This window comes from Pongo abelii, chromosome 1, assembly GCF_028885655.2.
Source record: "Pongo abelii isolate AG06213 chromosome 1, NHGRI_mPonAbe1-v2.0_pri, whole genome shotgun sequence".
Taxonomy (NCBI): domain Eukaryota; kingdom Metazoa; phylum Chordata; class Mammalia; order Primates; family Hominidae; genus Pongo; species Pongo abelii.
The window spans coordinates 190,541,340-190,594,120 of NC_071985.2; the positions used below are offsets into that span (position 1 = coordinate 190,541,340).

Consider the following 52,781-nt stretch of genomic DNA (forward strand, 5'->3'; position numbering starts at 1 on the left):
CCTCTCAGGAAGATAAGTTTTTGAAAAGAGTACATGTAGAAAGTAAAGATCGGGATTTGGACATCGATTCCCTTAAAGCTAAATATGTTCACATATTCCTTGGAAATTTTTTTGGACATCCACAGGTATGAATACCCAGTTTGAAGATAACCTTTTTGGAGGATTCAAATTAGTATTCTTCTGGCTGCCTTTGGGATTTTGTTTCCTAAGTCTGCCTTGAATGTGCTCTCAGAATACTTACTTCCTATACTGGGTCTTTTCCACCCCCAAGCTGGGCACCTGGGTCAGAGGATGTGTCTGGCAGGCTTTGAATGATATAATGGTTAATTTTATGTGTCAACTTGACTGGGTTAAGGAAGACCCAGATAGCTAGTAAAACATTATTTCTGGGTATGTGTTTAGAGTATTCCCAGAGATTAGAATTTGGGTCAGCATACTGAGTAAAAATGATTCACCCACCCCAGTGTTACCAGGTATTATCCAACTCATTGAGGGCCCATCTGAATGGAATAAAAAGGTAGAGGAAGGGAGAATTCTCTCTCTCTCTCTTGAGCTGGGACATCCATTTCCTTCCTTTGGACAGTGGAGCTCCTGATTCTTAGGCCTTCAGACTTCAGGAGTCAGAGCAGCAGCCACCTGGGTCTCAGGCCCCCAGCCTTGGACTGGGGGTTATATCATTGGCTCCCCTGGTTCTCAGGCTTTCAAACTCACACTGAATTTCACTACCATATTTCTTGTTTCTACAGTGTGCAGGCAGTATATCATGGGACTTCTTGGCCTCTACAATGACTTGAACCAATTCTTATAATATATCTGTCCTTAATATCTATGTAAATATCCTATTGGTTCTGGTTTTTTCGAGAACCCTGACTAATGCAGATTTTGATACTGAGAGTCGTTCTAGAGGGACAGAATTTTGAGGATGAGTTTGCTGAGTTGGTTTTGGGGCTTATGGAATTGGCTCTTCAATCTCCTTAGATTTCAGGATGCTAATGACTCTATATCTAGTAGTCTATTGCATGAGCTATTTATAAAGATATGCATTAGATGCTCCTAGTTTACCAAATATAAGAAGTAAAAACCTAAGTAACTCTGTATATGATACTTTCAAACATTTTTGGAAAACCAGGGAATATAATGCCATTGGTTGGTTGCTCCTAATGTCACTGAACAAAATGATGAAAGAGGAGGATGAGCTCAGAGATTCAAATTACCAGCTTGAGCTTCACATAAATGATCTAAGAGCTTCTACATGTGCCCTGAGGGAGAGCCTTATCTCCTATAACCTCAGGACTGAAATTGCTGCAAATGAACCAGAAGATTTCATCTTGTAATTGGCGGAATTACAATGCAAATTGAACACCCAGCCTTACTACAGGGTGCAAGTAGGCAGCCTTACACCCTGCCTACTGTTGAAGTGAGGGTATTCACTGGGAAATAATGTCCCATCCAATATGTTAGGATGGGGACTTAGGGGAAGACCCTAATGAAGCTGAAGACATTGAGTCCTAAATCCTGATCAGTCTCCTTTGCCAGTGGAAGAGTTCTTTCCACCCCCAGAAATAGTTGCCTTCCTACTCTCAGCAGAAGTGGCTTCCCCAACCCCAGCAAAAGTGGCCTCCTCACTCCCAACAAAAATGACCTCCCCCATTGCAGTGGTACTGGCTTTTCTACCTCTGCCCAATGGGATTAATCGTAAATTGCCTGAGGGATGGTAGTGGCCTCCACTAAAGCAGTTGCTAAGCAAGATAATTCTTCTGATAATTCTTCTGATTCTTCTCAGGACTCATCCCCACCACTCCTCTTTCTTCTATACCCCTAACTAGACTCAAGTCCCAGGAGGCCCCTAAAGTGATTTATGGCTCATGAGAAGGTATGTTATATTCCAAAAGAATTAGTTGAGTTTTCTTCTTATATAAGTATAAATTTAGGGAACATGTGGGAATGGATATTAAAAGTATATAATAATGGCAGAAGGAACATAAAGTTGGATGGCCTAATTATTATTTTTCAATCCTGCTCCTTCTTTACAGGCCTAGTTTATTGATATGGGCCCACTAAGCAGAGATTCTGCGTTTAATGTTGCCGCTTGGGGAAGTTAGAAAGTGCTTTAATCATTTGGTTTTTGGCTGAAACATGGATCAAAAGATGGCCCATGATGAGCAAGTTGGAAATGCCCGATCTCTCTGGTTTAATGTAGAGGAAGGGATTCAAAGCCTTGGGGAAATTTGAATGTTACAATGGATTTGTCACTTAAGACCTACTAACCCATACAAAGAGAGTCCAGAAGACATATCTTGCACAATACTTTTAAAAATAAATTTATGAGGGTGTAATCCCAGCACTTGGGGAGACCAAGGCAGGCAAATCAGTTGAGGTCAGGAGTTTGAGATCAGCCTGGCCAACATGGTGAAATCCCGTCTCTACTAAAAGTACATACACAAAAAATTAGCTGGGTGTGGTGGTGGATGCCTGTAATCCCAGCTACTCAGGAGGCTGAGGCAGGAGAATCACTTGAACCCAGGAGGCAGAGGTTGCAGTGAGCCTAGATCACACCACTGCACTCCAGCTTGGGCAACAGAGCAAGACTCCATCTCTAAATAAATAAATAAATAAATGAAATTTATGAAGGGATCTCCAACACCCTTGATCACTGTCCTCTGTAGGCCAGATTTTACAGTGGGAATCACAGCCACTGAACTGGAAAACAAAGGTAGTCAGAGTAATTAGATTATGTGGTGGCAGGGGCCAAGTAGCAGCACTAAACTACCAAAGGTATGTGGGCATAGTTACTATAATGGACAGCAGAGTCAAAGCAGCAATAGGAATAGCCTGACTCCTGCAGACTTATGGCATTGACTAGTTAATCATGGTGTTCCTAGAAGTGATCTGTATAAGCAGAAAGGTTCCAGGTCAGGTGAGCAATAAGTCTAACTCAAATCATTTTAAAAAAGAGTCACAATCCCTAAAGGAATTCCCAAAGTTGAGCCAGTTTACAGATCCAGAACCCCTTGAATTAAGGGAAATCCAGGTCCCCTGGAGGAAGGATCTTGGTGCACTACCAAAAATTTATGCTGTTCATCTTTCCCTCAACCTTCCTCTAAGGGACCTATAGTCTTTCATCACAGTAACTGCGCACTGGGGAAAATAAAATCATCAGATCTTTCAGAGACTACTGGACACTGGCTCTGAACTGACCTTGATTCCAGGAGACTCAAAATGTCACTGTGGCACTCCAATCAGAGTAGGGGATTATGGGGGCCAGGTGATTAATGGAATTTCAGTTCACGTCCATCTGTCAGTGGGCCCAGTGGGTCCCCAAACCCATCCTGTAGTTATTTCCCCAGTTTCAGGATGCATAAGGAACAGATATACTTAGCAGTTAGTAGAAGCTCCACATTGGTTCCCTGACAATGAAATGAGGGATATTATCATGGAAAAGGCCACTAGAAGCCACTAGAACTGCCTCCACCTAGGAAAACAATAAAACAGAAGCAATACTGCGTTCCTTTCATTGCAGAGATTAGTGACACCAGATGCAGGGGTGGTGATTCTCACTACATCTCATTCAACTCTCCTAATTGGCCTGTGCAGAAGACAAATGATCTTACAGAATTAGAGTGGATTATCATAAGCTTAACCAACTGATGACTCCAACTGCACCTGCTATACTAGATGTGGTTTCATTGCTTGAACAAATGAACACTTCCTCTGGTACCTGGTATGCATCTATTGATCTGGGAAACGCCTTTTGCCAGCCCTGTCTATAAAGCCTACCAGAAACTATTTTCTTCTGGCTGGAAGATCAGAAATATACCTTCACCATCCTACCTCAGGGGTACATCAACTTGCAGTCCTGCCATAATTTAGTTTTCAGGGATCTTGATCATTTTTTTCATTCTACAAGATATCGCACTCTTCCATTACATAGATGACATTATGCTAATTGGACCTAGTGAACAAGAAGTATACTTGAGACTTAGTGGTAAGACATTTGCATGTCAGAGGGTGGGAAATAAATGCCACTAATATTCAGGAGCCTTCTATGCAGTGGAATTTCTAGAAGGCTAATGGTGTGGGACATATCCCTTCTAAGGTAAAAAATAAGTTGTAGCATTTGGTCCCTCCTACAACCAAGAAAGAGGCACAATACCTGGTGGGCCTCTTTGGATTTTGGATTTTGCCTCCAAAATGGTCCATTTACAAAGCAACCCAAAAAGTTGCTAGTTTTAAATGAGGCCCAGAACAAAAGAAGACTCTATAATAGGTTCAGCCTGCTGTGCAAACTGCTCTGCCACTTGGCCCATATGATCCAGCAGATCCTATGGTGCTTGGTGAGTCTATGGCAGATAGGGATGCTGTTGGGAGCCTATTTAGCAGGCATGCATAGATGAATCACAGTGCAGGCCTTTAGGATTTGGAGCAAGGCCGTCCATTATTGGCAGATAACTACAGTCATGAGTCACTTAATGACAAGGATATGTTCTGAGAAATGTGTTGTTAGGCGATTTTGCCATTGTGCAAATATCATAGAGTTTACTTACACAAACCTAGATATTATAGCCTACTCTACTAGACTATTGCACCTAGACTATAAACCTGTACAGCATGTTACTGTACTAAATACTGTAGGCAACTGCAATACAATGGTAAGTATTCATGCATCTAAACATAGAAAAATACAGTACAAAATACAGTATTATGATTTTATGGAACCACAGCAGTATATGTGGTCCATCATTGACTGAAACATTACACAGTGCACGACTGTACTATTCTTTTGAGAGACAGCTCTTAGCCTGTTACTGTGCCTTAGTAGAAACTAAACACCTGGAATAGGAACAGCTCCGGTCTACAGCTCCCAGCGTGAGCGACGCAGAAGACGGGTGATTTCTGCATTTCCATCTGAGGTACCGTGTTCATCTCACTAGGGAGTGCCAGACAGTGGGCGCAGGTCAGTGGGTGAGTGCACCGTTCACCAGCCGAAGCAGGGGTGAGGCATTGCCCCACTCGGGAAGCGCAAGGGGTCAGGGAGTTCCCTTTCCAGGGGTGACAGACGGCACCTGGAAAATCGGGCCACTCCCACTCAAATACTGTGCTTTTCCAACAGGCTTAGGAAATGGTGCACCAGGAGATTATAGCCCGCACCTGGCTCAGAGGGTCCTACGCCCACGGAGTCTCGCTGATTGCTAGCACAGCAGTCTGAGATCAAACAGCAAAGCGGCAGCGAGGCTGGGGGAGGGGCGCCCGCCATTGCCCAGGCTCGCTTAGGTAAACAAAGCAGCCGGGAAGCTTGAACTGGGTGGAGCCCACCACAGCTCAAGGAGGCCTGCCTGCTTCTGTAGGCTCCACCTCTGGGGGCAGGGCACAGACAAACAAAAAGACAGCAGTAACCTCTGCAGACTTAAATGTCCCTGTCTGACAGCTTTGAGGAGAGCAGTGGTTCTCCCAGCACGCAGCTGGAGATCTGAGAACAGGCAGACTGCCTCCTCAAGTCTCCTGACCCCCGAGCAGCCTAACTGGGAGGCACCCCCCAGCAGGGGCAGACTGACACCTCACACAGCCGGCAGGGTACTCCAACAGACCTGCAGCTGAGAGTCCTGTCTGTTAGAAGGAAAACTAACAGAAAGGACATCCACACCAAAAGCCCATCTGTACATCACCATCATCAAAGACCAAAAGTAGATAAAACCACAAAGATGGGGAAAAAAACAGAGCAGAAAAACTGGAAACTCTAAAAAGCAGAGTGCCTCTCCTCCTCCAAAGGAACGCAGTTCCTCACCAGCAACGGAACAAAGCTGGAGGGAGAATGACTTTGACGAGCTGAGAGAAGAAGGGTTCAGACGATCAAATTACTCCGAGCTACGGGAGGATATTCAAACCAAAGGCAAAGAAGTTGAAAACTTTGAAAAAAATTTAGAGGAATATATAACTAGAATAACCAATACAGAGAAGTGCTTAAAGGAGCTGATGGAACTGAAAACCAAGGCTCGAGAAGTACGTGAAGAATGCAGAAGCCTCAGGAGCCGATGCGATCAAATGGAAGAAAGGGTATCAGCCCTGGAAGATGAAATGAATGAAATGAAGCGAGAAGGGAAGTTTAGAGAGAAAAGAATAAAAAGAAATGAGCAAAGCCTCCAAGAAATGTGGGACTATGTGAAAAGACCAAATCTACATTTGATTGGTGTACCTGAAAGTGACGGGGAGAATGGAACCAAGTTGGAAAACACTCTGCAGGATATTATCCAGGAGAACTTCCCCAATCTAGCAAGGCAGGCCAACATTCAAATTCAGGAAATACAGAGAACGCCACAAAGATACTCCTTGAGAAGAGCAACTCCGAGACACATAATTGTCAGATTCACCAAAGTTGAAATGAAGGAAAAAATGTTAAGGGCAGCCAGAGAGAAAGGTCGGGTTACCCTCAAAGGGAAGCCCATCAGACTAACAGTGGGTCTCTCGGCAGAAACCCTACAAGCCAGAAGAGAGTGGGGGCCAATATTCAACATTCTTAAAGAAAAGAATTTTCAACCCAGAATTTCATATCCAGCCAAACTAAGCTTCATAAGTGAAGGAGAAATAAAATACTTTACAGACAAGCAAATGCTGAGAGATTTTGTCACCACCAGGCCTGCCCTAAAAGAGCTCCTGAAGGAAGCGCTAAACATGGAAAGCCACAACCGGTACCAGCCACTGCAAAATCATGCCAAAATGTAAAGACCATCGAGACTAGGAAGAGACTGCATCAACTAATGAGCAAAATAACCAGCTAACATCATAAGACAGGATCAAATTCACACATAACAATATTAACTTTAAATGTAAATGGACTAAATGCTCCAATTAAAAGACACAGACTGGCAAATTGGATAAAGACTCAAGACCCATCAGTGTGCTGTATTCAGGAAACCCATCTCACATGCAGAGACACACATAGGCTCAAAATAAAAGGATGGAGGAAGATCTACCAAGCAAATGGAAAACAAAAAAAGGCAGGGGTTGCAATCCTAGTCTCTGATAAAACAGACTTTAAACCAACAAAGATCAAAAGAGACAAAGAGGCCATTACATAATGGTAAAGGGATTAATTCAACAAGAAGAGCTAACTATCCTAAATATATATGCCCCCAATACAGGAGCACCCAGATTCATAAAGCAAGTCCTGAGTGACCTACAAAGAGACTTAGACTCCCACACATTAATAATGGGAGACTTTAACACCCCACTGTCAACATTAGACAGATCAACCAGACAGAAAGTCAACAAGGATACCCAGGAATTGAACTCAGCTCTGCACCAAGCGGACCTAATAGACATCTACAGAACTCTCCACCCCAAATCAACAGAATATACATTTTTTTCAGCACCACACCACACCTATTCCAAAATTGACCACATACTTGGAAGTAAAGCTCTCCTCAGTAAATGTAAAAGAACAGAAATTATAACAAACTATCTCTCAGATCACAGTGCAATCAAGCTAGAACTCAGGATTAAGAATGTCACTCAAAACCGCTCAACTACATGGAAACTGAACAAACCTGCTCCTGAATGACTACTGGGTACATAACGAAATGAAGGCAGAAATAAAGATGTTCTTTGAAACCAACGAGAACCAAGACACAACATACCAGAATCTCTGGGACACATTCAAAGCAGTGTGTAGAGGGAAATTTATAGCACTAAATGCCCATAAGAGAAAGCAGGAAAGATCCAAAATTGACACCCTAACATCACAATTAAAAGAACTAGAAAAGCAAGAGCAAACACATTCAAAAGCTAGCAGAAGGCAAGAAATAACTAAAATCAGAGCAGAACTGAAGAAAATAGAGACACAAAAAACCCTTCAAAAAATTAATGAATCCAGGAGCTGGTTTTTTGAAAGGATCAACAAAATTGATAGACTGCTTGCAAGATTAATAAAGAAAAAAAGAGAGAAGAATCAAATAGATGTAATAAAAAATGATAAAGGGGATATCACCACTGATCCCACAGAAATACAAACTACCATCAGAGAATACTACAAACACCTCTACGCAAATAAACTAGAAAATGTAGAAGAAATGGATAAATTCCTCAACACATACACCCTCCCAAGACTAAACCAGGAAGAAGTTGAATCTCTGAATAGACCAATAACAGGAGCTGAAATTGTGGCAATAATCAATAGCTTACCAACCAAAAAAAGTCCAGGACCAGATGGATTCACAGCCGAATTCTACCAGAGGTACAAGGAGGAACTCGTACCATTCCTTCTGAAACTATTCCAATCAATAGAAAAAGAAGGAATCCTCCCTAACTCATTTTATGAGGCCAGCATCATCCTGATACCAAAGCCGGGCAGAGACACAACCAAAAAAGAGAATTTTAGACCAATATCCTTGATGAACATTGATGCAAAAATCCTCAATAAAATACTGGCAAACCGAATCCAGCAGCACATCAAAAAGCTTATCCACTACGATCAAGTCAGCTTCATCCCTGGGATGAAAGGCTGGTTCAATATACGCAAATCAATAAATGTAATCCAGCATATAAACAGAACCAAAGACAAAAATCACATGATTATCTCAATAGATGCAGAAAAGGCCTTTGACAAAATTCAACAACCCTTCATGCTAAAAACTCTCAATAAATTAGGTATTGATGGGACATATCTCAAAATAATAAGAGCTATCTATGACAAACCCACAGCCAATATCATACTGAATGGGCAAAAACTGGAAGCATTCCCTTTGAAAACTGGCACAAGACAGGGATGCCCTCTCTCACCACTTCTATTCAACATAGTGTTGGAAGTTCTGGCCAGGGCAATTAGGCAGGAGAAGGAAATAAAGGGTATTCAATTAGGAAAAGAGGAAGTCAAATTGTCCCTGTTTGCAGATGACATGATTGTATATCTAGAAAACCCCATTGTCTCAGCCCAAAATCTCCTTAAGCTGATAAGCAACTTCAGCAAAGTCTCAGGATACAAAATCAATGTACAAAAATCACAAGCATTCTTATACACCAATAACAGACAAACAGAGAGCCAAATCATGAGTGAACTCCCATTCACAATTGCTTCAAAGAGAATAAAATACCTAGGAATCCAAATTACAAGGGACGTGAAGGACCTCTTCAAGGAGAACTACAAACCACTGCTCCAGGAAATAAAAGAGGATACAAACAAATGGAAGAACATTCCATGCTCATGGGTAGAAAGAATCAATATCGTGAAAATGGCCATACTGCCCAAGGTAATTTATAGATTCAATGCCATCCCCATCAAGCTGCCAATGACTTTCTTCACAGAATTGGAAAAAACTACTTTAAAGTTCATATGGAACCAAAAAAGAGCCCGCATCGCCAAGTCAATCCTAAGCCAAAAGAACAAAGCTGGAGGCATCACGCTACCTGACTTCAAACTATACTACAAGGCTACAGTAACCAAAACAGCATGGTACTGGTACCAAAACAGAGATATAGATCAATGGAACAGAACAGAGCCCTCACAAATAACGCCACATATCTACAACTATCTGATCTTTGACAAACCTGAGAAAAACAAGAAATGGGGAAAGGATTCCCTATTTAATAAATGGTGCTGGGAAAACTGGCTAGCCATATGGAGAAAGCTGAAACTGGATCCCTTCCTTACACCTTATACAAAAATCAATTCAAGATGGATTAAAGACTTAAACGTTAGACCTAAAACCATAAAAACCCTAGAAGAAAACCTAGGCATTACCATTCAGGACATAGGCATGGGCAAGGACTTCATGTCTAAAACACCAAAAGCAATGGCAACAAAAGCCAAAATTGACAAATGGGATCTAATTAAACTAAAGAGCTTCTGCACAGCAAAAGAAACTACCATCAGAGTGAAGAGGCAACCTACAAAATGGGAGAAAATTTTTGCAACCTACTCATCTGACAAAGGGCTAATATCCAGAATCTACAATAAACTCCAACAAATTTACAAGAAAAAAACAAACAACCCCATCAAAAAGTGGGCAAAGGACATGAACAGACACTTCTCAAAAGAAGACATTTATGCAGCCAAAAAACATGAAAAAATGCTCACCATCACTGGCCATCAGAGAAATGCAAATCAAAACCACAATAAGATACCATCTCACACCAGTTAGAATGGCAATCATTAAAAAGTCAGGAAACAACAGGTGCTGGAGAGGATGTGGAGAAACAGGAACACTTTTACACTGTTGGTGGGACTGTAAACTAGTTCAACCATTGTGGAAGTCAGTGTGGCGATTCCTCAGGAATCTAGAACTAGAAATTCCATTTGACCCAGCCATCCCATTACTGGGTATATACCCAAAGGACTATAAATCATGCTGCTATAAAGACACATGCACACGTATGTTGATTGTGGCATTATTCACAATAGCAAAGACTTGGAACCAACCCAAATGTCCAACAATGATAGACTGGATTAAGAAAATGTGGCACATATACACCATGGAATACTATGCAGCCATAAAAAATGATGAGTTCATGTCCTTTGTAGGGACATGGATGAAATTGGAAATCATCATTCTCAGTAAACTATCGCAAGAACAAAAAACCAAACACCGCATATTCTCACTCACAGGTGGGAATTGAACAATGAGAACACATGGACACAGGAAGGGGAACATCACACTTCGGGGACTGTTGTGGGGTGGGGGGAGGGGGGAGGGATAGCATTGGGAGATATACCTAATGCTAGATGACGAGTTAGTGGGTGCAGCGCACCAGCATGGCACATGTATACATATGTAACTAACCTGCACATTGCACACATGTACCATAAAACCTAAAGTATAATAATAATAAAAAAAAAGAACTTGGTAAACAAAATGTCAATATTTACAAATGTGCTATTTATGTTAAGATCTTATAGGTGTGAAAATTGCTAATAAAAATTATGACTTACTGGAGTTTAAAAAAAAAAAAAAAAGAAACTAAACACCTGACCATAGGCCACCAAGTTACCATGTATGTTACCTGGGCTGCCCATCATGGATGAGGTGTTATCCGACTCACCAAGCCATAAAGTTGGGTGTGCATAGCAGCTCCCCATCATCATATAGAAGTGTTATATACGCAGTAAGTCCAGAGCAATCCCTAAAGGCACTAGTAAGTTACATGAATAAGTGGCCCAAATGCCCATGGTCACTCTTACTACACTGCTTTCTTTCTCTCTCTCAGCCTATACCTATGGGCTCATGGGGAGTTCCCTATGATCAGCTGACAGAGAAAGAGAAGGTTTGGGCCTGGTTTAAAGATGGTTCTGTACAATATGCAGGCACCACTTGAAAGTGGACAGGTACAGCACTACAGCCCCTCTCTGGGACATCCTTGAAGGACAGTGCTGAAAGGGAATCTTCCCAGTGTTAGAACGACAGGCAGTGTACTTGGTTCTACACTTTGCTTGGAAGAAGAAATGGCCAGATGTGCGATAATATACTGATTCATGGGCTATAGCCAATGGTTTGGCTGGATGGCCAGGGACTGGGAAGGAACATGGTTGGAATATTGGTGACAAAGAAATTTGGGGAAGGAGTATATGGAAAGACTGCTCTGAATGGGCAAAAGATATGAAGATATTTGTGTTCCATATGAATGATCACCAAAGGATGACCTCAGCAGAGAAGGATTTTAATAACTGAGTGAAGAAGGTGATCCATTTTGTGGATATCAGGCAGCCTCTTTCCCCAGCCACCCATGTCAACACCCAATGGGCTCATGAACAAAGTGGCTATAGTGACAGGGAGAGAGGTTATGTGTAGGCTTAGCAGCATGGACCTCCACTCACCAAGGTCAACCTGGCTATAGACACTTCTGAGTGCTCAATCTGTCAAGAGCAAAGACCAACACTGAGCTCCTGATATAGGACCATTCCCCAGGATGATCAGCCAGCTACCTGGTGGCAGGTTGATTATAATGGACCATTTCCATTATGAAAGCAGGAACATTTTGTCCTTACTGGAATAGACATTTACTCTGGATACATATTTGCCTTCCCTGCATGCAATGCTTCTGTCAGCTACCATTCAGGGACTTACACCTTGCCTTATCCACCATTGTGGCATTCTATGCAGCATTGTTTCTGTCCAGGAAACTCACCTCACAGCCAAAGAAGTGCAACAGTGGGCCCATGTTCATGGAATTCATCGGTCTTGTCGTGTTCCCTACAACCTGAAGCAGCTGGCTTGATGGAATAGTGGAATGGCCTTTTGAAGACTCACTTACAGAGCCAGCTAAGTGACAATACTTTGCAAGGAAGAAGCAAGGTTCTCCAGAAGGCTGTATGTGTTCTGAATCAATGTCCAACATACAGTACTCTTACTCTCATAGTCAGGATTTATAAGTCCAGGAAACAAGGGGTAGAAATGGGAAGGGCACCACACACTAATTCCCTAGTGACCCACTAACAAAAATTTTGCTTCCTGTTTCTACAAAGGTATGCTCTGCTGGATCCAGAGGGAGGACTGCTTCTACCAGGAGACACAATTGAACTAAATTCCATTGAACTAGAAGTTAAGACTGCCATCCAACCACTTTGGGCTCCTCATGCCTCTGAGTCAACAGGCCAATAAGGCCTCACGGTGTTGGCTGGGGTAATTGATCCAGACTACCATGGGGAAATCTGACATAAAAGAGGTAAAAAAGAATATGTCTGGAACACAGGAGATCTCTTAGGGTGTCTCAGTATTACCATGTCCTGTGGTTAAAGTCAATGGAAAACTACAACAACCCAAACCAGGCAAGACTATGAATGGCCCAGACCTTTAGGAATGAAGGTTTGGTTTACCTCCCCTCCACCCCCATAACAGCCTTGGTCTCCTAGGTTAAGAAGCATGACCAGCTGACGTTCTTGCTGAAGGCAAAGGGAATACAGTATGGGTAGTTGAAGATGGTAGTTGTAAGTATGAGCTACAGCCATGTCATCAGTTACAGAAAAGACTGTAATTGTCATGAGTATTTCATCGCTTTTTTTTTAAAGAATGTGTGTATGTACACATATATTAAACAAATATCTTTGTTTTCTTTCCTTTCTTATCCCTTATCATGTAACATAAGATGTATTGACTTTATACTAGTATTCTATGTACTAGTATTGTTAATACTTAAAATACATCTTAGTATTTTAAGTATGGGATATCAGAAGACTACACATCACTCACAGACTTTACCTCCTCTTCTGGAAAAGGGATTACTGCATTTTTTGTTGTATGCAGGATAGTTGTATCAATGTTAAGTGGAATTATGACCTTGTTATGGTCATTATTTGGAGAATAGCTATGGTTTAAGGAGATACATAAGGATGCCAAGTTCACAAGGGGCAGGCTTGTGATGGTTAATTTTATATGTCAACTTGACTGTGTTAAGGGATGCCCAGATAGCTAGTCAAACATTATTTCTGGGTGAGTCTATGCTGGTGTTCCCAGAGGAGATTAGCATTTGAATCAGCAGACTGAGTAAAAAAGATCCACTGACACTAGTGTGAGCAGTTATTATGTAATCCATTAAGGGTCCACCTGAGTAAAACCAAAAGGCAGCCGGGTGCAGTGGCTCACGCCTGTAATCCTAGTGCTTCGGGAGGCCAAGGCGGGTAGATCACGAGGTCAGGAGTTCGAGATCAGCCTGGCCAACATGGTGAAACCTTGTCCCTACTGAAAATACAAAAAATTAGCTAGGCATGGTGGCAGGCGCCAGTAATCCCAGCTACTCAGGAGGCTGAGGCAGGAGAATCGCTTGAGCCTGGGAGGTGGAGCTTGCCGTGAGCCGAGATCGTGCCACTGCACTCCAGCCTGGGCAACCGAGCGAGACTCTGTCTCAAAAAAAAAAAAAGAGGAAGAAAGTTTTCTCTTTCCCTTCTTGAGCCATGACATCCATCTTCTTTTGCCCTTGAACATCAGAGTTCCTGATTCTCAGGCCTTCACACTCCAGGACTTACACCAGCAGTTCCCTGCACCACTCCCCACCCACTTCCAGTTCTCAGACCTTCAGCCTTGGACTGGTAGTAATACCATCAGCTACCCTCATTCTCAGGCCTTTGAATTTGGACTGAATTGCACCACTTGCTTTTCTAGTTCTTTAGCTTGCAGAGAGCATAATGTGGGACTTCTTGGCCTCTGCAATCATGTGAGCCAATTTCCATAATGAACCTCTATTAGGGTTTTCAAGAGAAACAGAACAAATATATAATCTATTTGTTCTGTTTCTCTTGAAAACCCTAATAGAGGTTCATTATGTTTCTCTTGAAAACCCTAATAGAAGTGGTGAGAAATGGACAGCTGTCATGAGCCCAGATATAATAGCATCAGGGTTTGTGTTTGGCCAGGAGGGTAGGCTATTCTCTCTTCACTCCCAGAAGTCCGCCTCCACCTTTATCTCAGACCCACATATGCTGAGAAAGGAGTGTCACAGTGGCTATCTTCCCTTGCTAGCTCCTCCCTCCAGGGAGGTAGGAGGGAAAGGCAACATGAGCTGTTCTTTCCTGGAGTCTGCATGGCTCCTCTTCCGGCTCTGCTCCTATTTTCCCATACTTTCATTTTTAAAAATTTTTTAAAATTCTACTTGTTTTCTTTTTTTAAAACATTTTTATCTTTGATGACAGTACAACATGAACATAATTTCCACATTGTTTAAAAATCCACATAACTCTTTTAATAAATAAAGCATATTCATGGCTTAGATTTTAAATCACATTTACAGATGAGAGAAAATTTCTAGGCCTAAACAGGTAACAGTGAAGCGACTACTGTTGGAAGGAGTGGTGTGCCACATGCGCCTTAAGCCTCAAGAGTGGGGACTGCAGGGCTGAGAACACCAAAAACATCACCTCTAGGCCAGATGGAGAGCCGAGACCCAGGAAGCCCATGCAACCACCATCTGCCCCCTCCCCTAGTGCTGCAGAACCAACTGGACGCTGTGTTACTTTCAGATGAACTGGAGGTGGGTCCTAATCATATTACATGAAGCTTTCCACCATTGTGAATAATTAGGCAAGGCGTTAGTGACAGAGGAGGATCACTGATAAATACAAAGCAATATTGGATCAGTAAAGAGGAAGCTACAGAAACATTCGTGTTTCTTCAAATATCAGAATGTTCCACATCACAGCAGGAGAGCTGAGAATGTGCTCCACCTCCTGAAGGCTTAGTCCAAAAATTTCCTGTTGGCATTTGCACCATACAAGGCTCCCCGGACTTCTGGCATCATCTGCTGAGCTGTGAGATCCAGCCGGCTTTCTTGGGTTTTGGAAACCTTTATTTTATGATTCCCATTATAGATCTCAACACCACCAGCTATATCCTCAGGCAGGTAGGACTCCTGGTCGATTTGGACATCAACATTGTTTTTGGTGGCAATTTTGTACATAGGGATTGCCTTTTGCACCGCAGCCTTTACCAGAGGAAGGTCTTGTTTCTTGCAACGAACAATCATTCGGTGCTCCAGCAACTTGTACAAACCCTGGAGAACCAGTCCATCTAGCAGCACTTGATACCTGGTTGTATCTTTTACCACCTTGCTGAGTCTCTGTTTTGCTTCATTTAGTAGGTCTGTGATAAGGTCATCTCTCGCTCTGAGGACTTTGAGCCTTGCTTGATTCATCAAATTGGACATCTGAATTTTCTTCTGCTGCTCAATCTGTTTCTCTTTCTTCTCATAATATTCCACAATCTTTAGTCTTTGGGTTTGCACAAGCCAGCCTTTCTCTATGTTGAACTCTTCTTCTGCCTTTGCATCTATTTCTTCTGCCTTTGCATCTATTTCTTCTGCTTTCTCATTGGCTTCTTACTCAATGAAAGCCATCATATGCTTTATCTGCTTTTGCACGTCAGCATCACTGACAGCTATGGCAAGAGTAATGCTAGGCCAGAGAGCAGCAGGCTCGAGTTTAGGTTTGAAGGGGAATGTGGGAGGATTGGGCAGAGGAAATCCCTGTGTAGATCTTTACTTTATCAATTTCCTTTACTTTATCAATTTCCACACTTTCTAAGCAAGGCTTGGCTTCAAAGTGACCACAGTCAGGTTCTCCAAATGAGTACAATTTTTTATAGATGTCTTTCCCCTGCACAGCCAAAGTAAAAAGTATGAGCAATTCTACTAAACTGAGTCTCAAGCCCAGACACCCCTCACAGCCTCCCTCTGAAACTGGGCAGTAATGTTTCCATCTCAGGAGTCATGCTGTCTTTGGGAAAATGCACTGTTTCACTGGGTGCCTGGCAGCATGGTCTCTGCTTTATCCCAGTCTGCCCCTATGTCTGTGCTTTGGTGAGTATCTCAATCTCTCTTTTTAGGTAGGTTCCTCACACTGTTAACAGAGTAATGGGTATAACCCTGAGTCAAGACCTGGGCCTATCCTGGGAGTCTTCTGACCTGCTTATTCCCATGCCCCAGGCTCTAAGTGTCAAGAATTTGACAGGAATGCTCAATAAATGAAAAATAACAACCTTTAACTCAACCAACATCATATATGGCAACCCAAACCTTCTCCAGGACTCAATCTATTACCAAGGCTCTAGGCAATCCATAATAACCTAGATCTAGGCCAAAACCAAATCACAGTAACAAATACCCTTCATCTAGTCTCTTCCTCTAGACTAGTTGCTCTTTGTCTTTTGTTTGTTTTTAAGACTGGGTCTTGCTCTGTCACCCAGGCCGGAGTGCATGGCACAATCATGGCTCACTGCAGCCTCAGCCTCTCAGGCTCAAGCAATCCTCCCACCTCAGCCTCCCGAGTAGCTGGGACTACAGGTGCAAGTCACCACACCTGGCTTAGACTGGTTGCTCTTTGAAAGCCACTGGAACACTGTCCCCAAGAGAGATCAGCCCAACAAAAAGAAGTTATCAATAAGCGTTTAGTGAATTTGACTTTTCCTCCATACACTACAGAGCTACCACCTACAATACCCTAAAAACACTTTTCCAACATTTCTTCTCTTAAGTAACAAACCCAGTCGCCTGTAATCTAGGTTTCATTCATTTAGACAAGCATTTACCTAGGTCGCTGAAGAAAAGCAAGACAGATATCCCTTACCTTCAACATGCAGTCACAGGAGAAATAAAGGACACACAATTAAGTTATAGTGTAGTATCATGATTCTTGGCCAAAAGAAAGAGTAAATGTCAGCAGTAAATATGAATGATATAGTGAGGTACTACAAAGAACTTTGAAGTAAGAGAGGTAAGGTTGCCCACTATACTGGACATCTATTTTGGCTGCCTGCCATCCAATCACCCTTTTCAAGGAAGATTGCTCCTTCCCTACTCTCAGTCCATATGTTTATGGTATAGTTAACTCCACCCCGAACTCCAAGGGTCAACTTCTGACCCCAGGCATGACCATTAAAGCATCACCTTCCCCTGGTCACAGTGATTAGTTCCAGAATGGACCCATTACCCACCCATTAGTGAGACGCAATGATTCTTTTGTGAGAACAATTAAAAGAGAGGCAGTCCATGTTTTAGCTATACTTTAGCCCAGAGGGATAGCTCCAGCAGTCTTGTACCACAAAGGGAAAGAAAGCCTGTCTCTGAATGAAGCCAACACAGTCTGTAGCTACCATGTCTGAGACCAGACTTTTCAGCTACATGAGCCAAAAAATTATCTTTCCTTAAACTGAAATTGACTGCTTAGCTATAAAATCAATCTATAATACATATAATCAGACCTTGGTAAAGTTACTTCAAAAAATTTTATGTAATTGTTCCCAAGTCACCTGGCTCTCTAGGGGGTTGGTCAGTCAAGGAAGCCATATGTTCAGTGGGGACACAGGTTTTAGAGCCAGACATTCATGGAGCTGATTCTGGCTTCTTAACCTTTCTGAGTGTTAGTTTCTTCATCTGTTAAATGTAGATAACAATAGTGTCATGTAATTTTTTTTTTCATGTCTGAGGGCAGATTCTGTGAGCACAAAATAAAAGACTACTTACAGGAGCTTAGGTTTTAAGTTAATATTTAATTTATTAATTTAAAACTCAATACCTAGGTTTATTTATGTCTTAAAATGCAGTCCATAAGTATACTAGTCTATCTGTAAGTCTATTATATATATATCTATTATATAGATTTACAGATAGAATGGTATACTTATAAACTGAACTTATACAAAATAATAATTCAGTTTAAGGGGATCTTTTATAATTGTTCAAGTAACTCAGAACTATCTAAACTCTTAAACGGTCTCACTTATAAGCTTATACAACATAATTATATTAGAATTTTAAACTGAATTTGTAAATTTCATATATTCTTTTTTCATTCTATACCTGTCATACGCCTAACCAATCAAGTTCCATCCCTGAGGAGGCAGGACTAGATTGCAGCTCTGAGTCTGATGGACAGAGCAGCATGTGGAGGCTCGCATGGTGAATTTTGGCTCCAGAACCACTGCAGGAATAAGTCAGGAATCCTGTGAGGACCCACAGACCCTCTGAAGGAAGTGAACTGCTCTTGCAGGACCTAGGAGACATCCCAAATACTGTGAATGCCCAAACTGCGGAAGTGGGAAAGGGAGATCCTCCGCCCCTGAACACATGCCGCCACCAGGGAAACTGAAGGTCTAGTTTTTAGGAGAAGATTTTGACCTTACCTGGAGCTGAGTCAATTTAGAGAGCTGAGTGAAATACAGGGGTAGAGGAAGCAGTGGGAAAGGCCCTGGGAGCTCGCTGAGTCCCTAAGCAGGCCATTCCTGCCTGGTATCACAGGGCTCGTTTGAGAGGGTGGCCAGAGATGCAGGGAAAATGCCACAGAGAGAAGAAAGTCTCCAGATGAACTTTGTAACAATTTGGAATAGTTGAGAAGCCTCCTGACCAGAACTTGGGGGAGGGTGTGAATCCTGTGTGCAGACTCCACAGGTGCAGGAAGAACTAAAGACCTTTCCTTTCACAGCTGGGAGGCAGGTAGCCTGGGGCAAGTTCTCAGCCCTGCTTACCCACTGCCTGGAAACAGACTCGGTGCTGTTAGCAGGGGCATAGTGGGAGTGAGACCAGTCCTTTGGATTTTCTGGGAGCTGGGTGAGGCTTGTGACTGCCAGCTTTCCCCCACTTCCCTGACAACCTGCGTGACTCAGCAGAGGCAGCCATAATCCTCCTAGGAACATAACTCCGTTGACCTGGGAACCTCACTCCCATCCCCCACAGAAGCCACAGCAAGACCCATCCAAGCAGAGTCTGAGCTCAGACATCCCTAGCCCTGCCCACACCTGGTGGTCCTTCCCTACCCACCCTGGTAGCTGAAGACAAACGACATATACTTTTGAGAGTTCTAGGGCCCCACCCACCACCAGTTCCTCTTCATACTACCACAGCTGATGCTCTCTGGAAAGCACTACCTCCCAGCAGAAGGCCAGCCAGCACAAAGATAGAGCATTAAACCACAAAAGCTAAGAACCCTCATAGAGTCCACTTCACCACCCTGCCACCTCCACTGGAACAAGAGCTGGTATCCACAGCTGAGAGACCCATAGATGGTTCACATCACAGGACTCTGTGAAGACAACCCCCAGTATTACCACAGAGCCTGGTAGACTTGCTGGGTGGCTAGACCCAGAAGACAGATGACAATCACTACAGCTCGGCTCTCAGGAAGCCACATCCATAGGGAAGAGGGGAGAGTACTACATCAAAGGAACACCACTTTGGACAAAAGAATCTGAACAACTGCCTCCAGCCCTAGACCTTCCCTTTGACAGAGCCTACCCAAATGAGAAGGAACCAGAAAAGCAACCCTGGTAATATGACAAAACAAGGTTCTTAAACACCCCCCAAAAGTCACACTAGCTCACTAGCAATGAATCCAAATCAAGAAGAAATCCCTGATTTACCTGAAAACAAATTCAGGAGGTTAGTTATTAAGCTAATCAGGGAGGCACCAGAGAAAGGTGAAGCCCCATGCAAGGAAATCCAAAAAACAATACACGAAGTGAAGAGAGAAATATTCAAGAAATAGATAGCATAAAGAAAAAACAATCAAAACTTCAGGAAACATTGGACAAACTTAGAGAAATGCAAAATGCTCTGGAAAGTCTCAGCAATAGAATTGAACAAGTAGAAGAAAGAAATTCAGAGCTCAAAGACAAGGTCTTCAAATTAACCCAGTCCAACAAAGACAAAGAAAAAAGATTAAGAAAACGTGAACAAAGCCTTCAAGAAGTCTGGGATTATGTTAAATGACCAAACCTAAGAATAGTTGGTGTTCCTGAGGAAGAAGAGAAATCTAAAAGTTTGGAAAATATATTTGGTGGAATAATCAAGGAAAACTTCCCCAGCCTTGCTAGAGACCTAGACATCCAAATACAAGAAGTGCAAAGAACACCTGGGAAGTTCATTGCAAAAAGATCATCACCTAGGCACATTGTCATCAGGTTATCTAAAGTTAAGATGAAGGAAAATATCCTAAGAGCTGTGAGACAAAAGCACCAGGTAACCTAAAAGGGAAAACCTATCAGATTAACAGCATATTTCTATGCAGAAACCCTATAAGCTAGAAGGTATTGGGGCCCTATCTTCAGCCTTCTCAAACAAAACAATTATCAGCCAAGAATTTTGTATCCAGCAAAACTAAACACCATATAGAAGGAAAGATACAGTCTTTTTCAGACAAACAAATGCTGAGAGAATTCTCCACTACCAAGCCACCACTACAAGAACTGCTCAAAGGAGCTCTAAATCTTGAAACAAATCCTGGAAACACATGAAAACAAAACCTCTTTAAAGCATAAATCTCATAGGACCTATAAAACAACAACAACAACAAAAAACATCAAGGTACACAGGCAACAAATAGCATGATGAATGGAATGGTACCTCACATCTCAATACTAACATAGAATGTAAATGGCCTAAATGCTCCACTTAAAAGACACAGAACTGCAGAATGGATAAGAATTCACCAGCCAATTTTCTGCTGCCTTCAAGAGACTCACCTAACACATAAGGACTCACGTAAACTTGTAAAAGTGTGGAAAAAGGCATTTCATGCAAATGGACACCAAAAGCAAGCAAGGGTAGCTATTCTTATATCAGACAAAACAAACTTTAAAGCAACAGCAGTTAAAAAAGAGACATTATATAATGGTAAAAAGCCTTATCCAACAGGAAAATATCACAATTCTAAACATATATGCACTTAGGCAAACTGTGACCTGTCCGGGCAGCTACCCCTCCACTTACACAGAATCACCGAAGGCCAGCAGAGAAGATTGAAGATGTGGAAATCACACCTGGTGTGATGATGGGCTTGCCCATCCATTACTGCTATAATCAATGCCAGTCTTGGAGTTTGGCCAGTCTTGTTTTTTAGGCACCTTTGCATGATAATGACTCTTGAACAGAGCAAAAAAATAAGGAGGATTATGTGTGACTGGGTGGCCTGGTAGACTCCTCCCACGTTTTGAATATTTCGTGCCTTTTTTTTGTTGTCTTTTTCTATGTCATTTCTTGTACCATAGCACAAATCCTAGCGGACCCTAGGAGCAAAGAGGGGGGCAGACCTCATGCCTAACACTGTTCTGTTTCTATATAAGACTCAAGACCAGGCCTCATTCCAGGGCACAGTCCCAAAATTACTGATCATGTGCACTTGTACAGTATATTACTGTGACCACAAGGATGTGGCAAAGATTCTCATCTTTCTTCAAGAGGCTTTTGCTCATCTGATTGAGAATTAAACAGACCATGTTGGCTACATAAGGAAACAGAAGGAGGGATTTCAGGAGAGGCTGGCTCCTCCACAAGGTTAGTCCTCAGACTCAGAAAGTGAAACCTTATTGGGAAAAATTGGACTGCCCTGAATTTAGCACCAATTGCATTAACACACATCTCTTCCACAAATAACAGACTTAAAATAACAGTGTCCTTCGTATTAATATCTGTGCCATTCATTTAGAATTAGCAGAGCTAATATGGAGGGGCTGAACTAGTAGCCACATCTTGTCCATCACATAGACTAATAGAAAAGAGGCTGTGGCTAAAGCAGAAATGGAACTTCTGGATCTGAAATTAGCCAATATAATGTTCTTCTGTATTTGGGTATTTTTCATCTTAATTTTTACAGCATATACTCTTCTTACCACTATCCTTAGAATCCGAATGTCTAGATAAGTTGAGGACACATACCTGCATTGTTGAGCTTCTCTACTGGGGACACCCCTGGCATTATTTTATTCCCAAGCCAGCAGACTGGCCCAGACAGCCAGGCTGTGGCTGGTCCAAACCAACTCCTATGGTGGAAAATGCAGCTTCCAGGTCCCACTACCCTGACATTTCCTTGGAAGGAAGAATCTGGTGGCCTGTGGAGGAAACCAGCTTTCTATGAGAAAGGACTGAAGGATTGCGCACCCTGCACAAGTACAGATTGACCAGGAAATGACAAGTGTCTTCTGTGTGTCACAGGGAGAGCCAGGAGTGGCCTTCTCTGCAGGCCAGCAAGCCTGCAGCAGCAGGTGCCCCCAAGTCAGGTGCTGACTGTCTGCTGTCCGCTCCTGTAGAAGGTAGGGAGCACAACACCTAGGGACTAAGGGATGTTTGCTAGTTATGTTTTTTTTTTTTTCCTTGGTTAAGAAATCAAATTTGCAGAATTTAATCTAAAAGTTGTATTATGCTTTGAAAACTCCATCCCGCCTAAGAATCTTAAAAAACTTGAAATGTTCGCCAAATGTCCCCATGGGATTTTTGACCAAAAGTAAGGTCATAACTGAAGAAATTTTTAGTTCTTTGATCACTTCAGTGACAACACCCATTGATGAATCTTCTCCATGATTCGGGTGTTTTTTTTCGTTGTTGTTTTTTACACTTCTTAACCTGTTGATCTATTTGAGGTCTTTTGTGTTTATCAAACTTATTCTTAAGTTTAAAAAGGAAATTAAAAGGGTGATATTTTAAGATTTTAAAGTTTGCTAACATATTAAAAATCTTCATATGCTTATTAAATAGAGCAGTTCTTGTCACCCAGTGTTGTATTCTGTCTTCAGCTAGCCAAATTGTCCTTGAATTTGGGTTTTCCACAACCTCAAAGGGTTATTTAAAATCTTTTGTTGTATTTTAAAATATTTTTTGGAAGAGCTGCTAATTTTATTTTTTAAAAAAAAGTTGTGAAAATATGCCTCCTTTTAAAAAAATAATCCCTCCATCCAGGATATGGAATCCAGCACCACAGTGCACAGGTCAGGGCTTGGAGGGAGCCTCTGTGCAGATGTGCTTTCTTTACAGTGGCTGTAAAAAGTTTGTATTTATTATGTATAAAATGTTGAATAATAAACATATATGCACCTAACACTGGGGCTCCCAAATTTATAAAACAATTACTAATAGACCTAAGAAATGAGATACACACCAACACAATAATAGTAGGAGACTTCAATACTCCACTGACAGCACTAGATAGGTCATCAAGACAGAAAGTCAACAAAGAAACAATGAATTTAAACTATACCTCGGAACAAATGGACTTAACAGATATATACAGAATGTTCCATCCAACAACCCCAGAATACAGATCCTATTCAACAGTGCATGGAACTTTCTCCAAGATAGACCATATGATAGGCCACAAAAGGAGCCTCAATAAATTTAAGAAAATTGAAATTATATTAAGCACTCTCTCAGACCACAGTGGAATAAAACTGGAAATCATCTCCTAAAGAAACCTTCAAAACCAGGTAAATACATTGAAATTAAATAAACTACTCCTGAATGATCACTGGGTCAAAAACAAAATCAAGATGGAAATTAAAAAATTCTTTGAACTGAACAACAATAATGACACAACCTATTAAAACCTCTGGGATATAGCAAAGGCAGTGCTAAGAGGAAAGTTCATAGCCCTAAACGCCTACATCAAAAAGACTGAAAGAGCACAAACTGACATTCTAAAGTCACACTTCAAGGAACTAGAGAAACAAGAACAAACCAAATGCAAATCCAGCAGAAGAAAGGAAATAACCAAGATCAGGGAAGAACTAAATGAAATTGAAATGAAAAAAATACAAAAGATAAATGAAACAAGAAGCTGGTTCTTTGAAAAGATAAATAAAATTGATAGACCATTAGCAAGATTAACCAAGAAAATAAGAGAGAAAATCCAAATAACCTCAATAAGAAATGAAATGGGAGATATTACAATTGACACCACAGAAATACACAAGATCATTCAAGGCTACTATGAACACCTTTATGCACATAAACTAGAAAACCTAGAAGAGATGGATAAATTCCTAGAAAAATACAACCCTCCTAGCTTAAATCAGGAAGAATTAGATACCCTGAACAGACCAATAACAAGCAGTGAGATTAAAGTGGTAATTAGAAAGTTACCGACAACAACAACAAAAAAAGTACAGGACCAGACAAATTCACAGCAGAATTCTACCAGACATTCAAAGAATTGGTACCAATCCTTTTGACACTATTCCACAAGATAGAGAAAGAGGGAACCCTCCCTAATTCATTCTATGAAGCCAGTATCAACCTAATACCAAAACCAGGAAAGGACAAAACCAAAAAAGAAAACTGCAGACCGATACCCTGATTAACATAGATGCTAAAATCTTTAACAAAATACTAGCTAACCGAATCCAACAACATATCAAAAAGATAATCCACCATGATCAAGTGGGTTTCATACCAGGGATGCAAGGAGGGCTTAACATAGGCAAGCCAATAAATGTGATACATCACAGAAACAGGATTAAAAAAATCACATGATCATCTCAATAAAGGCAGAAAAAGCATTTGACAAAATCCAGCATCCATTTGTGATTAAAACTCTCAGCAAAATCAGCATGCAAGGGACATACCTCAGTGTAATAAAAACCATCTATGGCAAACCCACAGCTAACACAATACTGAATGGGGAAAAGTTGAAAGCATTCCCTCTGAGAACTGGAACAAGATAAGGATGCCCACTCTCACCATTTCTCTTTGACATAGTACTGGAAGTCCTAGCCAGAACAACCAGACAAGAGAAAGAAATAAAGGGCATCCAAATCAGTAAAGAGGAAGTCAAACTGTCACTGTTTGCTGACAATATGATTGTTTACCTCGAAAACCCCAAAGACCCCTCCAGAAAGCTCCTCGAACTGATCAAAGAATTCAGCAAATTTTCCAGATACAAGATTAATGTACACAAATCAGTAGCTCTTCTATACACCAACAGAAACCAAGCAGAGAACAAAATCAACAACTCAACCCCCTTTACAATAGCTGCAAAAATAAATAAATAAATAAAATACTTAGGAATACACCTAAACAATGAAGCAAAAGACCTCTACAAGGAAAATACAAACACTGCTGAAAGAAATCATAGATAATACAAACAAATGGAAACACATCCCATGCTCATGGATGGGTAGAATCAATATTGTGAAAATGACCACACTGCCAAAAGCAATCTACAAATTCAGTGCAATTCCCATCAAAATACCACCATCATTCTTCACAGAATTATTTAAAAATTCTAAAATTCATATGGAACCAATAAAAAGCCCACATAGCCAAAGCAAGACTAAGCAAAAAGAACAAATCTGGAGGCATAACACTACCTGATTTCAAACTATACTATAAGGCCATTATCACCAAAACAGCATAGTACTAGTACAAACATAGGCACATAGACCAATGGAACAGAATAGAGAACCCAAAAATAAACCAAATACTTACAGCCAACTGATCTTCAACAAAGCTAACAAAAACATAAAGTGGGGAAAGGACACCCTTTTCAACACATGGCACCAGGATAATTGGCTAGCCACAAGTAGGAGAATGAAACTGGATCCTCATCTCTCACCTTATACCAGAATCAACCCACGACGGATTAAGGACTTAAATCTAAGACCTGACACTAGAAAAATACTAGAAGATAACACTGGAAAAACCCTTCTAGACATTGGCTTAAGGATTTCATGACCAAGAACCCAAAAGCAAATGCAATAAAAACAAAGATAAATAGCTGGAACTTAATTAAACTAACGAGCTTTTGCATGGCAAAAGGAACAGTCAGCAGAATAAACAGGCAACCCACAGAGTGGGAAAAAATCTTCACAATCTATGCATTTGACAAAGGACTAATATCCAGAATCTACGATGAACTCAAACAAATCAGCAAGAAAAAAAACAAACAATCCCATCAAAAAGTGGACTAAGGACATGAATAGACAATTCTCAAAAGAAGATATACAAATGCCCAACAAACATATGAAAAAATTGCTCAACATCACTAATGATCAGGGTAATGCAAATCAAAACCACAAGGTGATATCACCTTACTCCTGCAAGAATGGCCATAATCAAAAAATAAAAAACAGTAGATGTTGGCATGGATGAGATGATCAGGGAACATTTCTACACTGCTAGTGGGAATGTAAACTAGTACAACCACTGTGGAAAACAGTATGAAGACTCCTTAAGGAACTAAAAGTAGAACCACCATTTGATCCAGCAATCCTACTACTGGGTATCTACCCATAGGAAAAGAAGTCATTATATGAAAAGGATACTTGCACACACATGTTTATAGCAGCACAATTCGCAATTGCAAAATCGTAGAACAAACCCAAATGCCCATCAATCGATGAGTGAATAAAGAAACTGTGGCATATATATGCAAAGGAATACTACTCACCCATAAAAAGGAATGAATTAACAGCATTTGCAGCGACCTGGATGAGATTGGAGACTGTTATTCTAAGTGAAGTAACTTAGGAATGGAAAACCAAACATTGTATGTTCTCACTGATATGTGGGAACTAAGCTGTGAGAATGCAAAGGCATAAGAATGACACAATGGGCCAGGTGCGGTGGCTCACGCCTGTAATCCCAGCACTTTGGGAGGCCTAGGCGGGCGGATCATGAGGTCAGGAGATCGAGACCATCCTGGCTAACACGGTGAAACCCCAACTCTACTAAAAATACAAAAAATTAGCCAGGCGTGGTGGCGGGTGCCTGTAGTCCCAGCTACTCAGGAGGCTGAGGCAGAATGGCGTGAACCCGGGAGGCAGAGCTTGCAGTGAGCGGAGATTGTGCCACTACACTCCAGCCTGGGTGACAGAGCAAGACTCTGTCTCAAAAAAAAAAAACAAAAGAATGATACAATGGACTTTGGGGACTTGGGGAGAAGGGTGGGAGGGGGCGAGGGATAAAAGACTACAAATAGGGTGCAGTGTATACTGATCAGGTGATGGGTGCACCAAAATCTCACAAATCACCACTAAAGAACTTACTCATGTAACCAAACAACACCTGTACCCCAATAACCTATGGAAAAATTTTTAAAATAAATATAAATTTAAAAAAAAATAAAGATTTTCCATGCTGATAAGCAAATCCTTCCCAAGTACTCAACTAAAAGTTATTATGTATATTAGACATGTAAATCTATTAGGTCTAATTGTCAAATATTCCAATACTATTTATAACTCTAATTAAATTTTCATACACCTCACAGGTCTAATTGATCAAATTAAGCTAATCTATTGGATTCTTCAATATGCCATATTACATTAAAATTATACTTTAAGTATCATACTCCCCCACACATGAACTTATTATAAACACAAAATTATTAACATAATAGGTTTGACTTATTTATCATCTCTATTTTTAATTCTAAGCCTTTTCAGGTTTGAAAAGCCACTCGCTCACTGAGTTCTAGCATCTCCAGGGAGTTCGGATTACTAGGTCGAGAATTCACAACCGTGATAGAGTTACTATCTCAGGGGGCCAAGTTGAGGTGACTGGCTCAACAGTTCATGGCTATGAGATAGTTACCTTGTCAGGAAAACTGAGGTTGATATCTTAAACAAGTTGAAGCTATACAGTCGACAATTTATTAACACAATAAGGTCATTATCCATTAGAGATTTGACATTGGGGAGCAGGATCTGAGCTTTGCAGGCTTCCAGACTGATTCTACCTGAGCTACATGTGGATACAGTGAATCCTTTTTGTAGTCACCATGACAACAGAGGACTTCTAGTTCATATCCTTCTACTGGATTCAAATTACACCCTTCTGTAATTCATCTGGTCAAAGTTTGCAACCTCACTCAGGTTGCAAGAATAGAAACTTCTACCACAATTTGAATAGATACGTGAGCCTCTTAAGATTTTTTTTTTTTTTTTTTTTGAGACAAAGTCTCACTCTGTCGCCTAGGCTGGAATGCTTTCAGCTCAGTGCAACCTCCACCTCCTGGGTTCAAGTGATTCTTCTGCCTCAGCCTTCCGAGTAGTTGGGATTACAGGTGCATGCCACCCAACTCAGTTAATTTTTGTATTTTTAGTAGAGATCGTGTCTCACCATGTTGGCCAGGCTGGTCTCGATCTCCTGACCTCAAGTGATCCACCCACCTTGGCCTTCCAAAGGCTGGCATTACAGGCGTGAGCCACTGTGCCTGGCCATCTTATGATATTTTAATGTATTTTTACATTTTACATTTTTACATTTTTACATATGATATTTAATGTATTTTTAACAACTACGTGGGTGACCTTTCCACCCATCTCCCAAAATTCTGCTGTAATTGGTCTGGCTAAAGCCTAGGCATCAGGATTTTTCAAATCTCCTCTGGTGGCTCTAATGTACAGCCAATGTTGAGAATCACTGATATGCCTTCTCCTTCAGCTCTAAAGACATATTAATTTTATTCCATCAGAGCTTGAATACCTCTCATACCTCTTTGTCTGCCATGAAATTGTGTTGATGACAGTAAGTTATAATATGGGATAGTGGTTGAAACTTCAGGCCCTAGAAACAAACTGTTTAGGTTTAATCTTGAGTGAATTTCTTACCTTCTCTGTGCCTTAGCATCACTAATTGTAAAATGGGAATAATAATTGTGCTATCATAAACAATAATGGTGGACGCTGCAGCTCCCAGAACAACAGCCACAACATCAGGAGCAGGAGTGGCAGTGATGGCAGGTCACCTGCAGGTATTTTATGCATGGGGTTTGTAAGAAGGAGATAACTGTTGCCACTCGTATGGCCTCTCTGACAGTCCGTGTGGTGTAGTGTGCAATTATTTTCAGCAAGGGTACTGTATTTATGGAGACCGCTGCAGATATGAGCATAGCAAGCCACTGAAACAGGAAGAAGCAACTGCTACAGAGTTAACTACAGTGTCATCCCTTGCTGCTTCCTCAAGTCTCTCATCGATAGTTGGACCACTGTATTTGAAATGAATACAGGCAAAGCTGAGTCAAGAAATTCAAACTTTGCAACTGTATGAGCGGGTTCAGAGGACTGGGTGAATACTACTGAGTTTGTTCCTGGGCAACCCTACTGTGGCTGTACTGCGCCTTCCTGCACTGAAGCTCCCCTACAGGGCTCAGTGACCAAGGAAGAATCAGAGAAAGAGCAAACCGCTGTGGAAACAAAGAAGCAGCTGTGCCCCTATGCTGCAGTGGGAGAGTGTCAGTATGGGGAGAACTGTGTGTTATCTCCAAGGAGATTCGTGTGACATGTGTGGGGTGCAGGTCCTGCATCCGATGGATGCTGCCTAGAGATCACAGCATATAAAATCGTGCATTGAGGCTCATGAGAAGGACGTGGAGTTCTCATTGGCTGTGCAGCACATCAAGGACATGGTGTGTGGGATCTGCATGGAGGTAGGCAGTCTATGAGAAAGCCAACCCCAGCAAGTGCCACTTCAGGATCCTCTCCAAAGGCAACCACACCTACTCTCTCAAGTGCATTTGCAAGTGGAGAAGTGCTAAGCAATTTGAGAGCAAGATCATAAAGTCCTGCTCAGAATGCCATATCACATCTAACTTTGTCATTCCAGGTGAGTACTGGGAGGAGGAGAAAGAAGAGAAGTAGAAACTCATTCAGAAATACAAGGAGGCGATGAGGAACAAGGCGTAAAGGTATTGTGGTAAAGAACATGGGAGCTGCGCATTTAGAGGGAACTGTTTTTACAAGCATGTGTACCCTGGTGGCCATAGAAACGAGCTACAGAGACAGAAAGTGGGAACATCAAGCAGATACTGGGCCCAGAAGGAACCACTTCTGGGAACTCATTGAGGAAAGAGAGAACAGCAATCCCTCTGACAACGATGAAGAAGAGGTTGTCACCTCTGAGCTGGGCGAGATGTTGCTTATGCTTTGGGCTGCAGGTAGGGACGATAAACTGACAGACTCTGAAGATGAGTGGGACTTGTTTCATGATGAGCTGGAAGATTTTTATGACTTGCATCTATAGCAACCTTGAATGGCGTGTGAACTGGTCTGCTGACCCCAGACAGCAGCTGTGCCCTGTGGTGGTGTGGCAGTGCCTGTGTTCTCTCCTAGGCAGGCCTATCAACTCCAGGTGCTGCGGTAAGAATTTTTACCCAGGGCCTGTCTTCTCAACCCCTACCCTTTCCCTGAGGAGTGTGTTTTCCCTGTTGAAAAAACTTACAAAAATAAATCTTAAAGTTAGTTTTTTGTAACATGAACGTAACTGTCAGTTAGTGTAGGTGTGTTGCGCCATCTGTTTTCAACCAGATTGTGTTTATGGACTTTTCACACACTCATTTTGAGGACCCCAGGTTCAAAAGTAAAAGCAGTGGTCCTGCTTTGGGGTCCAAGAATAGGAGTGATGGGTGAAGGGACCTAAGCTGGCCAATAGACTTCTGCTCCAGACATGGGACGTGGATCCTTGAGGTTTCTGGTGAAATCTGCACATCTGTGTTTTTATATCTGTTCCCTACCCTGTAATCCCTACCACGTGCACTTGTTCTGTGGTTTTTGGTCTCTTGTTTAATTGCACACAAGTGATACTACTGGGTAACCAGAACCAGGTGCAAATGTGTTGAGATTTCTACTGTTTTGCATGCCAGGAAAATTGAGAAAGAATACATATAAAATATGCAGAGGCATAACATCAATGCAGAGTTGGAAGTTGACTCCCAAGGGCTGACATGGTGTATGAGAGTGTGGGTGTGTGAAAAGCTTCTCATCCCTGCATAGATGCAGTATTCTTAGCCTTAGCAGAAAAAAAGTGGTTTAGTGGTTTAAGCCTTGTACGGCAGATAGATCTTAAAGGGCAAAGCAGTATATTGGTAGTTGTCAATATAGCAGTGCTAGCTCTGTCTATATAAACAGAGAAATGGGGTTAGCCATAGAGGTTAAAACTACCTGGTTATCCCATATGTTAACACAAACTGGGTCTTGGATACACAGTTGTATTTAATGTTTTATGATCTAGCCTTTCCAGTACAGGCACTTTCTGAAAAACCTTTGTCTTCATTTGGGGCATTTTGTTGTCGAGTTTTTGTGTTTGTTTTTGTGGGTATTTGCCTCATTCCACCCCTGAGCTTTCACATAGACAGATGTGATTCAAAACTCTGTTCTAAGGTGTTTATTGTAGTGGACTAATGGGTTTGCAGTAATAAGTCATACTTTTCCACTGAAGGGGAGGGCTTGGGAATCCCTAAGACTAGCTAATTTAAGTTGTTTGAAGAATTCCTTGATTGGAAATTTTACCTTTGTGTTTTGTCGCTTTGTTTCCTGAAAGTAACTTGGGGATGCTCCTGGTTTGTCCATTTACTGGTTTGATTCCTTGGATCCCACCCATTCTTTCACTTTATGAAAATACAAATAATTGTTGCAGAGGTCTCTGTATTTTGCAGCTGTCCTTTTGTAAGAAGCACTTTTCCCAAATAAAACAATTCAAATAATACTAATAATTGTCACTATCTGTAAGATGCGAGGAATAATTATTCCTATCTTCTAGGGTTTTTTTTAAAGTAGGGTTAAATGGCATTAATTACACATTAAAGGCATTATACATGTAATGCTTACTGCACAGCATTTGCACATATTAGGTGCTTAATAAATTTTAGCTATTCTTGGCTGGGTGCCAACGGCTCAGGCCTGTAGTCCCAGCACTTTGAGAAGCCAAGGCCAGCGGATTGCTTGAGTCCGGGAGTTCCAGACCAACCTGGGCAACATGGCAAAACCCCGTCTCTATAAAAAATACAAAACAATTAGCTGGGGGTGGTGGCGCATGCCTGTGATCCCAGCAACTCAGGAGGATGAGGTGGGAGGATCACTTGTGCCCATGGAGGGAGCAGAAGTTGTAATGAGCTGAGATTGTGCCACTGCACTCCAGCCTGGGCAACAGAATAAGACCCTGTCTCAAAAAAAAAAAAAAAAGCTATTCTTATCATCATTATTTTCTATGTGAATTATCCTGTAATCTGAAAATAAATCTCTTCCTCTCAATCCTTATACTCCCTCTTTCTTTTTCTGATCTTACTGTATTGATCAGGACCTCTAATATCACGGTGAGCATTGATGGTGACAGAAGTACCCCCATTTTATTGGCCCGTTTAGTTACTAGTGTTAAATAAAATGCTTCCAAAGTTTAGAAGCATTCCTCGCACATTAAAGTATGAGGTTTGATGGAGGTTTTGCTATAGATACCCTCTTTCATATTAAGGAGGTTCTCTTCTTATTTTTAAAGGGGAAGTGAATTTTATTGCTTGCTTTTCTATCATTAAGAGAGACGATCATACAGTTTTCCTCCTTTGATTTATTAACATGAATTCCACTTGTTGAAAAGATATCATTCCCTCCACCATGGCGCCTCCCAGCCAGGAGCCCAGTCCCTACGATGAGACTGAAATGTACTACTCCTTCCACTAGCTCATCCAAGAGCAGAGCCGCTGGGAGGCCCAGGAGGGGCTGGAGCTGTAGCAGAGGGAGCGTGGTGGTGGCCACAGCGAGTGGCCAGCAGACACTCTTGGGACCCGAGGGCACTCACAGCACGGCCACACTCTGCGTCCTGGCCAGCATGCCCGGCCTCACCATTGGCCAGCCCCTGCTTGCGGACTTGGTGCACTCCTCCCGGCACAGCCTCCGCCTGTACGACCTGGAGCTGGACCCCACGTCCCCGGAGAAGGAGGGAAGTGGAGCCTCCTGGTGAAGGAGCTCCAGGGCCTGGCAGTGGTGCAGCGGGACCACGTGCTTCGAGGGATGCTCCTAAGCCTGGCCAAGAAACGCGGCCTGCGAAGAAGAGCCGGACCCTGAGCTGGAATTGGAGGGGCCTGCGGGGCCATGGCAGGGTCTGCTCCTGCTGGCTCAGGATATGTCTGTGTGCTGGCCTTGCACAGCTTGGGGGTGGCGCTGCTCTCTGGCCTGCAGGCCCTGAAGCCGTGGCACTACGCCCTGAAGGGCATCGGGGGCCAGTTCAGCTCCAACGTGCTCTCCTACTTCCTCTTCCTTAAGACCCTGCTGGCCTTCAACGCCTTCCTGCTGCTGCTGCTGGTGGCCTTCATCGTGGGCCCGCAGGCCGCCTTCACGCCTGCCCCGCTGGGCCCTGCCCGCGTCTGCTCAGGCCTGGAGCTCCTCAGACACAGGCTGCTTCACCCACATCGTCATGTATTACAGCCACTACAGTAATGCTAAACTAATGTTAATACCGGGTGGGCAGCACCTCTGGCATCCACGCCATCACTATCTTCTGCTCCTGGGACTGCAAGGTGACGTAGAAGCGGGCATCCGCCCTCTAGCAAGACAACAGACAACATTTGCACCGGGAGAAGGAGCTGCTGGCCCGAGCAGCAGCTGCGGCAGAGCCCCAGGAGCGTGTGCGGGAAGCTGCGGCAGGCGGCCGTGCTGGGGCTCATGTGGCTGCTGTGTCTGGGGACCGCGCTGGGCTGCGCTGGTGGCCGTCCACATCTTCTCGGAGTTCATGATGCAGAATCCGGAGGCTGCTGGCCAGGAGCCCGCGCTGCTGGTCCTGCCCCTGGTAGTCGGCCTCCTCAACCTGGGGGGCCCCTACCTGTGCCTTGGCCTGACCGCCCTGGAGCCGCATGACTCCCCGCTGCTGGAGTTGTACGTGGCCATCTGCAGGAACTTCATCCTCAAGCTGGCCATCGTGGGGACGCTGTGCTACCACTGGCTGGGCCGCAGGGTGGGCGCCCTGCAGGGCCAGTGCTGGGAGGAACCCGTGCTGTACGGGTTCCTGGTGATGGACTTGTCCTCACGCCGCTGGACACGCTTTTCGGGGAATTGATGTGGAGGATTAACTCCGAGAAGAAGCTGAAGAGACGGAAGCCTGAGTTTGACATTGCCCGGAATGTTCTGGAGCTGATTTACAGGCCGACTCTGACCTGGCTGGGGGTGCTCTTTCTCGCCCCTCCTCCGCGCGGTGCAGATCATCAAGCTGCTGCTTCTACATCAAGCTGCTGGTCTTCTACATCAAGTAGACCAGCCTTTTGGCCAACTGCCAGGCACTGCTCCCGCCCTGGCTGGCCTCCCACGTGAGCACCGTCTTCCTCACGCTGCTCTGCTTCCCCGCCTTCCTGGGCGCCGCCGTCTTCCTCTGCTACGCCCTCAGCCATCTGCGGCCGCTTCCGGACCCTGGACACCATGTACGAGGCCCGCAGGATGTGGTGCCCCAACTGGAGGCGGCGGGCCCCAGGGGCTCCTGGCTGCCCTGGGCACACCGGTACCTGGTGGAAAACACCTTCTTCGTCTTCCTGGTGTTGGCCCTGCTGCTGGCCGTGATCTACCTCAACATCCAGGTGGTGCGGGACCAGCCGAAGGTCATCTGCCCGCTCAAGGAGCAGATCAGCAACGAGGGGAAGGACAAAATCTTCTTAATCAACAAGCTTCACTCCATCTACGAGAGGAAGGAGAGGGAGGAGAGGAGCAGGGTTGGGACAACCCAGAAGGCTGCGGCACCCCCTGCCCTGCTCAGACGAATGGGATGCCTAGGGGGCCGGCGATGGGCCTCGCAGGACTGCCCAGCGCCCTGAGACCACACTGGTCCCTCCCAGTGACCCCGCTGGAACACCAGGACAAGGAAGAGACTGCTTCTCCTCTCGAAAGCTGTAGCCGTGCCTAGGCTGGAACCGAAAGGGTAGGTAAATCCGACTTGGACACCCCCGGTGAACTCTGCCCTGCCTGGGACTCTATTTATTTTGATTAAAGGGGTTTTGCAGAACAGAAAAGAAAAGATATCATTAAGAAGGTGAATTTATCATATAAGAAGAGGGAAAGAGGGAAAGGCATCAAGATTAACTAAAAGAAATAAAATTAGTTAAGTCAGCAAATCCAAGAGAAACTATACAGATCAGCTAGATCTTATGAAGAGAGAGGAGAGAAACGAACAAAAGTTATGGAATGTTTCTATTCTTGTGACCATCACTGTGAGGATTTCAAGAACACAGTGGGTGGTCAACCAAGTAAGATTAACGTCTCCGAAATGGCTGCAATGCATATATTTTTTCTATCTTTTACTGCTCTTGCTTCTTTCCAATTACAATAAGATTCTATTTTGTTAATTTTTTTTCAAGTGAATGGTGTCAGAAAAAGGGTGCATTTTGTTTTGTTTTGTTTTCAGTTTTTTTCCCCCAACTTTTTATTTTGGAAAATAATGTCGGCCAGGCGCAGTGGCTCACACCTGTAATCCCAGCACTTTGGGAGGCCGAGGTGGGCGGATCACTTGAGGCCAGGAGTTCGAGACCAGCCTGGCCAACATGGTGAAACTTGTCTCTATTAAAAATACAAAAAATTAGCCAGGCATGGTGGCTCGTGCCTGTAATCCCAGCTACTAGGGAGGCTGAGGCAGGAGAATCACTTGAACCCAGGAGGCGGAGGTTGCAGTGAGCCAAGATCACGATATTGCACTCCAGCCCAGGCAACAGAGCAAGACTTTGTCTCAAATAAAATAAAATAATAACAAAAAATAATCTCCACAAAAGGTGAAATTATAGTATAATGAATTAATAGTTTCTCCATCACCTAAATTCACTGATTGTTAACATTTTGCCATATTTTACTTATCTATCTATATAATTTTTTCTTTTTTATTGAACCATTTGAGAGTTGCAGACATCATGGCATTTTAAATCAAAACACTTCAGCATGCCTCTGTTTAAGAATAAGAACATTCTCCTATATATCCACAATGCCATTATCACATCCAATAAATTTAACATTAATATAATTGTATCTAAATATAAAACATATTAAAATTTCATCAATTCTCCCCAAAATTTCTTTTCTAACTTTTTTCTTATTTGATCTAATTAGAGATACCACATTGCATATGGTTGTCAGGCATTTTTAGTATCCTTTAATTTTTCTTTTTACATTTTTGAAAAATAGAGACAAGTTCTCGCCATGTTGCCTAGGTTAGTCTCGAACTCCTGAACTCCAGTAATCCTCCTGCTTTGGCCTCCCAAAGTACTGGGATTATAGGCATGAACCACTACGCCGCATGAACCACTATGCCTAACCCTTGAATTTTAATCTTTAATCTGGAATAGTATACACACAAATGCATGTATGCATATAACACACACACATACATATATATATAGTTTTTCATAACACTAATATTTTTGAAGAGTCCAAAGAAGTTGCCTTGTTGAATGTTCTACAATCTGGATTTATCTCACTCTTCTCCCACAGTTAGATTCAGGTTAATCATTTTGGCAAAAATACTACATACATGATGCTGCATACTTCCTACTACTTCACATCAAGAGGCACCTAATGTCAGTTTGTCTCATTATTGGTGATAAGTTTGACCACTTGGTTAAGGTAGTGTCCATCAGATCTCCATTACAAACATGTTTTCCTGTTTGTAATTAATCACATAACCTATAGAATATACTTTGAAACTGTGTGAACATCCTCTTCTGCAACAATCTTTTACCCACTGGTTTTAGCATCCATTGATGATTCTTGCTTGAATCTGTTTATTACACTCATGATTGTAAAATAGTGATCTTCTAAGGCAATAACACCACAAGCAAATGCTATTAGAGAACTTAGCTCTACCTTAGGAGGAGGACTGGGGAGGCATTTTCAAGAGATTCAAGCAGAAGACGAAGAGATAATGTCATAAAAGAAAAGATTATCTTGAGTTTCTACAGTCAAGAAAGTTTCTAGGTTTTAGATCCATAGAACAGTTGTTTCTCCTGTCAACTTTAGCCAAGTCAGTTTATGTTAATAAATCATGCAGTTGGGGTGGGTTCGGTGGCTCATGCCTGTAATCCCAGCACTTTGGGAGGCAGAGGCAGGCGGATCACCTGAGGTCAGGAGTTCAAGACCAGCCTGGCGCACATGGCGAAACCCCGTCTCTACTAAAAGTACAAAGAAATTAGCTGGGCATGGTGATGTGTGCCTGTAATCCCAGCTACTCGGGAGGCTGAGGCAGGAGAATTGCTTGAACCCGGGAGGTGGAGGTTGCAGTGAGCCGAGATCATACCACCGCACTCCAGCTTGGGTGACAGAGCAGGACTCCGTCTCAAAAATAAATGAATAAATAAATAAATCATGCAATTACACATCTATTTTATCTGTGTTGAAATCATTAGCCTTGTTGTCTGGAATGAACCCAAATGTTCATTCCCCTAGTCCTCTGTATAATTTGGCTTGGATCAGAGTAATTGTAGTGGCTGATTGCTTACATTGTTCTCGTTGCCTGTACCATTGCCTCAGATGAAGTAATGAGACTAGGCTGGGAAGCCAAAAGCATGATGGAGTTTCTAATTTTGAAAACTCCTTATGTTTCTGGAATAAGCTATACTTTGACCATGAATGCATTATTTTTAAATTTAATACTGGACTTAAAATTAATATTTTATTAAAATTTTTGCATCCATGTGATAAATAAGATTGTGCATTCTATTGCCCTTAAATGTTTTTGTTATCAATATTATTTCAACCTCTTAAAAATGAGTTGAAAATTTTTTTCCCCTTTGGAACAACATGTATAAGATAAGAACCATCAGTTCCTTTGAAAGTTTAGTAAAAGCTCACTAGTAAAATGGTCTGGCTTGTGGGTGGATCATGAGGTCAGGAGTTCGAGACCCACCTGGCCAACATAGTGAAACCCCATCTCTACTAAAAATACAAAAAATTAGCTGGGCGTGGTCACGGGCACCTGTAATCCCAGCTACATGGGAGGCTGAGGCAGGAGAATGGCTTGAACCTGGGAGGTGGAGGTTGCAGTGAGCCGAGATTGTGCCATTGCACTCCAGCCTTCTTGACAGAGTGAGACTCCGTCTCAAAAAAAAAAACAAATGGCCTGACTTTAGTGACTTTAATGATAATAAATAATTTGCAGCATTCCCCTAAAAAGAATACAATAAAATTCATACTCTATAAAAGAATAGAGCAGTAAAAATCAAAGAATACATGTGACAACATAGATAAATCTCAAAACTATAATATTGGACATTTCAGTTTTTTTACAGTTGCTTTTGTTATTTTTGTTTGTTTTGCCATTATGGACAATGCCGCCATACACAGTCTTCTACATGTTTCTTGGTGCCCACATGCAAGAATTTCCCTAGGGAATATACCTTGTAGTAGAATTGCTAGACTGTAGGGTACATGCATGTTCAACTTTTTAAGGTAATGCCACACAATTTTCCTATGGGAATTTTCCAATTTATAGCAATATTAGAAACATACGAAAGTTCCTATTACACCATATTCTAGTTAACATTTGGTATTATCCAACTTTTATATTTGGCGGTTGTGAAACTGGATTTTACTGTGGTCTCAACACACATTTGCCTGACTTTGAATGAACCTGAACATTTTAAAATATGTTTACATATTGTTTATGCTTTTTATTGAGTGGAAATAATATTTTTTTGTCCATTTTGCTAACTGAATTGTCTCTTCTTATTGACTTACAGAAATTATTTACATATTCTACATATCAAATCTTACTTAGCTTTATGTGTTGCAATTATTCTCTCATTTTGTAGCTTATCTTTTCACTCTTTTTTTCTTTTTTTGAGACAGAGTCTTGCTCTGTTGCTCAGGCTGGAGTGCAACGGCACAATCTCAGCTCACTGCAACCTCCACCTCCCAGGTTCAAGTGATTCTCCTGCCTCAGCCTCCCGAGTAGCTGGGATTACAGGCGTGTGCCACTATGCCCGGCTAATTTTTGTATTTTTAGTAGAGGCAGGGTCTCACCATGTCATCCAGGCTGGTCTCGAACTGCTGACCTCAGGTTATCTGCCCACTTCGGCCTCCCAAAGTGCTGGGATTACAGGCGTGAGCCACTGCACCCGGCCCTTTTCACTGTTTTTATGTGAAATGTTTAATGTTAACGTAGTCAAATTCATTGATTTTCTTTTAGTTTGTCCATTTTTGACCAAATTAAGAAATATTTTCCTATCCAGTAGTCAAAAAGATAATCTTCTATACTGTCTTGTATAATAATTTTTCTGTTTATGTATAGGTCTCAAATACTCTAGGAATTGACTTTTGTCTATGTTGTAAGATAGGGATCCATTTTATTTTTCCCCTTATAATCAATCATCCACATACCATTTACTTTAGAAGGTCTGTGAATTGTCTCTTTTAAAATTTTTAATTTTGAAATAATTTTAGATTCACAGGTAGTTGCAAAGATAGTACAAAGATAGTCCCTGTATACCCTTCAACCAGTTTCCCCCAATGGTTGTATCTGACATAATTAAGGTACACTATGAAAACCAGGAATAACACATGGATACAATGTATGTGTATAGTTCTATATCATTTTATCACATGTGTATATTTGTGTAACCACCACAACAATCAAGATACAGAACAATTATATTATTATAAAGATCTCCCTGTGCTACTCTTTATATTCACACATACCCAATTGTCTTTTTATTCTGTTAAAAGTATCTTTCAAAGACCAGAAATTTTGAATTGAAAAAGAAAACAAACCACCCAATAAAAAGTGGAAAAAAATATGTAAACAGACACTTCACCAAATAAGACATATGGATGCAAATAAGCACATAAAAATATTTTCAACATCATTGGCCACTAGGGAAACAAACATGAAAACCACAACGGTATACTTTGGAAAACAGTTTGGCAGTTTTTTAAAAAGGTAAGCATATACCTACCACTTGAGCCAGCCATTTCTAGTTATTTATTTACCCAAGAGAAATGAAAGCATATTGATGGCAGCTGCAGCCCATCTAGAGTGGCCACTGCAAAGTTGCTGGCTTTGCAATGGAGGAGACCCAGCTGGAACTGCATGCACCAAAGAGCCAGGAGCTGGAAACAGGCAGGAGCCCCACCTTTTTCCAAGTTGGCAGGGTGGGAGACCTGCCATCCAGGCACAGCTGCAGCCACCCAGCTGTGGCTATGGATCCAGGCATCCTTGCACTCTCGGGGGCCCAGGAAGCCCACCTGCCCCTGCAGGCTTGGAAGTACCTGCTCCCCCTGCCTGGCCTCTCCCTACATCCAGTGCATACTCCGATTTTGGAACAAAGTTGAGGCCAAGCCTGGGCACTGTCACAACCGAGCAGGGTGTGGGAGTGCACTCAGGGTGGCGTTGACACACCAGCCCCCTGCCGCCTCGGCCACCTCCAGACTCTGAGGTTGAGGGGGTTCTGAGGGCATCCAGGCACAGGCCTGCAGGCACCCCTCAGCACAAACAGCCTGGGCACTGTGGATGACATGATTGATGGTGGCAGGAGGCTGACAGGCTCCTGGGCAGGTCCCCAGTGAAGCCCCATCTTCATGCCAGAAAGTCCTGAAGCATGGGAACTGGGCTGTCAGTTCTGGATGGAGTCTGCAGCCTGGAATGAGAACTTATGGTGCTTTTTCTGGGCCCACCTGTGGCCACCCATGGATCAATAAGCACACACTTCCTCCCTTCTGAAGCCCATAAAAAACCCAGAGTCGGCCAGACTCAGAGTCACGCAGATGTTGGGACAACGTGCCTGAAGATAGGAGCTACCCACTCTGGGTCTCCTCTCCTTTGAGGGCTGCAGACTTGACAGGATGAACTGCCTGTGGAAAGGAGCTACCTACGCTGGGTCTCCTGAGAGCTGTACGGTTGGTCAATAAAGCCCCTTTTCGCCTTGCTCACCTTCCAGTTGTCTGCATACCTCATTCTTCCTGGATGCAGGACGAGAACTCGGGACCCGCCAAATGGTAGGGCTGAAAGAGCTGTAACACAAACAGGGCTGAAACACATCCCACCCCCTCCCACTGGCTTGCCACATTGCAAGTGATGAGAAGGAGAGAAGAGCTGCAGTCCTTCAGGGAGTCCAAACCTAAGGGCTCTCTGAGCCAGGGCTGTGACACCCTCTTTGGGGCTCTGTGGTTCCCGGTATCTCCAAGCTTCCTGGAGCCACTGCATTCCCTGGAGCCCATAGTGGAAGCCACTTGCAGTATGCCTGGTCCAGCCACAGCCTCACATGGAGCCAGCACCTGTGCCAGTGCCTGGAGCTGCCCACCCACAGCAGCTGGTGTGCCTGGCTGTGTGCAGTGGCTGGACCCCATGCACCTCTCTTACACACCTCTCATCACTGGGCACCTGGCTTGCCCTTGGCAGGCATGGGATCTGGGCCAGTAGCACAAGCTGAGCACAGCCTGTCAGGTTGAGTGGGCAGAATGAGCCTAGCAGACCCAAGCACAACTCGGGCAAAGGTGCCACTGGCCACAGAGGCTTCCGGCTGGAAAAGTGACACCCTAAGGATCCTGTGACAATTTGGCTATACAAAGAATTCTACAGAAATGTTCATAGCAGCTTTATTTGTAATAACCCCAAACTGGACACACTCAAAATGTCCATCAAGAGGTGAATGGATAAACATATAAATGTATGGCCATCCAATGAAATAAAATTCAACAACAAAAATGGATAAATATTTATATACACTACATAATGCATGAATCTCAAAATAATTATGCTGAGTGAAAGAAGGCAGACCAACCAAAACAAGAATACATACTGCATTATCCCATTTATATAAAATTCTAGAAAATGTAAGCTAATCTACAGTGACAAAAGCAGATTCAATGTTCACCTGGAAGCCAGTGGACAGAGAAGAGGGATGAGGGAAAGGGATCACAAAGGGCATGAAGAAAGTTTTGGGTGTGATAGATGTGTTCGTTATCTTGATGTGGTGATGGCTTTATGGGTGCAAACCTATGTCAAAACTTATCAAATTGTGTCAGCTGTGCCTCAATAAAGCTGTCAAAAAAGAAGAACCCATCAAAGATTTCTTTCCTTTATTTTATTTTTTTTTTGAGATGGAGTCTTGCTCTGTTGCCCAGGCTGGAGTGCAGTGGTGCGATCTTGGCTCACTGCAAGCTCCGCCTCCCAGGTTCACACCATTCTCCTGCCTCAGCCTCCCAAGTAGCTGGGACTACAGGTGCCCACCACCATGCCCGGCTAATTTTTTGTATTTTTAGTAGAGACGTGGTTTCACCACGTTAGCCAGGATAGTCTCGATCTCCTGACCTCGTGATCCACCCACCTCGGCCTCCCAAAGTGCTGGGATTAGAGGTGTGAGCCACCACACCCAGCCAAAGATTTATTTCTTGCTTATGACACATGTCCATCATGAATTGGCTAGGAGTATTGTCCTCATCCTCAGTCTGGGACCTTGGCTGATGGAGAAGGTACTTCCTAGAACAATCCTGGTTGCCATAGCAGTGGTAAAAGAGCACTGTGGCAAAATATGCACTGATTCTTAGAGCTTCCACTCAAAGAAACAAGGCTACACCTAACTTTTGAGGTGCTTATAACTTTGGAAATATATATTACTAGTGACTTGTAACTCCTCATTATGTGGCCATTTGTATCCGTAATAATGCTTTTTTCCTTATAGTCTATATTTTCTACACACTAAATTTCTTTTAATTGGTAATTCCTTGGGATAATTTTTTAAATTCTTGTACTTTCAACCTTTCTGCGTGCTTACATTTTAGGTTTGTTTCTTATAAATAACATAGAATTTGAAGGTTTCTTTTTTTCTTTCTTTCCTTTTTTCTTTCTTTCCTTTTTTCTTTAGTGACAGGGTCTCACTCTGTTGCCCAGGCTGAAGTGCAGTGGCATGATTATAGCATACTGCAGCCTTGAACTCCTGTAAAAAGATCCTCCTGCCTCAGCTTCCTGAGTAGCTCGGATTACAGGGATGTTGCCCAGGTTGGCCTGGCATTCCTGGCCTCAATAAGTCCTCCTGCCCCAGTCTCCCAAAGTGCTGGGATTACAGGAATAAGCCACAGGGGTTTTCTTAACTAATCTGAAAAATTTTTGTCTTTTAACTGGTTAGTTCATTCCATTTCACATTTATTTGGACAAATATTTCTATTTGTCCTATTTTTCTTTGGGATTGATTTGTTTTTATTAATCCAGGTTTTCCCCTTTACTAATTGGAATTCAATTTATTGCTTTAGTGCCTTCCTTACCATTTTCACAGGCATGCTTAATCTCAAAAATTAATATTATTTCCCTTTACCTGAATAATTACAGAATTTTAAATGCCTTACTGCAAACATCTTCTTCTAATTATTTCAATATATAAACCAGATCAATACCATTCAATACAAGCCCACAAAAGCAAGCAAAGTGTTTTGGTTTTCTTTTTCTCCTAGATCACTTTTTCACTAAGGTGTAGCTCATTGAGGGTATCATCTTTGTCCAGAGATCTCAGTTACAAATCTTCACCCTGCATAAATCCAAGTCCCCATTTTCTTGTCATTGTCTTGTCATTAGACTCACAGCCCTGAGTTACAAGACCAGTAAACATGCTCAGAACATCCAAAGTGTCAGCACCCACTTGTCACTTGTTTTTCAGCTTCCTCTTTGTTTTTTACCTCTAGGAATTTTCCTTATTTTCTTGAAAGCTGGTAATGACAGACACTGCTGCTCCACTCCTACCAGTGCCCCATCCCAGCTAATGTGCATGCACCCCACTGTGCCTCTGCAGCTGCTGGCATGTGCCAGTGAGCACAGATCCTGCTGCCACTGCCCCTATGAAGTACTTTGGTTGGCACACTCCACTGGAATGTTGTGTGGCCGGCAGTCTGGGAATACCTCAGCCTCTCCAGTGTAACAAGTTCCTAACCTTCGGGGACCAGACAACAAACCCGGGGGCTCAGTACCACGCCCCCAGAGTTACAGTACAAAGCCCAGGAGTGTTGAGCTCTGCCTTGGCCTCTTGAAATCTTCTAGAAACAAAGCTAGTCAACTGAACCCACCTTATGCCATTATCAAACCCCCAAGGACATCAAAGAATATAAAAGCAAAACACCCCCTCAAAGGGACAGCACATTCAAAGATTAAAGGAACATCAGCCCACATAGATGAGAAAGAACCAGCACGAAAACCCTAGTAAGAGTGTCTTCTTACCTCCAAATGACCACACTAGTTCCTTGGCAATGGTTCTTAACCAGGCTGAAATGGGTGAAATGACAAACATAGAATTTAGAATATAAATAGGAACAAAGATCATCGGGATTCAAGAAAAGTTGAACCCAATCCAAAGAATCTAAGGAACACAATAAAATGATACAGGAGCTGAAAAATAAAGTGGGCATTTAAAGAAAAAAGCACACTTATCTGATAAAGCTGAAAAACACTACAAAAATTTCATAATACAATTCCAAGTATTAACAGCAAAATCGACCAAGCAGAGGAAAGAATCTCAGAGCCTGAAGACTGGTTCTCTGAATTAACTCAGGCAACAACAGAAAAAAAAAAAACAGAATAAACGAAACTTCTGCGAAATACAGGATTATGTAGAGACCAAATCTATGACTCTTTGGTATCCCTGAAAGAGAGGGAGAGAAAGCAAAGAACTTGGAAGACATATTTGAGGATATCATCCATGGAAATTTCCCCAACCTCACAAAAGAGGCCAACATTCAAATTCAGAAAATGCACAGAACCTGAGGAAGATACTATATAAGATGACCATCCCTAATACACATAGTTATCAGATTCTCCAAGGTCAGCATGAGAGAAAAAATATTAAAGGCAGCTAAAAAGAAGGGGCAGGTCACTTATAAAGGGAACCTCATCAGACTAACAGTGGACCATTCAGCAGAAACTCTATTATCCTAAAGAGATTAGAGGCCTACATTCATCATTCTTAAAGAAAAGAGACTGCATTCAAGAATTTCATATCCAGCTAAATTAAGCTTCATAACTGAAAGAGAAATAAGATCCTTTTTAGGCAAGCAAATGCTAAGGGAATTCATTACCACCAAACCTGCCTTACAAGAGGTCTTTAAGAGAATGCTAAATATGGAAAGGAAAAACCATTACCAGCCACCATAAAAACACACAGACTATTGACACTATAAAGTAATTACACAATCAAGTCTGCGTAATAACCAGCTAACAGCATGATGACCAGATCAAATAAACACAAATCAATATTAACCTTGAATGTAAGTGGGCTAAATGCCCCCAATTAAAAGGCACAGAGTGGTAATTTGGATAAAGAAGCAAGACCCAAATCTATGTTGTCTACAAGAGACCTATCTCACATGCAGTGATACCCATTGGCTCAAAGTAAAGGGATAGAGAAACATATACAAAGCAAAGGAAAAAAAAGCAGGGGTTGCTATTCTAATTTCAGAGAAAACAGACTTTAAACTAACAATGATAGAAAAAGACAAAGAAGAGCATTACATTTTGGTAAAGGGTTCAATTCAACAAGAAACACTTAACTATTGTAAATAAACATGCATCCATTACAGGAGCATGCAGATTCATAAAACAAGTTCTTAGAGACCTGCAGAGGGACTTAGGTAACCACACAATAAGAGTGGGAGACTTCAACACCCCATTAGCAGTATAAGACAGATCACTGAGGCAGAAAACTAACAAAGATATTCAGGACCTGAACTCAGTACTTGACCAAATGGACCTACCAGACATCTACAGAACTCTCTACCCCCAAACAGCAAAATGTACATTTTTCTCATTTGCACATGGCACATGCCTTAAAATTGACCACAAAATTGGCCATAAAACAATTCTCAGCAAAATGAAGAAAGCAAAATCATACCAGCCACACTCTTGGACTACAATGTAATAAAAATAGAAATCAATACTAAGAAGATCACTCAAAGTTATACAATTACATGGAAATTAAACAACCTGCTCCTGAATGACATCTGCATAAACAATGAAATAAAGCCAGAAATCAAGAAATTATTTGAAACTAATGAGAACAAAGATATAAAATACCAGAATTTCTGGGACACAGCTAAATCAGTGTTAAGAGGGAAGTTTATAGCATTAAATGCCCATATCAAAAAGTTACAAAGATGTAAGCCAAGTTAACAACCTAACATTACACTTAGAGGAACCAGAAAAATAAGAGTAAACCAACCCTGAAGCTAACAGAAGACAAGAAATAGCCAAAATTAGAGCTGAACAGAATGAAACACACACACACACACACGTAAAAGATCAATAAAACCAGAAGTTTGTTCTTTGAAAGAATAAATAAGATTGATAGACTGCTAGATAGACAAATAAAGAAAAAGAAGATCCAAATAAACACAATCAGAAATGACAAAGGAGACATTAACACTGACACCAGAGAAATACAAAAGACCCTCAGAGACCATTACAAACACCTCTGTGCAAACACAAACTAGAAAGCTTACAGGAAAGGGATAAATTCCTGGAAACATACAACCTCTCAAGATTGAAACAGGAGGAAACTGAAACCCTGAACAGATCAATAATGAGTTCCAAAATTAAGTAAGTAATAAAAGGCCAGCCAGGTGTGGTGGCTCACATCTGTAATCCTGGCACTTTGGGAGGCCGAGGTGGGTGGATCACCTGAGGTCAGGAGACCAGCATGTCCAACATGATGAAACCTCGATTCTACCAAAAAAATATAAAAATTAGCCAGGCATGGTGGCAGGCGCCTGTAATCCCAGCTACTTGAGAGGCTGAGGCAGGAGAATCACTTGAACGTGGGAGGCAGAGGTTGCAGTGAGCTGAGATTGCACCATCGCACACCAGCCTGGGTGACAAGAGCGAGACTTTTTCTCAAAAAAAAAAAGCCTACCAACCAGAAAAAGCCCAGAACCAGATGGATTCACAGCCAAGTTCTACCAGATATATAAAGAAGAGCTAGTACCATTACTACTAAATCTATTTCAAAAAAATTGAAGAAGAGGGATTCCTTTCTAACTCAACCTATGAGGCCAGCATCATTCTGATACCAAAACCTGGCAGAGAAACAACAAAAAAAGAAAACTTCAGACCGTATTTTTCATGAACATCAATGCAAAAATCCTCAGCAAAATACTAGCAAACAGAATCCAGCAGCATATCAAAAAGCTAGTCCACCATGATCAAGAAGGCTTTATCCCTGGGATGCAAGGTTGGCTCAATATATGCAAATCAATAAATGTGATTCATCATGTAAACAGAACTAAAAGCAACCACATGTTAATTTCAATAAATACAGAAAGGGCTTCCAATAAAATTCAATATATCTTCATATTAAAAATTCTCAACAAACTAGGCATTGAAGGAACATACCTCAAAATAATAAGAGCCACCTATGACAAACCCAAAGCCAGCATAATTAAGGGGCAAAAGCTGGAAGCATTTCCCTTTAGAATCAGAACAAGACAAGTATGCCTGCTCTCACCACTCCTATTCAACACAGTACTGGAAGTCCTAGCCAGAGCAATCCGGCAAGAGAAAGAAACGAAAGGCATACAAATAAGAAAAGAAGAAGTCAAACTATCTCTGTTTGCAGATGATATGATTCTATACCTAGAAAACCCTGTAGTCTCTGCCCAAAAGCTCCTAGACCTGATAAACAATTTCAGCAAAGTTTCAGGATATAAAAGTTTCAGGATATAAAATCAATGTACACAAATCAGTAGCATTTCTATACAATAATAACATTCAAGCTGAGTGCCAAATAAAAACACAACCTCATTCACAATAACTGCAAAAAATGAAAATAAAATAAAATACCTAGTAATACAGTTAACCAGGGAAGTAAAAGATCTCTACAATGAGAATTACAAGACACTGTTGAAAAAAATCAGAGATTACAGAAACAAATGGAAAACCATTTCATGCTCATGGATAGGAAGAACCAATATTGTTAAAATGGCCATACTGCCCAAAGCAATTTACAGATTCAACACTATTCCTATCAAACTACCAATAACATTCTTCACAGAATTAGAAAAAACTATACTAAAATTCATATGGAGCTTTAAAAAACAGCCTGAATAGCCAAAGGAATCCTAAGCAAAAAGAACAAAGCTGGAGGCATGACACATTACCCAACTTCAAACTATGTTACAAGGCTACAGTAATCAAAAGAGTATGGTACCGGTACAAAAACAGACACATAACCCAATAGAACAGAATAGAGAGCCCAGAAATAAAGTTGTACACCTATAACCATCTGATCTTTGAGAAAATCAACAAAAACAAGCAATGAGGAAAGGACTCCCTATTCAATAAGTAGTACTGGAATAAGTGGCGAGCCATATGCAGAAGATTGAAACTGGAACCCTTCCTTACACTATATACAAAAATCAACCCAAGATGGATTAGAGACTTAAATGTAAAACCTAAAACTATAAAAATCCTTGAAGAAAACCTAGGAAATACCATTCTGGACATAGGCCCTGGCAAAGATGTCATGAAAAGATGCCAAAAGCAATTGTGACAAAAACAAAAATTGACAAATGGGACCTAATTAAACTAAAGAGCTGCCACACAGCAAAAGAAACTATCAATAGAATAAACAGACAACCCACAGGATGGAAGAAAATATTTGCAAACTATGCATGTCACAAAGGTCTAATATCCAGAATCCATAAGGAACTTAAACAAATTAACAAGCAAAAAACAACCTCATTAAAAAGTGGGCAAAGGACATGACAGACACTTCAAAAGAAGACATAAACATGGCCAACAAGCATATGAAAAAATGCTCAACATCACAAATCATTAGATAAATGCAAATCAAAACCACAATGAGATACCATCTCACACCGGTCAGAATAGCTATTATTAAAAAGCAATAATAATAATAACAGATGCTGGCAAGGCTGCAGACAAAAGGGAATGCTTACACACTGCTGGTGGGAATGTAAATTAGGTCAGCCACTGTGGAAAGTGGTTTGGCTATTTCTCAAAGAACTTAAAACAGAAGTACCATTTGACCTAGCAATCCCATTAATGGATATATATATAATCAAAGGAATATATTGTTCTACCATAAAAGACACATGCATACATATGTTCATCACAGCACTATTCATAACAAAGACCTGGAATCAACCTAAGTGCCCACCCATGGTAGACTGGATAAAGAAAATGTGGTATATATACACTATGGAATACTACTGAGGCATAAAAAAGAACGAGATCATGTCTTTTCCAGCCACATGGATAGGGGTGGAGGCTATTATCCTTAGCAAACTAAGCATGAATAGAAAACCAAATACTGCATGTTCACATGTTCTCACTAATAAGTGGAAGCTAAACATTGAGTACACATGGACACAAAGAAAGAAACAATAGACACCAGGGCCTGCTTGACAGTAGAGGGTGGGAGGAGGATGAGGATTGAAAAACCACCTACTGAGTACTATGCTTATTACCTGAATGATGAAATAATCCATACAACAAACCCCGAAAACACACAATTTACCTATATAACAAACCTGCACATGTACCCCATAACTACAAGTTTTTTTTAAGTTCTTTATAAACTGGAAAGTTCTATGCCAATAATGAGCATTATAATTAGATTTAGCCACAAAATGTATGCACATTGTTTTCATTAAAATTTACTTGTATAATCAAAAAATAAATAAATACAAACTGAGTCTCTGTAAACTAAAGAAAAAAAGTTGCATGCGTCTAAGTGGATATTTGCTGTGTTTTATGTAGCAATTGCACAACTGTAGGTGCTTTATAAACAGTTTTCTAGTCCACAGAATTATCAGAATTGGAAATTCATTTTTGTTTTTCTCCTTCTTTTTCCTCTACATAGAAATATGTTTTTCTATGTTTAATTTTTTGTCTATAGCTGGTTTGATTTTTCTCTCTTTTTTCTCTTTTCTGACAAAGATCCAGAAGATATCTACAACTGGTTTGAAAGTTATATTTTTATACTTCTGGAGGTTTCCCCTAACTTACCTACGCTCACATTTATACTTTTTTTTTTCTTATGACTGCCTAAAACTCATGGTATCTAAATCTTCACTCCAAACAAATTAAGAATCTTGGCATGCATTTACCTCCTCTCTCTGTTTCTTGATTACCTCCCTGACAACTTTGAAATCATTGGAAGCTTTAACTCTGGATTGTTAGGGAAATCTAATCTTTTTAAAATGGCATTTAATTATTTAGACAACAAAGACCATTTCTAATTTCCTTATACCATCCATCCCATCCCTCTATTCTTCAGTTTAATGGCTGCTATCTGGAGGACAACTGAAACAATAGCACTGGGTGAAAAAGCAATATCCTTGGTCTAATCCAAGACACAGACTTATTTCCCATTACATAACTGAGAAGTGTAAAGGGTGCTTTTCAAAAGTTTTGAGCAGTCTTGGTTTTGCTCTTTGAGACTCCTGAACCCCTATCATCTCTTTCTTTCCAAATCTGTGCATTCTAGGACATAAACAGTCAAGCCAATTCTTGCCTTAGCTCATTTCTTCCTTTTTATTTTTTTGTGGTAAAAAAAATACATAAAATAAATTTACCCTCTCATTTTTTTTTTTTTGAAATGGATTTTTTTTTCTTTTCGCCCAGGCTGGAGTGCAGTGGCACAATCTCAGCTCATTGCAACCTCTGCCTCCCGGGTTCAAGTGATTCTCCTGCCTCAGCCTCCCGAGTAGCTGGGATTACAAGCACCCACCACCACGCCCAGCTAATTTTTACATTTTCAGTAGAGACAGGGTTTCCCCATGTTGGCCAGGCTGGTCTCGAACTCCCAACCTCAGGTGATCCACCCGCCTCAGCCTCCCAAAGTGCTGGGATTATAGGTGTGAGCCACTGCACCCGGCCTACCCTCTCAATTTTTAAGTGTACACTACAGTCTTGTTAACTATGTGCATATTGTTATATGACATCTTCAGAACATCTTCACCTCACATGTTTGAAACTCTGTACCCATGGAATAATAACTTCCTATTTCCCTCACTCTATAGACTCGCAACCACCATTCTACTTTCTGTTTCTATGAGTTTGATTGCATTAGATACCTCATTTGAGTAAAATCATGCAGTGTTGCAGTGTTTGCTTTTTATGATTGGCTTATTTCCCTTAGCATAATGTCCCAAAGTTTCATCCACGTTGCAGCATATGACAGGATTTCATTCTTTTCAAAGGCTGCATAATCTTCCATTGTATGTGTATTAGGGTTCTCTAGAGGGACAGAATTAATAGGATAGATGTATATATAAAGGGGAGTTTATTAAGGAATATTAACTCACACAATCACAAGATCTCACAATAGGCCATCTGCAAGCAAAGGAGCAAGGAAGCCAGTCTGAATCTCAAAGCTGAAGAACTTGGAGTCCAATGTTCAAGGGCAGGAAGCATCCAGCATAGGAAAAAGATGTAGGTTGGGAAGCTAAGCCAGTCTAGTCTGTTCATGTTCTTCTGTCTGCTTTTTATTCTGGCCATGCTGGCAGCTGATTAGATTGTGCCCACCCAGATTAAGGGTGGATCTGCCTTTCCTGGTCAACTGACTCAAATGTTAATCTCCTTTGGCAACAACCTCACAACACCCAGGAACGATATTTTGCATCCTTCAGTCCAATAAAGTTGACACTCAGTATTAACCATCACAAGTCCACCCCTTGTCAACTTGAACCCATACACATCTCCTGAGATCATACATAATCTTCAAATAAAGACAATAAAAACATAATCTTCAAATAAAGACATAATTACACCTAACATAATACAACTATCCTTTGGGCACCAATCCCCAACCCAAATGCTATTACATAAAATTAACAACACTTAAATGCTGATATGAAGTCAATAAATCTTATATCACATGATAAAGGAAAAAAGGAAATAAAAATGAAGAAAATTTTCTTAGTACAAATGTATACATGCACAAACATGTTTTTAACAAAAGAAGGAGAAATATTCATGACAACTACAGTCCTCATTTCTGCATCTGGTCACGTGGTCATAGCAGGTATTGATGACTACTTTCTTCTACTACCTATTCCTTATTCCCTTTGCCTTCAGTAAGCACCTCAGCAGGTCATAATTTTTTGCCTGGTGGAGTAACCCAAACCTTCATTCCTGAAGGGTCTGGGCCATTTGTAGTCCTGCCTGGATTGGGCTGTTGTAGTTTCCTACTGACCTTAGTCACAGGGCATGGTAATACTAAGAGACACCCTAATGGATCTCCTGTATTTCATGCATACTCTTCCTTACTTCCGTGGTGGAGTAGCAGACTGATTTCATCTTGATAGACTGGGTCAATCACCCCAGCCAACACTGTAACTCTCTTCTTAGCCTGTTGGCTTAAAGGTAGGAGGAACCCAAAGTGTCCAGGTGGCAATCTTAATTTCCAGTTTAATGGAACTGCTGTTGTGTCTCCTGGTGGCAGCATTCCTCCCTCTGGAACTAAGACCTCTAGGTCAGCAGAACGTAATGTCACAGGAACGGAAAGCAAAAATTTTGCTAGTGGGTAACTAGGGGTGATGATGAGTGGTGCCACTTCCACTTCCACCCCTTGATTCCTGGATTCATGATCTTGGCTATAGGAGAAACAGTACCATATATTGGACATTGATTCAGAGCATACACAGCCTTCTGGAGAACTTCGCCCCAGCCTTGCAAACTATAGTCACCTAGTTGGTGTTGTAATTGTGACTTCAAAAGGCCATTGCACCGTTCTGCCAATCCAGCTGATTCAGTATGATGGAGAACATGGTAAAACCAGTGAATTCCATGAGCATGAGCCCACTGCTGCACGTCTTTAGTCGTAAAGTGAGTGCTTTGGTCAGAGGCAATGCTGTGTGGAATACCATGATGGTGAATAAGGC

The 52,781-nt window shown here is 41.8% G+C and overlaps 3 pseudogenes; 2 read left to right on the forward strand and 1 right to left on the reverse strand.

Moving 5' to 3' along the window:
- Positions 1 to 14,643: 14,643 nt before the first annotated feature.
- On the reverse strand, positions 14,644 to 22,156 carry LOC100451661 (V-type proton ATPase subunit E 1-like; annotated as a pseudogene).
- A 6,690-nt stretch (positions 22,157 to 28,846) lies between these two features.
- On the forward strand, positions 28,847 to 30,351 carry LOC100452030 (E3 ubiquitin-protein ligase makorin-1-like; annotated as a pseudogene).
- Positions 30,352 to 32,555: 2,204 nt separating this feature from the next.
- Positions 32,556 to 34,738, forward strand: LOC100452402 (transmembrane channel-like protein 6; annotated as a pseudogene).
- The last annotated feature ends 18,043 nt before the right edge of the window (positions 34,739 to 52,781 follow it).